The following is a 70,876-nucleotide window of genomic DNA, read 5'->3' on the forward strand; positions in this document are numbered from 1 at the left end:
AAGCTCCAAAGTGAGCGTTCAAAAAAATGTGCTGTGTCTATTTCACTGCAAACCAAGGCCATCAGCAGTTAGTTTAGAGTCCCCGGGACTGGAATATATCCCCGAAGTTCCGGCAAATCGAACAGAAGTTGGTCAAAATCACGATGCGCCTAAGACGGTCTCGGCTACTCTTTCAGTCTTAAAGTAAAGTGGGGCTATATTTCGGCCCAGAAGCTCGAAAGTGAACCTTTAAAAACTTACGCTTTGTGCATTTAACTGCAAACCAAGGCCATCAGAAGTTAGGTTAAAGTCCCCCGGACTGGAAAAATATCCCCCAAGTTCCGGGAAATCGAGCTGAACTGGGTCAAAATCACGATGCTCGTAAGGAGGTCTCGGCTACTATTTCAGTCTTAAAGTGAAGTACGGTTGTATTTCGGCCCAGAAGCTCGAAACTGAGCGTTTAAAAAGTTTTCCTGCGTCCATTTCACATCAAACCAAGGCCATCAGGAGTTAGTTTAGAGTCCCCGGGACTTGAAAATATCGCCAAAATTTTAAAAAATCGAGCGGAAGTTGCTCAAAATCACGATGCGCGTAAGGCGGTCTCGCGTACTCTTTCAGTCTTAAAGTGAAGTGGGGTTATATTTCATCCCAGAAGCTCGAAAATAAGCGTTCAAAAAGTGTTACCTTGTTCATTTCACTGCAAACCAAGGCCATCAGGAGTTAGTTTAGACTGCTCGGGACTGGAAAATATCGCCCAAGTTCGGGGAAATCGAGCCGAATTTTGTCAAAATCACGATGCGCGTAAGGCGGTCTCGGCTACTCTTTGATTCTTAAAGTGAACTGGGGCTATATTTCGGCCCAGAAGCTCGAAAGTGAAAGTTCAAAAAGTTTTGCTGTGTTCATTTCACTGCAAACCAAGGCCATCAGGAGTTAGTTTAGACTCCTCGGGACTGGAAAATATCGCCCAAGTTCGGGGAAATCGAGCCGAATTTTGTCAAAATCACGATGCGCGTAAGGCGGTCTCGGCTACTCTTTGATTCTTAAGAGTGAATGCCTATAAAAAAGGACCGAAATCGCCTATCAATGGCACAGGTCGAAAAATTGATTTCGCTTGTATTTTGTCCATAGATAGGTCCTAGTAAGAATAGAAACGGACCATAGTTAGTTTCTGCTAATACAGCTTTCTTTGGTAGAAATACGCCAAAAACGATTTCGACCCGACTGGGCTCAAAATCTACTTCCGGTTTTGCTGAATTTTCCGAATATTTGATTGCTTCGCGCTCCGCAGAACAACTACTTGAGAATCTTTCAATGGATTTTATATTCAGTTCAGGTCTTGGTAGCATGACTGAGCGAAAAATAAAATAAATCAAAGTTAGTTTTGAGCCCGAAAAGAGGTAAAACTGAAATGCAAAATTTTACAGTATGTCGCAAGAGAATTATTGCTTAAAAACATTGCCATATTTTTCTATGGGCTATAACTTTAAATACCATAAAAACACTTTCTACGGGTTAAATATACACCCACCTGTAAGGATATCAAAAACTATCTCTGGGCAAATGGCTTCAAGTCGCCCGCCTTGGCCTGTGTTTCTCATAGATTTTGCCCAAAATCCGCCGTTGGAATGTAAGCAATTGCGTGACGCGGATAGCCACTCTCGAGTAAAATATTCGTTTCCAGCAATCCGATGAAAGCAATTTTTGAAACGTTGTGTGGATAAAATAATGGAAAATGTTTTTTTTTGTTTTTTGTTTTTGTTTTCTTTGTTTAACTTAGTATAAATATATATGTTTTTTCATTTGCATTGCGACACCCACGACATCCATGATAAAGAACGTTACTACAGTACTCCGGGAAATGATTTTAACACTTGTTTATTTTATTGATTTCACTGATAACTTACAACACAGTAGCAGTTTCAGAGATACACTTAACCAATCCTCTATAATTTATTGACTGACAAATAAAGTCAAGTGGAAATACCATAATTTCTATAGACTACTAACTGCGTGACGGCATCTCAGCTCTTCTAGCTGTGTAGAAAATTTGTACCTACACAATATGCTCAAACTCAGCTAGAAAACCCGGAATTTCTTGAATTGAATTAGCCGAGGAAGAAATTGCGTTTAAGTTTCAATCATACTGGGAAAAAAATCCATCTTTTCTACTTTGGTTGTTTGATCAATTAACTGAAATTTGCAGATCAAAACACTGGTAGACAAATAAACATTACAGTGGTCGATCTAGGACTAGGTTTACAATAAAGGAGTTCCCGAATTCATCAATTTTAGAGTATTCGGATTAGTAGGGGTTTACAGTGAAAGGACATTCGGATTCTTGATCGTTTATACACGACGATAACTCCGGGAACATTCATGATGGAATGGTTAACAAGCAGTTTGTTGCCTCGACAACGAGAAACAAAATGCCTCCGAAAATAAGGCTAGGGGTAGGTTGAGACAGTCTGAAGTTTTCTTTCAACTCGCTGACCACGGTACTGTTGTCCATCATGCCAGGTTCCTCCAGGTATTTACTTAGGGTTTAGGGTCGAAAACCGTCGAGGTTTTCGATCGTGCCATCGTCGTCATCTGCGCAGTAAAGTATAAATTGGGCACGGTTTCTGAGGAGTATGGCATTACCCATTATAAAAGTGATTACCTACACCTGAAACAGCACGAGGTAATCACCCAGCGACCGCCATCAAATGGCCATCAATGCACCTACGACTCGACTACGACTGGATCATGTAATCCGCCATTTTCGTCCCACCGCAAACTCAAAAGATCACAGGCGGAAAAATATCTGGATTCGAGAGAAAATCGTTCACACGACAAAACTCTCCGGATTCAAAAGTTTTCGGATTCAAAGTTCTCACTTTAAATTCCGGATTCAAAATCTCCGGAGACACGACCAAACCGGGGGGTTTTTATTTCGGTTTCGTCCACTTTTGTGTAAATGGCAAAATCAATCCGGCACTAAAACATTCTGGATTCATCACGAATCCGGAACAATTTCCTCTAGTGTAAACCTGCAATCCTGGCCATAAGTTGTTGGGACACCTCCCATTTTTGCGCGCTGAAACCCACGATTTCAACTACGTCCTTAACGTTTTAGAACAAAAGATGAATGGAAGCAAGTACAATTGACCCCCCCTCTCCCCTAGCAATGTTGCATGAAAATGAAGCTATTCTGAAGACTAGATTGGATGTGGGAAAAAAGGAAAAAGGGACAATAGAAAGTGGTTAGACAGTTGTGTTGGAACCAAACGCGATTGCTGAAAAATCGCTATTATTGGAATAAGACGTGAATATCTATCTTATCGTCTCTTTAGTTCGAGAATACTGTTCTAGGAGGTGAACAACTCTTGAAACGAGGCTATTCTGAGGCTATTGTCAAGGATTTTTTTTCTTCAAGATTTTTATCAACATTGACAGGGGGAGGGGGTAGGCGGGCTTGCGCGGTTTTGGTCTTAAGAGAGGCTGCCTGTGAAGTCATCTGCCGTAACTGTCCCAACACTTTTGACCAGGATTGTAGTCTTAAATGAACAGCGAACATCCATCTTGTTTTGTTCGCGGAAGTCGGTCACAGAGGAGCGAATTTCAATGAAATATATATATAATTTGATTAAGCAATTAGCCAAAAATAGGTTGGCCGCCAAAACAGTTTAGGGTTTAGCCTAACTTTAACCTTAAGTTTTAAGACTGAAGAAAAAAAGGAAAAAGCACTGAGCATTTCAGTTGTTTGAAACAGAAACATTCGCGCACAATGAACTATGTATAGTACGTGGGTAACCAGGAAAGCAATCCGTCCAGCACAGAAATTGTTCAAATTAACAGCTGACCGAGACACTCGCACTGTCGATGCCTCTTTTTTATGACTTTTAGGATTTGTTTACTTTACTTTTTCCGACTTTTTAGCAGGAGAAAAAGCACTAAATGTGCTGGCACAAATAAAAAGGTTTAACCGAAAAACGATCCGTCGAAATCAACAAATGCAAATTTAATCACTGTAGCGTTCCTTCAGATCACGTAAGGCTACAAACCAACAATATCAACTTTTCATTACGCTTAACAAATGAACTTAGAACGATTTTCTTTCTAGAACTCGTTCTTGTAATTAAAATGATCAGAGAGAGAACGACAGCCTAAAACGACATAGCAGTAACACCCGAACTCCGAGTAAATTGCTTTTAATTGGCGTTTTTAATTAACGAAATTTCCAAAGCGATGACTTTCAAAATATAAAAGTTAAAAGTGGTCCATTATGTTTTTCTTTTTTCACCCAAATGTTCTAAGATAGCCATCTGCGGTTTGTTGGAAACGAATTATGTATTCAGGGTGACCGCCAGAGTCACGCAATTGTTCACATTCTCACGGCGGTTCAGGGAAAAATTCATGAGAAGCACAGGCTAAGGCGGGCGACTTAAAACCATTTGCCCAGAGATATTTTTTGATTTTCAAACAGGTGGGTGTACAGTTAACCCGTATAAAGTGTTTTTATGGCATTTAAAGTTATAGCCCATAGAAAAATATGGCGATATTTTAGTGCTATAATTCGTTTGAAACACATCGTAATATTTTCCGTTCGTGTTCGATCTCGTTTCAGGCTGAAACGAAGCCTCGATTTATTTTATTTTTCGCTCAGTCATACCATGAAGACCTGAGCTGAATGTAAAGACCATTGAAAGATTCTCAAGTAGCTGCTCTGCGGAGCGCGAAGCAAACAAATATTCGGAAAATTAAGCAAAACGGGAAGTAGATTTTGAGCCTAATCGGAAAAAAATCATTTTTCGCAAATTTCTCCCCAAAAAAGCTGCATTAGCTGAGACTAACTATGGTCCGTTTGTTTACTAGCTAGGAACAATCTATGGGCAAAAAATGAGCAAAATCGATTTTTCGACTTGTGCCGTTGTTTGGTCCATAATTATGGGCACCGGCTCTTAAAGTGAACTGGGGCTATATTTCGGCCCAGAAGCTCGAAAGTGAAAGTTCAAAACGTTTTGCTGTGTCCATTTCACCGCAAACCATCCCGCATCAGCAGATTGTTTACAGTGTCCAGGACATCAAAATATCCCCCAAGTCCCGGGAAATCGAGCCGAAGTTTGTCAAAATCACGATGCGCGTAAAGCAGTCTCGGCTACTCTTTTAGTCTTGAAGTGACGTGGCTGTATATTTCGGCCCAGAAGCTCGAAAGTGAAAGTTCAAAAAGTTTTGCTCTCTCAATTTAACTGAAAACCAAGGCCATCATGAGTTAGTTTAGAGTCCGCGGGACTAAAAAATATCCCTTAAGTTCTGGCAACTCAAGCCGAAGTTGGTCAAAATCACGATGCGTCTAAGGCGGTCTCGGCTACTATTTCAGTCTTAAAGTGAAGTGGGGCTATATTTCGGCCCAGAATTTTGAAAGTAAGCGTTCAAAAAAATTTGCTGTGTCCATTTCACTGCAGACCAAGGCCATCAGGGGTTAGTTTAGAGTCCTTGGAATTTGAATATATCCCCGAAGTTTCGGGAAATCGAGCCGAAGTTGGTCAAAATCACGATGTGCGTAAGACGGTCTCGGCTACTCTTTCAGTCTTAAACTGAAGTGGGGCTATACTTCGGCTCAGAAGCCAGAAGGGGAGCGTTGAAAAAGTTTTGCTCTCTCCATTTCAATGCAAACCAAGGCAATCAGGAGTTACTTTAGAGTCCCCAGTACCGGAAAATATTCCCCATTTCCTGGGAAATCGAGCCAAAGTTGGTCAAAATCATGATGCGCGTAAGGCGGTCTCGGCTATTCTTTCATTCTTAAAGTGAACTCGGGCTATATTTCGGCCCAGAAGCTCGAAAGTAAAAGTTCAAAAAGTTTTGCTGTGTCTATTTCACCGCGAACCAAGCCACATCAGGAGATAGTTTACAGTCTCCGGGACACCAAAATATTCCCCAAGTTCCGGGAAATCGAGCCGAAGTTTGTCAAAATCACGATGCGCGTAAAGCAGTCTCGGCTACTCTTTTAGTCTTAAAGTGACGTGGCTGTATATTTTGGCCCAGAAGCTCGAAAGTGAGCCTTCAAAAAGTTATGCTGTGCCCATTTTACTGCAAAGCAAGGCCCTCAGGAAGTAGTTTACAGTCCCCGGAACTGGAAAATATCCTCCAAGTTCCGCCAAATCGAGACGAAGTTGGTCAAAATAACGATTCGCGTAAGGCGGTCTCGGCTACTCTTTGAGTCTGAAAGTGAAGTAGGGCTATATTTCGGTCCAGAAGCTCGAAAGTGAGCGTTCACAAAGTTTTCCTCTCTCAATTTCACTGAAAACCAAGGCCATCATGAGTTAGTTTAGAGTCCCCGGGAGTGGAAAATATCTTTTAAGTTCTGGCAACTCAAGCCGAGGTTGGTCAAAATGACGATGCGCCTAAGGCGGCCTCGGCTACTCTTTCAGTCTTAAAGTGAAGTGGGGCTCTATTTCGGCCCAGAAGCTCCAAAGTGAGCGCTGCAAAAAATTTGCTGTGTCCATTTCACTGCAAACCAAGGCCATCAGGAGCTAGTTTAGAGTCCCCGGGACTGCAATATATTTCCCAAGTTCCGGAAAATCGAGAAGACGTTGGTCAAAATCACGATGCGCGCAAGACGATCTTGGCTAGTCTTTCAGTCTTAAAGTGAAGTGGGGCTATATTTCGGCCCAGAAGCTCAAAAGTGAGCTTCAAAAAGTTTTGCTGTATCCGTTTCAATGCAAACGGAGGCCATCAGGGGTTACTTACGAGTCTTCGGGACTGGAAAATATCCCCCCAAGTTCAGGAAAATTTAGCCGAAGTTGGTCAAAATCACGGTGCGCGTTAGGCGGTCTCGCTTACTGTTTCAGTCTTAAAGTGAAATGAGGCTTTATTCCTGCCCAGGAGCTTGAAAGTGAGCGTTCAAAAAGTTTCCCTGTGTTTATTTGACTGCAAACCAAAGCCATCAGGAGCTAGTTTAGAGTCCCCGGGACTGGAAAATATCCCCCAACTTCCGGGAAATCGAGCCGAAGTTGGTCAAAATCACGATTTGCGTGAGGTAGTGTCGGCTACTCTTTCAGTCTTAGAGTGAAGTGGGGCTATATTTCGGGCGAGAAGCCCGAAAGTGAGCGTTCAAAAAGTCTTGCTGTGTTCATTTCACTGCAAACCAAGGCCATCAGGAGTTAGTTTAGCGTCCCGGGGACAAGAAAATATGCCCCAAGGTCCGGGAAATTGAGCCGAGGTTGGTCAAAATCACGATGCCCCTAAAGTGGTCTCGGCTACTCTTTCTGTCTTAAAGTTAAGTGGGGCTATATTTCGGGCCAGAAGCCCAAAAGTGAGCGTTCAAAAAGTTTTGCTGTGTCCATTTCACTGCCAACCAAGGCCATTAGGGGTTAGTTTAGAGTCGCCGGGACTGAAAAATATTGCCCAAGTTCCGGGGAATCGAACCGAAGTTGATCAAAATCACGATGCGCGAAATGCGGTATCGGCTACTGTTTCAGTCTTAAAGTGAAGTGGGGCTATATTTCGGCCCAGAAGCCCGAAAGTGAGCCTTCAAAAAGTTTTGCTGTGTTCTTTGACTGAAAAACAAGGCCATTACGAGTTAGTTTAGCGTCCCTGGCACTGGAAAATATTCCCCAAAGTCCGGTAAATCGAGCTGAAGTTGGTCAAAATCACGATACTCCCAAAGCGGTCTCGGCTACCCTTTCAGTCTTAAAGTCAAGTGGGGCTATATTTCTGTCCAGAAGCTCGAAAGTGAGCGTTCAAAAAGTTTTACTGTGTGCATTTCACTGCAAACCAAAGCTATCAACAGTTAGTTTAGGGTCCCCGGGACTGGAAAATATTCCCCAAGTTCCGGGAAAGCGAGCCGAAGTTGATCAAAATCACGATGGGCGAAATGCGGTCTCGGCTACTGTTTCAGTCTTAAAGTAAAGTGTGGCTATATTTCGGCCCACAAGCTCGAAAGTGAGTGTTTAAAAATTTTTGCTGTGTCCATTTCACTGCAAAACAAGGACATCAGGACTTAGTTTAGCGTCCAAGGGACTGGAAAATGTCCCCCAAGTTCCGGGAGATCCACCCGAAGTTTGTCAAAATCACAATGCGCGTAAGGTGGTCTCGGTTACTCTTTAAGTCTTAAAGTAAAGTGGGGCTTTATTTCAGCAAGGAAGCTCGAAGGTGATTGCTCAAAAAGTTTTGCTCTGTCCATTTCACTGCAAACCAAGGCCATGAGGAGTTAGTTTAGAGCTCCTGGGACTGGAAAATATCCCCCAAGTTCCGGAATATCGACCGGAAGTTTCCCAAACTCACGATAAGAGCAAGGCGGTCTCGGCTACTCTTTCAGTCTTAATTGAACAGGGGATATATTTCGGCCCAGAATCTCGAAAGTGTGCGTTCAAAAAAGTGTGCTGTGTCCATTTCAATGCAAACCAAGGCCATCAGGAGTTAGTTTAGAATCCCCGGGACTGGAACATATCCCCCAAGTCCCGGAAATTGAAGCCGAAGTTGATCAAATTCATGATGGGCGTAACGTGGTCTCGGCTACTCTTTCAGTCTTAAAGTCAAGTGTGCCTATATTTCGGCCCACAAGTTACAAAGTGAGCGTTCAAAAAGTTTTGCTGTGTCCATTTCACTTCAAAACAAGGCCATCAGGACTTAGTTTAGGGTCCCCAGGACTGGAAAATATTCCCCAAGTTCCGGGAAAGCGAGCCAAATTTGATCAAAATCACGATGCGCGAAATGCGGTCTCGGCTACTGTTTCAGTCTTAAAGTAAAGTGTGGCTATATTTCGGCCCGCAAGCTCGAAAGTGAGAGCTCAAAAACTTTTGCTCTGTCCATTTCAATGCAAAGCAAGGCGATCAGGAGTTAGTTTAGAGTCCCCGGGACTGGAAAATATTCCCCAAGTTCCGAGAAATCGATCCGAAAATGTTCAAAATCACGATGCGCGTAAGGCGATCTCGGCTACTCTTTCAGTCTTAAAGTGAAGTGGGGCTATACTTCGGCCCAGAACCTCCAAAGTGGGCGTTCAAAGCTTTATGCTGTGCGCATTTCAGTGGAAACCAAGGCTACTCTTTTAGTCTTAAAGTGAAGTGGGGCTATATTTCGGCCCAGAAGCTCAAAAGTGAGCATTCACAAAGTTTTGCTGTATCCATTTCAATGCAAGCCAAGGCCATCAGGGGTTACTTAAGAGTCCTCGGCACTGGAAAATATCCCCCAAGTTCCGGGAACTCCATTCGAAGTTCGTCAAAATTATGATGCGCGTAAGGCGGTCTCATCTACTCTTTCAGTCTTAAAGTAAAGTGGGGCTATATTTCTGCCCAGAAGCTCCAAAGTTGTGCTCTGTCCATTTCACTGAAAACCAAGGCCATCAGGAGTTACTCTAGAGTCCCTTTGACTGGAATATATCCCCAAGTTTCGGGAAATAAACGCGAAATTGGTCAAAATCACGATTCGCTCAAGACGGTCTCGCCTACTCTTTCAGTCTTAAAGTAAAATGGGGCTCTATTTCGGCCCAGAAGCTCGAGAGTGAGCGTTAAAAAAGTTTTGCTGTGTCCATTTCACTGCAAACCAAGACAAGCAGGAATTAGTTGAGAGTCCCCGGGACTGGAAAATATCCCCCAAGTTCCGGGAAATCAACCCGAAGTTTGTCAAAATCACGATGCACGTAAGGCGGTCTCGGCTACTCTTTCAGTGTTAAAGTAATGGGGGGCTATATTTTGGCCCAGAAGCTCGAAATTGAGCGTTCAAAAAGTTTTGCTGGCTCCATTTTACTGCAAACCAAGGCCATTAGGAATTAGTTTAGAGTCCTCAGAACTGGAATATATCCCCTTAGTTCCGGCAAATCGAGCCGAAATTCCTCAAAATCACCATGCACGTAAGGCGGTCTCGGCTACTCTTTCAGTCTTCAAGTAAAGTGGGGTTCTATTTCGGTCCAGAAGCTCGAAAGTATGCGTTCAAAAACTTTTTGTGTTTCCGTTTCACTGCAAACCAAGACCAGCACGAGTTAGTTTAGAGTCCCCGGTACTGCAAATTATTTCGCAAGTTCCGGCAAATCGAGCCGAAGTTGATCAAAATCACGATGCGCGAAACGTGGTCTCGGCTACTGTTTCAGTCTTAAAGTGAAGTATGGCTATATTTCGGCCCACAACCTCGAAAGTGAGCCTTCAAAAAGCTTTGCTGTGTCCATTTCACTGCAAAACAAGGCCATCGGCACCTAGTTTAGCGTCCAAGAGACTGGAAAATATCCCCCAAGTTCCGGGAAATCCACCCGAAGTTTGTCAAAATCACGATGCGCGTAAGGCGGTCATGGCTACTTTTTCAGTATTAAAGTAAAGTGGGCTATATTTCGGCCCAGAAGCTTGAAGGTGAGCGTTGAAAAAGTTTTGCTGTCTCCATTTCACTGCAAACCAAGGCCATCAAGAGTTAGTTTACAGTCCCTGGGACTGGAAAATATCCCCCAAGTTCCGGAATATAGACCCGAAGTTGGTCAAAATCACGATGCGCGCACGCCGGTCTCGGCTACTCTTTAAGTCGTAAGTGATGTGGGACTATATTTCGGCCTAAAAGCTCGAAAGTGTTCGTTCAAAACCTTGTGCTGTGTAAATTTGACTGCAAGCCATGGCCATCAGGAGTTAGTTTAGAGTCCCCGGGACTGGAAAATATTCCCCAAGTTCCAGGAAAGCGAGCAGAAGTTGCTCAAAATCACGATGCGCGTAACGCGGTCTCGGCTACTGTTTCAGTCTTAAAGTGAAGTGTGGCTATATTTAGGTCCACAAGGTCGAACGTGAGCGTTCAAAAAGTTTTGCTGTGTCCATTCGACTGCAAACCAAGGCAATCAGGAGTTAGTTTAGAGTCCCCGGAACTGGAAAATATTCTCCAAGTTCCAGGAAATGGCGCCGAAGTTGATGAAAATTACGATGCGCGTAACGGGTTCTTGGTTATTCTTTCAGTCTTAAATTTAAGTAGGGCTATATTGCGGCACTGAAGCTCGAAGCTGAGCGTTCAGAATGTTTTGCTGTGTTCATTAAACTGCAAACCAAGGTCATCGGGAGTTAGTTTAGCGTCCCCGGGACTTTAAATTATTCGCCAACTTGCGGGAAATCGAGCAAAAGTGGCCCAAAATCACGATGCGCGTAAGGCGGTCTCGGCTACTCTTCCAGTCTTAAAATTAAGGAGGGCTATATTTCGGCCGAGAAGCTCAACACCGAGCGTGCGCTCCTTTTGCCTGTGTACATATCACTGAAAACTAAGTTCATCAGGAGTTAACATAGAATCCTCGGGACTGGAAAATATTGCCCGAATTCCGGCAAATCGAGCCAAAGATGCTCAAAATCACGATGCGCGTAAGGCGGTCTCGGCTACTCTTCCAGTCTTAAAATTAAGGGAAGCTACATTTCGACCTAGAAGCTCGAGACCGGGCGTGCGCTAATTTTACCTGTGTCCATTTCACTGACATCTTAGGCCATCAGGAGTTAGTTTAGAGTCCTTGGGACTGGAAAATATTTCCCAAATTCTGGCAGATCGAGCCAAAGTTGCTCAAAATCACGATGCGCGTAAGGCGGTCTCGGCTACTCTTTCAGTCTTAAAATGAAGTGTTGCTATATTTCGGCCGAGAAGCTCGACACCGAGCGTGCTCTCCTTTTACCTGTGTCCATTTCGCTAAGAACTAAGTCCATCAGGAGATAGTTTAGAATCCTCGAGACTGGAAGCTATCCTCCAAGTTTCGGCAAATTGAGCCATACTTTCTTAAAATTACGATAGGCGTACGGCAGTTTCGTTTACTCTTTCAGTCTTAAAATGAACTGGGGCTACATTTCGGCCTAGAAGCTCGACACCGAGCGTGCGCTCCTGTTACCTGTGACCATTTTACTGAAAACTAAGGCCATCAAGAGTTAGGGTAGAGTCCCCGGGACTGGAAAATATCCCCCAAGTTTTGGCATATCGAGCCATAGTGGCTAAAAATTTGGATGCGCTTAAGGCGGTTTCGTGTACACTTTCAGTCTTAAAATAAAGTGGGGCTATATTTCGGCCTACAACCTGGAAACCGAGCGTGCGCTCCTTTTACCTGTGTCCATTTCACTAAAAACCAAGGCATTCAGGAGTTAGTTTAGAGCTTCCGGGACTGGAAAATATCCCCCAAGTCGCAGGAAATCAAGCCGAAGTTCGACAAAATTACCATGCGCGTAAGGCGGTCCCGGCTACTCTTTCAGTCTTAAAGTGAAGTGGGGCTATATTTCGGCCCAGAAGCTCGAAAGTGAACGTTCAAACAGTTTGGCTGTGTCCATTTCACTGAAAACCAAGGCCATCAGGAATTAGTTTAGAGTGCGGGGGACTGGGAATTATCTCCCAAGTTCCGGGAAATCGAGCCGAAGTAGCCCAAAATCACGATGCGCGTAAGGCGGTCTCGGCTAGTCTTTCAGTCTTAAAGTGAAGTAGGGCTATGCTTCGGCCCAGAGGCTCAAAAGTGAGCGTTCAAAAAGTTGTGCTGTGTCCATTTCACTGCAAACCGAGGAAATCAGGAGTTAGTTTAGAGTCCCCGGTACCGAAAAATATCCCCCATTTCCCGGGAAATCGAGCCAAAGTTGGTGAAAATCACGATGCGCGTAAGGCGATCCCGGTTACTCTTTCATTCTTAAAGTCAACTGGGGCAATATTTCCCCCCAGAAGCTCGAAAGTGAGCCTTCAAAAAGTTGTGCTGTGTCCATTTCACTTCAAAGCAAGGCCATCAGGAGTCACTTTAGAGTCCGCGGGACTGGAAAATATCCCCCAAGTTCCGGGAAATCGAGATGACGTTGGTCAAAATTACGATGGGCGTAAGGCGGTCTCGGCTACTCTTTCACTCTTAAAGTGAAGTGGAGCTATATTTCGGCCCAGAAGCTCAAAAGTGAGCGTTCAAAAAGTTTTGCTGTGTCCACTTTACTACAGACCAAGGACGTCGGGGGCCAGTTTAGAGTCCCCCGGACTGGAAAATATCCCCCAAGTTCCGGGAAATTTAACCGAAGTTGGTCAAAATCACGACGCGCGTACGGCGGTCTCGGCTACTCTTTCAGTCTTAAAGTGAATTGGGGCAATATTTCGGCCCAGAAGCTCGAAACTGAGTGTTTAAAAAGTTTTGCTGTCTCCATTTCACTGCAAAACAAGGCCATCACGACTTAGTTTAGCGTCAAAGGAACTGGAAATATCCCCCAAGTTACGGCAAATCCACCCGAAGTTAGTCAAAATCACCATGCGCTTAAGGGGGTCTCGGCTACTCTTTCAGTCTTAAGGTAAAGTGGGCTTAGATTTAGCCCCAGAAGCTCGAAAGTAAGGGTTCAAAAATTTTTGTGTCTATTTCACTCACATCTTAGACAATCAGGAGTGAGTTTAGAGACTTTGGGACTGGAAAATATCTCCGAAGTTTCGCCAGATCGAGCCGAAGATCCTCAAAATCACAATGCGCGTAAGGCGCTCCCGCCTACTCTTTCAGTCTTAAAAAGAAGTAGGGCTATATTTCGGCCAGCAAGCTCGAAAGTGCGCGTTCAAAAAGTGTGCCTGTGTCCATTTCACTGGAAACCAAGGCCATCAGGAGTTAGTTTAGAGTCCCCGGGACTGGAAAATATCCCGCTATTTCCGGGAAATCGAGCCGAAGTATCCCAAAATCACGGTGCGCATAAGGCGGTCTCGGCTACTCTTTTAGTCTTAAAGTTAAGTGGGGCTATATTTCGAGCCATAAGCTCGAAAGTGAGCGTTCAAAAAGTTTTGCCGTGTCCACTTAACTGCAAACTAAGGCCATCGGAAGTTAGTTTAGCGTCCCCGGGAATTGAAAATATTCGCCAACTTCCGGCAAATGGAGCCGAAGTTGGTCAAAATTACGATGCTTGTAAGGCGGTCTCGGCTACTCTTTCAGTCTTAAAGTGAAGTAGGGCTATATTTCGGCCGAGAAGCTCGAAAGTAAGCGTCCAAAAAAAATGTGCTGTGTCCATTTCACTGCAAACCAAGGCCATCAGCAGTTACTTTAGAGTCCCCGGGACTGGAATATATCCCCGAAGTTCCGGGATATCGAACGGAAGTTGGTCAAAATCACGATGCGTGTAGGACGGTCTCGACTACTCTTTCAGTGTTAAAGTAAAGTGGGGCTATATTTCGGCCCAGAAGCTCGAAAGTGAACCTATAAAAACTTACGCTTTGTGCATTTAACTGCAAACCAAGGCCATCAGGAGTTAGTTTAAAGTCCCCCGGACTGGAAAATATCCCCCAAGTTCCGGGAAATCGAGCTGAACTGCGTCAAAATCACGATGCTCGTAAGGAGGTCTCGGCTACTATTTCAGTCTTAAAGTGAAGTAGGGTTGTATTTCGGCCCAGAAGCTCGAAACTGAGCGTTTAAAAAGTTTTCCTGCGTCGACTTCACATCAAACCAAGGCCATCAGGAGTTAGTTTAAAGTCCCCGGGACCTGAAAATATCGCCAAAATTCTAAAAAATCGAGCGGAAGTCGCTCAAAATCACGATGCGCGTAGGGCGGTCTCGCGTACTCTTTCAGTCTTAAAGTGAAGTGGGGTTATATTTCATCCCAGAAGCTCGAAAAAAAGCCTTCAAAAAGTGTTACGTTGTTCATTTCACTGCAAACCAAGGCCATCAGGAGTTAGTTTAGACTGCTCGGGACTGGAAAATATCGCCCAAGTTCGGGAAAATCGAGCCGAAGTTTGTCAAAATCACGATGCACGTAAGGCGGTCTCGGCTACTTTTTGATTCTCAAAGTGAACTGGGGCTATATTTCGGCCGAGAAGCTAGAAAGTGAAAGTTCAAAAAGTTTTGCTGTGTTCATTTCACTGCAAACCAAGGCCATCAGGAGTTAGTTTAGACTCCTCGGGACTGGAAAATATGGCCCAAGTCGGGGAAATCGAGCCGAAGTTTGTCAAAATCACGATGCGCGTAAGGCGGTCTCGGCTACTCTTTGATTCTTAAAGTGAACTGGGGCTATATTTCGGCCCAGAAGCTCGAAAGTGAAAGTTCAAAAAGTTTTGCTGTGTCCATTTCACCGCAAACCAAGCCACATCAGCAGATTGTTTACAGTGTCCGGGACATCCAAATATCCCCCAAGTCCCGGGAAATCGAGCCGAAGTTTGTCAAAATCACGATGCGCGTAAAGCAGTCTCGGCTACTCTTTTAGTCTTAAAGTGACGTGGCTGTATATTTCGGCACAGAAGCTCGAAAGTGCGCGTTCACAAAGTGTTCCTGTGTCCATTTCACTGGAAACCAAGGCCATCAGGAGTTAGTTTAGAGGCCCCGGGACTGGAAAATATCCCCCTATTTCCGGGAAATCGAGCCAAAGGATCCCAAAATCACGATGCGCGTAAGGCGGTCTCGGCTACTCATTCAGTCTTAAAGTAAACTGGGGCTATATTTCGAGCCATAAACTCGAAAGTGAGCGTTCAAAAAGTTTTGCCGTGTCCACTTAACTGCAAACTAAGGCCATCGGAAGTTAGTTTAGCTTCCCCGGGAATTGAAAATATTCGCCAACTTCCGGCAAATGGAGCCGAAGTTGGTCAAAATTAAATGGTCAAAATGCGCGTAAGGCGGCCTCGGCTACTCTTTCAGTCTTAAAGTGAAGTAGGGCTATATTTCGGCCGAGAAGCTCCAAAGTGAGCGTTCAAAAAAAAATGTGCTGTGTCCATTTCACTGCAAACCAAGGCCAGCAGCAGTTAGTTTAGAGTCCCCGGGACTGGAATATATCCCCGAAGTTCCGGCAAATCGAACGGAAGTTGGTCAAGATCACGATGCGCCAAAGACGGTCTCGGCTACTCTTTCAGGCTTAAAGTAAAGTGGGGCTATATTCCGGCCCAGAAGCTGGAAAGTGAACCTTTAAAATGTTACGGTTTTTGCATTTAACTGCAAACCAAGGCCATCAGGAGTTAGTTTAAAGTCCCCCGGACTGGAAAATATTCCCCAAGTTCCGGGAAATCGAGCTGAACTGGGTCAAAATCATGATGCTCGTAAGGAGGTCTCGCCTACTATTTCAGTCTTAAAGTGGAATACGGTTGTATTTCGGCCCAGAAGCTCGAAACTGAGCGTTCAAAAAGTTTTCCTGCGTCCATTTCACATCAAACCAAGGCCATCAGGAGTTAGTTTAGAGTCCCCGGGACTTGAAAATATCGCCAAAATTCTAGAAAATTGAGCGGAAGTCGCTCAAAATCACGATGCGCGTAACCCGATCTCGCCTACTCTTTCAGTCTTAAAGTGAAGTGGGGTTATATTACATCCCAGAAGCTCGAAAATAAGCGTTCAAAAAGTGTTACCTTGTTCATTTCACTGCAAACCAAGGCCATCAGGAGTTAGTTTAGACTCCTCGGGACTGGAAAATATCGCCCAAGTTCGGGGAAATCGAGCCGAAGTTTGTCAAAATCACGATGCGCGTAAGGCGGTCTCGGCTACTCTGTGATTCTTAAAGTGAACTGGGGCTATATTTCGGCCCAGAAGCTCGAAAGTGAAAGTTCAAAAAGTTTTGCTTTGTCCATTTCACCGCAAACCAAGCCACATCAGCAGATTGTTTACAGTGTCCGGGACATCAAAATATCCCCCAAGTCCCGGGAAATCGAGCCACAGTTGATCAAAATCACGATGCGCGTAAGGCGGTCTCGGCTATTCTTTCATTCTTAAAGTGAACTCGGGCTATATTTCGGCCCAGAAGCTCGAAAGTGAAAGTTCAAAAAGTTTTGCTGTGTCCATTTCACCGCGAACCAAGCCACATCAGGAGATAGTTTAAAGTATCCGGGACATCAAAATATCCCCAAGTTCCGGGAAATCGAGCCGAAGTTTAAGAAAATCACGATGCGCGTAAGGCAGTCTCGGCTACTCTTTTAGTCTTAAAGTGACGTGGCTGTATATTTTGGCCCAGAAGCTCGAAACTCAGCCTTCAAAAAGTTATGCTGTGCCCATTTAACTGCAAAGCAAGGCCCTCAGGAAGTAGTTTACCGTCCCCGGAACTGGAAAATATCCTCCAAGTTCCGCCAAATCGAGACGAAGTTGGTCAAAATAACGATTCGCGTAAGGCGGTCTCGGCTACTCTTTGAGTCTTAAAGTGAAGTGGGGCTCTATTTCGGCCCAGAAGCTCCAAAGTGAGCGCTGCAAAAAATTTGCTGTGTCCATTTCACTGCAAACCAAGGCCATCAGGAGTTAGTTTAGAGTTCCCGGGACTGCAATATATTTCCCAAGTTCCGGAAAATCGAGAAGACGTTGGTCAAAATCACGATGCGCGCAAGACGATCTTGGCTAGTCTTTCAGTCTTAAAGTGAAGTGGGGCTATATTTCGGCCCAGAAGCTCAAAAGTGAGCTTCAAAAAGTTTTTCTGTTTCCATTTCAATGCAAACGAAGGCCATCAGGGGTTCCTTAAGAGTCTTCGGGACTGGAAAATATCCCCCCAAGTTCAGGAAGTTGGTCAAAATCACGGTGCGCGTTAGGCGGTTTCGCTTACTGTTTCAGTCTTAAAGTGAAGTGAGGCTTTATTCCTGCCCAGGAGCTTGAAAGTGAGCGTTCAAAAAGTTTCCCTGTGTTTATTTGACTGCAAACCAAAGCCATCGGGAGCTAGTTTAGAGTCCCCGGGACTGGAAAATATCCCCCAACTTCCGGGAAATCGAGCCGAAGTTGGTCAAAATCACGATTTGCGTAAGGTAGTGTCGGCTACTGTTTCAGTCTTAGACTGAAGTGGGACTATATTTCGGGCGACAAGCCCGAAAGTGAGCGTTCAAAAAGTTTTGCTGTGTTCATTTCACTGCAAACCAAGGTCATCAGGAGTTAGTTTAGCGTCCCCGGGACAAGAAAATATGCCCCAAGGTCCGGGAAATTGAGCCGAGGTTGGTCAAAATCACGATGCCCCTCAAGTGGTCTCGGCTACTCTTTCTGTCTTGAAGTGAAGTGGGGCTATATTTCGGACCAGAAGCCCGAAAGTGAGCGTTCAAAAAGTTTTGCTGTGTCCATTTCACTGCAAACCAAGGCCATCAGGGGTTAGTTTAGAGTCCCCGGGACTGAAAAATATTGGCCAAGTTCCGGGGAATCGAACCGAAGTTGATCAAAATCACGATGCGCGAAATGCGGTCTCGGCTACTGTTTCAGTCTTAAAGTGAAGTGGGGCTATATTTCGGCCCAGAAGCCCGAAAGTGAGCGTTCAAAAAGTGTTCCTGTGTTCTTTGACTGAAAAACAAGGCATTCACGAGTTAGTTTACCGTCCCTGGCACTGGAAAATATTCCCCTGGTTCCGGTAAATCGAGCTGAAGTTGGTCAAAATCACGATCCTCCCAAAGCGGTCTCGGCTACCCTTTCAGTCTTAAAGTGAAGTGGGGCTATATTTCTGTCCAGAAGCTCGAAAGTGAGCGTTCAAAAAGTTTCGCTGTGTGCATTTCACTGCAAACCAAAGCTATCAAAAGTTAGTTTAGGGTCCCCGAGACTGGAAAATATTCCCCAAGTTCCGGGAGATCCAGCCGAAGTTTGTCAAAATCACAATGCGCGTAAGGTGGTCTGGGTTATTCTTTAAGTCTTAAAGTAAAGTGGGGCTTTATTACGACCAGGAAGCTCGAAGGTAAGCGTTCAAAAAGTTTTGCTCTGTCCATTTCACTGCAAACCAAGGCCATGAGGAGTTAGTTTAGAGTTCCTGGGACTGGAAAATATCCCCCAAGTTCCGAGAAATCGATCCGAAAATGGTCAAAATCACGATGCGCGTAAGGCGATCTCGGCTACTCCTTCAGTCTTAACGTGAAGTGGGGCTATATTTCGGCCCAGAAGCTCCAAAGTGGGCGTTCAAAAATTTATGCTGTGCGCATTTCAGTGCAAACCAAGGCCATCCGGAGTTAGTTTAGAGTCCCCCGGACTGGAAAATATCCCAAAAGTTGCGTGAAATCGAGCTGAACTTGGTCTAACTCACGATGCGCGTGAGGCGGTCTCGGCTACTATTTCAGTCTGAAAGTGAAGTGGGATTCTATTTCGGCCCAGAAGCTACAAAGAGAGTGTTCAAAAAGCTTTCCTTTGTCCATTTCACTGAAAACCAAGGCCATCAGGAGTTAGTTTAGAGCCCGCGGACATGGAATATATTTCCCAAGTTCCGGAAAATCGAGAAGACGTTGGTCAAAATCACGATGCGCGTAAGACGGTCTCGGCTACTCTTTCAGTCTTAAAGTGAAGTGGGGCTATATTTCGCCCCAGAAGCTCAAAAGTGAGTGTTCAAAAAGTTTTGCTGTATCCATTTCAATGCAAACCAAGGCCATCAGGGGTTACTTAAGAGTCCTCGGCACTGGAAAATATCCCCCAAGTTCCGGTAAATCGAGCCGAAGTTGGTCAAAATTACGATGTGCGTAAGGTGGTCTCGGCTGCTCTTTCAGTCTTAAAGTGAAGTGGGGCTATATTTCGGCCCAGAAGCTCGAAAGTGAGTGTTTAAAAAGTTTTGCTCTGTCACTTTCAGTGCAAACCAAGGCCATCAGGAAGTTAGTTTAGGGTTCCCGGGACTGGAGAATATCCCCCAAGTCCCGGGAAATCGAGCCGAAGTTGATCAAATATATAATGCGCGTAACGTGGTCTCGGCTACTGTGTCAGTCCTAAAGTGAAGTGTGGCTATATTTCGGCCCACAAGCTAGAAAGTGAGCGTTCAAAAAGTTTTGTTGTGTCCATTTTACTTCAAAACGAGGCCATCAGGACTTAGTTTAGCGTGGAAGGGACTGCAAAATATCTCCCAAGTTCCGGGAAATCCATTCGAAGTTCGTCAAAATTACGATGCGCGTAAGGCGGTCTCATCTACTCTTTCAGTCTTAAAGTAAAGTGGGGCTATATTTCTGCCTTGAAGCTCCCAAGTTGTGCTCTGTCCATTTTACTGAAAACCAAGGCCATCAGGAGTTACTGTAGAGTCCCTTTGACTGGAATATATCCCCCAAGTTTCGGGAAATAAACGCGAAATTGGTCAAAATCACGATTCGCTCAAGACGGTCTCGCCTACTCTTTCAGTCTTAAAGTAAAATGGGGCTCTATTTCGGCCCAGAAGCTCGAGAGTGAGCGTTCAAAAACTTTCGCTGTGTCCATTTCACTGCAAACCAAGACAAGCAGGAGTTAGTTGAGAGTCCCCGGGACTGGAAAATATCCCCCAAGTTCCGGGAAATCAACCCGAAGTTTGTCAAAATCACGATGCACGTAAGGCGGTCTCGGCTACTCTTTCAGTGTTAAAGTAATGGGGGGCTATATTTTGGCCCAGAAGCTCGAAATTGAGCGTTCAAAAAGATTTTCTGGGTCCATTTTACTGCAAACCAAGGCCATCAGGAAGTAGTTTAGACTCCTCAGAACTGGAATATATCCCCTTAGTTCCGGCAAATCGAGCCGACGTTGCTCAAAATCACCATGCACGTAAGGCGGTCTCGGCTACTCTTTCAGTCTTAAAGTGAAGTGGGGCTATATTTAGGCCCACAAGCTCGAACGTGAGCGTTCAAAAAGTTTTGCTGTGTCCATTTGACTGGAAACCAAGGCAATCAGGAGTTAGTTTAGAGTCCCCGGAACTGGAAAATATTCTCCAAGATCCAGGAAATGGCGCCGAAGTTGATGAAAATTACGATGCGCGTAAAGGGCTCTCGATTATTCTTTCAGTCTTAAATTTAAGTAGGGCTATAGTGCGGCACTGAAGCTCGAAGGTGAGCGTTCAGAATGTTTTGCTGTGTTCATTAAACTGCAAAACAAGGTCATGGGGAGTTAGTTTAGCGTACCCGGGACTTTAAATTATTCGCCAACTTCCGGGAAATCGAGCAAAAGTGGCCCAAAATCACGATGCGCGTAAGGCGGTCTCGGCTACTCTTTCAGTCTTAAAATTAAGGGGGGCTATATTTCGACCTAGAAGCTCGAGACAGGGCGTGCGCTAATTTTACCTGTGTCCATTTCACTGACATCTTAGGCCATCAGGAGTTAGTTTAGAGTCCTTGGGACTGGAAAATATTTCCCAAATTCTGGCAGCTCGAGCCAAAGTTGCTCAAAATCACGACGCGTGTAAGGCGGTCTCGCCTACTCTTTCAGTCTTAAAATGAAGTGGGGCTCTATTTCGGCCGAGAAGCTTAACACCGAGCGTGCGCTCCTTTTGCCTGTGTACATATCACTGAAAACTGAGTTCATCAGGAGTTAACATAGAGTCCTCGGGACTGGAAAATATTGCCCGAATTCCGGCAAATCGAGCCAAAGATGCTCAAAATCACGATGCGCGTAAGGTGCTCTCGGCTACTCGTTTACTCCGAAAATGAAGTGGGGCTATATTTCGGTTCTACAAGCTCGACATCGAGCGTGCTCTCCTTTTACCTGTGTCCATTTCACTAAGAACTAAGTCCATCAGGAGATAGTTTAGAATCCTCGAGACTGGAAGCTATCCTCCAAGTTTCGGCAAATTGAGCCATACTTTCTTAAAATTACGATAGGCGTACGGCAGTTTCGTTTACTCTTTCAGTCTTAAAATGAACTGGGGCTACATTTCGGCCTAGAAGCTCGACACCAAGCGTGCGCTCATGTTACCTGTGACCATTTTACTGAAAACTAAGGCCATCAAGAGTTAGGGTAGAGTCCCCGGGACTGGAAAATATCCCCCAAGTCCAAGGAAATCAAGCCGAAGTTCGACAAAATTACCATGCGCGTAAGGCGGTCCCGGCTACTCTTTCAGTCTTAAAGTTAAGTGGGGCTATATTTCGGCCCAGAAGCTCGAAAGTGAACGTTCAAAAAGTTTGGCTGTGTCCATTTCACTGAAAACCAAGGCCATCAGGAGTTAGTTTAGAGTCCCCGGGACAGGAAAATATCCCCGTATTTCCGCGAAATCGAGCCCAAGTATCCCAAAATCACGATGCGCGTAAGGCGGTCTCGGCTAGTCTTTCAGTCTTAAAGTGAAGTAGGGCTATGCTTGGCCCAGAAGCTCAAAAGTGAGCGTTCAAAAAATTGTGCTGTGTCCATTTCACTGCAAACCGAGGAAATCAGGAGTTAGTTTAGAGTCCCCGGTACCGGAAAATATCGCCCATTTCCCGGGAAATCGAGCCAAAGTTGGTCAAAATCACGATGCGCGTAAGGCCGTCCCGGTTACTCTTTCATTCTTAAAGTGAACTGGGGCAATATTTCCCCCCAGAAGCTCGAAAGTGAGCGTTCGAAAAGTTGTGCTGTGTCCATTTTACTGCAGACCAAGGACGTCGGGGGCCAGTTTAGAGTCCCCGGGACTGGAAAATATCCCCGTATTTCCGCGAAATCGAGCCCAAGTATCCCAAAATCACGATGCGCGTAAGGCGGTCTCGGCTAGTCTTTCAGTCTTAAAGTGAAGTAGGGCTATGCTTGGCCCAGAAGCTCAAAAGTGAGCGTTCAAAAAATTGTGCTGTGTCCATTTCACTGCAAACCGAGGAAATCAGGAGTTATTTCAGAGTCCCCGGTACCGGAAAATATCGCCCATTTCCCGGGAAATCGAGCCAAAGTTGGTCAAAATCACGATGCGCGTAAGGCCGTCCCGGTTACTCTTTCATTCTCAAAGTGAACTGGGGCAATATTTCCCCCCAGAAGCTCGAAAGTGAGCGTTCGAAAAGTTGTGCTGTGTCCATTTTACTGCAGACCAAGGACGTCGGGGGCCAGTTTAGAGTCCCCGGGACTGGAAAATATCCCCCAAGTTCCGGGAAATTTAACCGAAGTTGGTCAAAATCACGACGCGCGTACGGCGGTCTCGGCTACTCTTTCAGTCTTAAAGTGAATTGGGGCAATATTTCGGCCCAGAAGCTCGAAACTGAGTGTTTAAAAAGGTTTGCTGTGTCCATTTCACTGCAAAACAAGGCTATCATGACTTAGTTTAGCGTCAAAGGAACTGGAAATATCCCCCAAGTTACGGCAAATCCACCCGAAGTTAGTCAAAATCACCATGGGCTTAAGGGGGTCTCGGCTACTCTTTCAGTCTTAAGGTAAAGTGGGCTTAGATTTAACTCCAGAAGCTCGAAAGGAAGGGTTCAAAAATTTTTGTGTCTATTTCACTCACATCTTAGACAATCAGGGGTGAGTTTAGAGACTTTGGGACTGGAAAATATCTCCCAAGTTTCGCCAGATCGAGCGGAAGATCCTCAAAATCACAATGCGCGTAAGGCGCTCCCGCCTACTCTCTCAGTCTTAAGCTCGAAAGTGCGCGTTCAAAAAGTATTCCTGTGTCCATTTCACTGGAAACCAAGGCCATCAGGAGTTAGTTTAGAGTCCCCGGGACTGGAAAATATCCCCCTATTTCCGGGAAATCGAGCTGAAGTATCCCAAAATCACGATGCGCGTAAGGCGGTCTCGGCTACTCTTTCAGTCTTAAAGTAAAGTGGGGCTATATTTCGAGCCATAAGCTAGAAAGTGAGCGTTCAAAAAGTTTTGCTCTGTCCATTTAACTGCAAACTAAGGCCATCGGAAGTTAGTTTAGACTCCTCGGGACTGGAAAATATCGCCCAAGTTCGGGGAAATCGAGCCGAATTTTGTCAAAATCACCATGCGCGTAAGGCGTTCTCGGCTACTCTTTCAGTCTTAAAGTGAAGTAGGGCTATATTTCGGCCGAGAAGCTCAAAAGTGAGCGTTCAAAAAAATGTGCTGTGTCCATTTCACTGCAAAGCAAGGCCATCAGCAGTTAGTTTAGAGTCCCCGGGACTGCAATATATCCCCGAAGTTCCGGGAAATCGAAGGGAAGTTGGCCAAAATCACGATGCGCGTAAGACGGTCTCGGCTACTCTTTCAGTCTTAAAGTAAAGTGGGGCTATATTTCGGCCCAGAAGCTCGAAAGTGAAACTTACGCTTTGTGCATTTAACTTTAAACCAAGGCCATCAGGAGTTAGTTTAAAGTCTCCCGGACTGGAAAATATCCCCCAAGTTCCGGGAAATCGAGCTGTACTGGGTCAAAATCACGATGCTGGTAAGGAGGTCTCGGCTACTATTTCAGTCTTAAAGTGAAGTAGGGTTGTATTTCGGCCCAGAAGCTCGAAACTGAGCGTTCAAAAAGTTTTCCTGCGTCCATTTCACATCAAACCAAGGCCATCAGGAGTTAGTTTAGAGTCTCCGGGACTTGAACATATCGCCAAAATTCTAGAAAATCGAGCGGAAGTTGCTCAAAATCACGATGCGCGTTGCGCGGTCTCGCCTACTCTTTCAGTCTTAAAGTGAAGTGGGGCTATATTTCATCCCAGAGCCTCGAAAATAAGCGTTCAAAAAGTGTTACCTTGTTCATTTCACTGCAAACCAAGGCAATCAGGAGTTAGTTTAGACTGCTCGGGACTGGAAAATATCGCCTAAGTTCGGGGAAATCGAGCCGAATTTTGTCGATTCTTAAAGTGAACTGGGGCTATATTTCGGCCAAGAAGCTCGAAAGTGAAAGTTCAAAAGGTTTTGCTGTGTCCATTTCACCGCAAACCAAGCCACATCAGCAGATTGTTTACAGTGTCCGGGACATTAAAATATCCCCCAAGTCCCGGCAAATCGAGGCGAAGTTTGTGAAAATCACGATGCGGGTAAAGCAGTCTCGACTACTCTTTTAGTCTTAAAGTGACGTGGCTGTATATTTCGGCCGAGAAGCTCGAAAGTGAGCGTTCAAAAAGTTTTGCTCTCTCAATTTAACTGAAAACCAAGGCCATCATGAGCTAGTTTAGAGTCCGCGGGACTAAAAAATATCCCTTAAGTTCTGCCAACTCAAGCCGAAGTTGGTCAAAATCACGATGCGTCTAAGGCGGTCTCGGCTACTATTTCAGTCTTAAACTGAAGTGGGGCTATATTTCGGCCCAGAATTTCGAAAGTAAGCGTTCAAAAAAATTTGCTGTGTCTATTTCACTGCAGACCAAGGCCATCAGGGGTTCGTTTAGAGTCCTTGGAACTTGAATATATCCCCGAAGTTTCGGGAAATCGAGCCTGAGTTGGTCAAAATCGCGATGCGCGTATGACGGTCTCGGCTACTCTTTCAGTCTTAAACTGAAGTGGGGCTAGATTTCGGCTCAGAAGCCCGAAGGGGAGCGTTGAAAAAGTTTTGCTCTCTCCATTTCAATGCAAACCAAGGCAATCAGGAGTTACTTTAGAGTCCTCGGTACCGGAAAATATTCCCCATTTCCTGGGAAATCGAGCCAAAGTTGGCCAAAATCACGATGCGCGTGAGGCGGTCTCGGCTATTCTTTCATTCTTAAAGTGAACTCGGGCTATATTTCGGCCCAGAAGCTCGAAAGTGAAAGTTCAAAAAGTTTTGCTGTGTCCATTTCACCGCGAACCAAGCCACATCAGGAGATAGTTTACAGTCTCCGGGACATTAAAATATCCCCCAAGTTCCGGGAAATCGAGCCGAAGTTTGTGAAAATCATGATGCGCGTAAAGCAGTCTCGGCTACTCTTTTAGTCTTAAAGTGACGTGGCTGTATATTTTGGCCCAGAAGCTCGAAAGTGAGCCTTCAAAAAGTTATGCTGTGCTCATTTCACTGCAAAGCAAGGCCCTCAGGAAGTAGTTTAAAGTCCCCGGAACTGGAAAATATCCTCCAAGTTCCGCCAAATCGAGACGAAGTTGGTCAAAATAACGATTCGCGTAAGGCGGTCTCGGCTACTCTTTGAGCCTGAAAGTGAAATAGGGCTTTATTTCGGTCCAGAAGCTCGAAAGTGAGCGTTCAAAAAGTTTTCCTCTCTCAATTTCACTGAAAACCAAAGCCATCATGAGTTAGTTTAGAGTCCCCGGGAGTGGAAAATATCTTTTAAGTTCTGGCAACTCAAGCCGAAGTTGGTCAAAATCACGATGCGCCTAAGGCGGCCTCGGCTACTCTTTCAGTCTTAAAGTGAATTGGGGCTCTATTTCGGCCCAGAAGCTCCAAAGTGAGCGCTGCAAAAATTTTGCTGTGTCCATTTCACTGCAAACCAAGGCCATCAGGAGTTAGTTTAGAGTCCCCGGGAGTGGAAAATATCTTTTAAGTTCTGGCAACTCAAGGCGAAGTTGGTCAAAATCACGATGCGCCTAAGGCGGCCTCGGCTACTCTTTCAGTCTTAAAGTGAAGTGGGGCTATATTTCGGCCCAGAAGCTCAAAAGTGAGCGCTGCAAAAATTTTGCTGTGTCCATTTCACTGCAAACCAAGGCCATCAGGAGTTAGTTTAGAGTCCCCGGGACTGCAATATATTTCCCAAGTTCCGGAAAATCGAGAAGACGTTGGTCAAAATCACGATGCGCGCAAGACGATCTTGGATAGTCTTTCAGTCTTAAAGTGAAGTGGGGCTATATTTCGGCCCAGAAGCTCAAAAGTGAGCTTCAAAAAGTTTTGCTGTATCCATTTCAATGCAAACGATGGCCATCAGGGGTTACTTAAGAGTCTTCGGGACTGGAAAATATCCCCCCAAGTTCAGGAAAATTTACCCGAAGTTGGTCAGAATCACGGTGCGCGTTAAGCGGTCTCGCTTACTGTTTCAGTCTTAAAGTGAAGTGAGGCTTTATTCCTGCCCAGGAGCTTGAAAGTGAGCGTTCAAAAAGTTTCCCTGTGTTTATTTGACTGCAAACCAAAGCCATCAGCAGCTAGTTTAGAGTCCCCGGAACTGGAAAATATCTCCTAACTTCCGGGAAATCGAGGCTAAGTTGGTCAAAATCACGATTTGCGTAAGGTAGTGTCGGCTACTCTTTTAGTCTTAGAGTGAAGTGCGGCTATATTTCGGGCGAGAAGACCGAAAGTGAGCGTTCAAAAAGTTTTGCTGTGTTCATTTCACTGCAAACCAAGGCCATCAGGAGTTAGTTTAGCGTCCCCGGGACAGGAAAGTATGCCCCAAGGTCCGGGAAATTGAGCCGAGGTTGGTCAAAATCACGATGCCCCTAAAGTGGTCTCGGCTACTCTTTCTGTCTTAAAGTGAAGTGGGGCTATATTTCGGGCCAGAAGCCCGAAAGTGAGCGTTCAAAAAGTTTTGCTGTGTCCATTTCACTGCAAACCAAGGCCATCAGGGGTTAGTTTAGAGTCCCCGGGACTGAAAAATATTGCCCAAATTCCGGGGAATCGAACCGAAGTTGATCAAAATCACGATGCGCGAAATGCGGTATCGGCTACTGTTTCAGGCTTAAAGGGAAGTGGGGCTATATTTCGGCCCAGAAGCCCGAAAGTGAGCGTTCAAAAAGTTTTGCTGTGTTCTTTGACTGAAAAACAAGGCCATCACGAGTTAGTTTAGGGTCCCTGAGACTGGAAAATATTCCACAAGTTCCGGTAAATCGAGCTGAAGTTGGTCAAAATCACGATGCTCCCAAAGCGGTCTCGGCTACCCTTTCAGTCTTAAAGTGAAGTGGGGCTATATTTCTGTCCAGAAGCTCGAAAGTGAGCGTTCAAAAAGTTTTGCTGTGTGCATTTCAATGCATACCAAAGCTATCAAAAGTTAGTTTAGGGTCCCCGGGACTGGAAAATATTCCCCAAGTTCCGGGAAAGCGAGCCGAAGTTGATCAAAATCACGGTGCGCGAAATGCGGTCTCGGCTACTGTTTCAGTCTTAAAGTAAAGTGTGCCTATATTTCGACCCACAAGCTCGAAAGTGGGCGTTCGAAAAGTTTTGCTCTGTCCATTTCAATGCAAAGCAAGGCGATCAGGAGATAGTTTAGAGTCCCCGGGACTGGAAAATATCGCCCAAGTTCCGAGAAATCGATCCCAAAATGGTCAAAATCACGATGCGCGTAAGGCGATCTTGGCTACTCTTTCAGTCTTGAAGTGAAGTGGGGCTATATTTCGGCCCAGCAGCTCCAAATGGGGCGTTCAAAAATTTATGCTGTGCGCATTTCAGTGCAAACCAAGGCCATCCGGATTTAGTTTAGAGTCCCCCGGACTGGAAAATATCCCAAAAGTTGCGTGAAATCGAGCTGAACTTGGTCTAACTCACGATGCGCGTGAGGCGGTCTCGGCTACTATTTCAGTCTGAAAGTGAAGTGGGATTCTATTTCGGCCCAGAAGCTACAAAGAGAGTGTTCAAAAAGCTTTCCTTTGTCCATTTCACTGAAAACCAAGGCCATCAGGAGTTAGTTTAGAGCTGAAGGGACTGCAAAATATCCCTCAAGTTCCGGGAAATCCATTCGACGTTGGTCAAAATTACGATGCGCGTTAGGCGGTGTCATATATTCTTTCAGTCTTAAAGTAAAGTGTGGCTATATTTCTGCCCAGAAGCTCCAAAGTTACTTGAGAGTCCCCGGGACTGCAAAATATCCCCCAAGTTCCGGGAAATCAACCCGAAGTTTGTCAAAATCACGATGCACGTAAGGCGGTCTCGGCTACTCTTTTAGTGTTAAAGTAATGGGGGGCTATATTTCGGTCCAGAAGCTCGAGAGTGAGCGTTCAAAAAGTTTCGCTGTGTCCATTTCAGTGAAAACCAAGACAATCAGGAGTTAGTTTAGAGTCCCCGGGATTGGAAAATATCCCCCAAGTTCCGGCAAATCGAGCCGAAGTTGGTCAAAATCACGGTGCGCTTAAGGCGGTGTCGGCTACTCCTTCAGTCTTAAAGTGAAGTGGGGCTCTATTTCGGCCCACAAGCTTAAAGCTCAAAAAAAATTCGTGTGTCTATTTCACTGCAAACCAAGGCTATCAGTTCGTTTAGAGTCCCCGGGAGTGGAATGTATTTCCCAAGTTCCGGAAAATCGAGAAGACGTTGGTCAAAATCACGATGCGCGTAAGACGGTCTCGGCTACTCTTTCAGTCTTAAAGTGAAGTGGGGCTATATTTCGGCCCAGAAGCTCAAAAGTGAGCGTTCAAAAAGTTTTGCTGGATCCATTTCAATGCAAACCAAGGCCATCAGGGGTTACTTAAGAGTCTTCCGGACTGGAAAATATCGCCCAAGTTTTGGAAAATCGAGCCGAAGTTGATCAAATTCATGATGCGCGTAAGGTGGTTTCGGCTACTGTGTCAGTCCTAAAGTGAAGTGTGGCTATATTTCGGCCCACAAGCTAGAAAGTGAGCGTTCAAAAAGTTTTGTTGTGTCCATTTTACTTCAAAACAAGGCCATCAGGACTTAGTTTAGCGTTCAAGGGACCGCAAAATATCCCCCAAGTTCCGGGAAATCCATTCGAAGTTGGTCAAAATTACGATGCGCGTTAGGCGGTCTCATCTATTCTTTCAGTCTTAAAGTAAAATGGGGCTATATTTCTGCCCAGAAACTCCAAAGTTGTGCTCTCTCCATTTCACTGAAAACCAAGACAAGCAGGAGTTAGTTGAGAGTCCCCGGGACTGGAAAATATCCCCCAAGTTCCGGGAAATCAACCCGAAGTTTGTCAAAATCACCATGCACGTAAGGCGGTCTCGGCTACTCTTTCAGTGTTAAAGTAATGGGGGGCTATATTTTGGCCCAGAAGCTCGAAATTGAGCGTTCAAAAAGTTTTGCTGGCTCCATTTTACTGCAAACCAAGGCCATTAGGAATTAGGTTAGGGTCCTCAGAACTGGAATATATCCCCTTAGTTCCGGCAAATCGAGCCGATGTTGCTCCAAATCACGATGCACCTAAGGCGGTCTCGGCTACTCTTTCAGTCTTCAAGTGAAGTGGGGTTCTATTTCGCTCCAGAAGCTCGAAAGTATGCGTTCAAAAACTTTTTCTGTTTCCGTTTCACTGCAAACCAAGACCAGCACGGGTTAGTTTAGAGTCCCCGGGACTGGAAAATATTTCGCAAGTTCCGGGAAATCGAGCCGAAGTTGATCAAAACCACGATGCGCGAAACGTGGTCTCGGCTACTGTTTCATACTTAAAGTGAAGTATGGCTATATTTCGGCCCACAACCTCGAAAGTGAGCCTTCAAAAAGCTTTGCTGTGTCCATTTCACTGCAAAACAAGGCCATCGACACCTAGTTTAGCGTCCAAGGGACTGGAAAATATCCCCCAAGTTACGGGAAATCCTCCCGAAGTTTGTCAAAATCACGATGCGCGTAAGGCGGTCTCGGCTACTTTTTCAGTATTAAAGTAAAGTGGGCTATATTTCGGCCCAGAAGCTTGAAGGTGAGCGTTGAAAAAGTTTTGCTGTCTCCATTTCACTGCAAACCAAGGCCATCAAGAGTTAGTTTAGAGTCCCTGGGACTGGAAAATATCCCCCAAGTTCCGGAATATAGACCCGAAGTTGGTCAAAATCACGATGCGCGCACGCCGGTCTCGGCTACTCTTTAAGTCGTAAGTGATGTGGGACTATATTTCGGCCTACAAGCTCAAGAGTGTTCGTTCAAAAACTTGTGCTGTGTGAATTTGACTGCAAACAATGGCCGTCAGGAGTTAGTTTAGAGTCCCCGGGACTGGAAAATATACCCCAAGTTCCAGGAAAGCGAGCAGAAGTTGCTCAAAATCACGATGCGCGTAACGCGGTCTCGGCTACTGTTTCAGTCTTAAAGTGAAGTGTGGCTATATTTAGGCCCACAAGCTCGAAAGTGAGCGTTCATAAAGTTTTGCTGTGTCCATTTCACTGCAAACGAAGGCAATCAGGAGTTAGTTTAGAGTCCCCGGAACTGGAAAATATTCTCCACGTTCCAGGAAATGGCGCCGAAGTTGATGAAAATTACGATGCGCGTAACGGGCTCTCGGTTATTCTTTCAGTCTTAAATTTAAGTAGGTCTATATTGCGGCACTGAAGCTCGAAGGTGAGCGTTCAGAATGTTTGGCTGTGTTCATTAAACTGCAAAACAAGGTCATCGGGAGTTAGTTTAGCGTCCCCGAGACTTTAAATTATTCGCCAACTTCCGGGAAATCGAGCAAAAGTGGCCCAAAATCACGATGCGCGTAAGGCGGTCTCGGCTACTCTTTCAGTCTTAAAATTAAGGGGGGCTATATTTCGACCTAGAAGCTCGAGACCGGGCGTATGCTAATTTTACCTGTGTCCATTTCACTGACATCTTAGGCCATCAGGAGTTAGTTTAGAGTCCTTGGCACTGGAAAATAATTCCCAAATTCTGGCAGATCGAGCCAAAGTTGCTCAAAATTACGATGCGCGTAAGGCGGTATCGGCAACTCTTTCAGCCTTAAAGTGAATTGGGGCAATATTTCGGCCCAGAAGCTCCAAACTGGGTGTTTAAAAAGTTTTGCTGTCTCCATTTCACTGCAAAACAAGGCCATCACGACTTAGTTTAGCGTCATAAAACTGGAAATATTCCCCAAGTTACGGGAAATCCACCCGAAGTTACTCAAAATCACCATGCGCTTAAGGGGGTCTCGGCTACTCTTTCAGTCTTAAGGTAAAGTGGGCTTAGATTTAACTCCAGAAGCTCGAAAGTAAGGGTTGAAAATTTTTTGTGTCTATTTCACTCACATCTTAGACAATCAGGAGTGAGTTTAGAGACCTTGGGACTGGAAAATATCTCCCAAGTTTCGCCAGATCGAGCCGAAGATCGTCAAAATCACAATGCGCGTAAGGCGCTCCCGCCTACTCTCTCAGTCTTAAAAAGAAGTAGGGCTATATTGCGGCCAGCAAGCTCGAAAGTGCGCGTTCAAAAAGTGTTCCTGTGTCCATTTCACTGGAAACCAAGGCCATCAGGAGTTAGTTTAGAGTCCCCGGGACTGGAAAATACCCCCGTATTTCCGGGAAATCGAGCCGAAGTATCCCAAAATCACGAGGCGCGTAAGGCGGTCTCGGCTACTCTTTCAGTCTTAAAGTAAAGTGGGGCTATATTTCGAGCCATAAGCTCGAAAGTGAGCGTTCAAAAAGTTTTGCGTTGTCTATTTAACTGCAAACTAAGGCCATCGGAAGTTAGTTTAGCTATCCCGGGAACATAAAATATTCGCCAACTTTCGGCAAATCGAGCCGAAAAAGGTCAAAATTACGATGCGCGTAAGGCGGTCTCGGCTACTCTTTCAGTCTTAAAGTGAAGTAGGGCTATATTTCGGCCGAGAAGCTCGAAAGTGAGCGTTCAAAAAAATGTGCTGTGTCCATTTCACTGCAAACCAAGGCCATCAGCAGTTAGTTTAGAGTCCCCGGGACTGGAATATATCCCCGAAGCTCCGGCAAATCGAACGGAAGTTGGTCAAAATCACGATGCGCGTAAGACGGTCTCGGCTACTCTTTCAGTCTTAAAGTAAAGTGTTGCTATATTTCGGCCCAGAAGCTCGAAAGTGAACCGTTAAAAAGTTACGCTTTCTGCATTTAACTGCAAACCAAGGCCATCAGGAGTTAGTTTAAAGTCGCCCGGAATGGAAAATATCCCACAAGTTCCGGGAGATCGAGCTGAACTGGGTCAAAATCACGATGCTCGTAAGGAGGTCTCAGCTAGTATTTCAGTCTTAAAGTGAAGTAGGGTTGTATTTCGGCCCAGAAGCTCGAAACTGAGCGTTCAAAAAGTTTTCCTGCGTCCATTTCACATCAAACCAAGGCCATCAGGAGTTAGTTTAGAGTCCCCGGGACTTGAAAATATCGCCAAAATTCTAGAAAATCGAGCGGAAGTTGCTCAAAATCACGAAGCGCGTAAGGCGGTCTCGCCTACTCTTTCAGTCTTAAAGTGAAGTGGGGCTATATTTCATCCCAGAACCTCGAAAATAAGCGTTCAAAAAGTGTTACCTTGTTCATTTCACTGCAAACCAAGGCCATCAGGAGTTAGTTTAGACTGCTCGGGACTGGAAAATATCGCCCAAGTTCGGGGAAATCGAGCCGAATTTTGTCAAAATCACGATGCACGTTAGGCGGTCTCGGCTACTCTTTGATCCTTAAAGTGAACTGGGGCTATATTTCGGCCCAGAAGCTAGAAAGTGGAAGTTCAAAAAGTTTTCCTGTGTTCATTTCACTGCAAACCAAGGCCATCAGGAGTTAGTTAAGACTCCTCGGGACTGGAAAATATGGCCCAAGTTCGGGGAAATCGAGCCGAAGTTTGTCAAAATCACGATGCGCGTAAGGCGGTCCCGGCTACTCTTTGATTCTTAAAGTGAACTGGGCTATATTTTGGCCAAGAAGCTCGAAAGTGAAAGTTCAAAAAGTTTTGCTGTGTCCATTTCACCGTAAACCAAGCCACATCAGCAGATTGTTTACAGTGTCCGGGACATCACAAAATCCCCCAAGTCCCAGGAAATCGAGCCGAAGTTTGTCAAAATCACGATGCGCGTAAAGCAGTCTCGGCTACTCTTTTAGTCTTAAAGTGACGTGGCTGTATATTTCGCCTCAGAAGCTCGAAAGTGAGCGTTCAAAAAGTTTTGCTCTCTCAATTTAACTGAAAACCAAGGCCAGCATGAGTTAGTTTAGAGTCCGCGGGACTAAAAAATATCCCTTAAGTTCTGCCAACTCAAGCCGAAGTTGGTCAAAATCACGATGCGTCTAAGGCGGTCTCGGCTACTATTTCAGTCTTAAAATGAAGTGGGGCTATATTTCGGCCCAGAATTTCGAAAGTAAGCGTTCAAAAAAATTTGCTGTGTCCATTTCACTGCAGACCAAGGCCATCAGGGGTTAGTTTAGAGTCCTTGGAACTTGAATATATCCCCGAAGTTTCGGGAAATCGAGCCAAAGTTGGTCAAAATCACGATGCGCGTAAGACGGTGTCGGCTACTCTTTCAGTCTTAAACTGAAGTGGGGCTATATTTCGGCTCAGAAGCCCGAAGGGGAGCGTTGAAAAAGTTTTGCTCTCTCCATTTCAATGCAAACCAAGGCAATCACGAGTTACTTTAGAGTCCCCGGTACCGGAAAATATTCCCCATTTCCTGGGAAATTGATCCAAAGGTTGTCAAAATCACGATGCGGGTAAGGCGGTCTCGGCTATTCTTTTATTCTTGAAGTAAACTCGGGCTATATTTCGGCCCAGAAGCTCGAAAGTGAAAGTTCAAAAAGTTTTGCTGTGTCCATTTCACCGCGAACCAAGCCACATCAGGAGATAGTTTACAGTCTCCGGGACATCAAAATATCCCCCAAGTTCCGGGAAATCGAGCCGAAGTTTGTGAAAATCACGATGCGCGTAAAGCAGTCTCGACTACTCTTTTAGTCTTAAAGTGACGTGGATGTATATTTGGGCCCAGAAGCTCGAAACTGAGCCTTCAAAAAGTTATGCTGTGCCCATTTCACTGCAAAGCAAGGCCCTCAGGAAGTACTTTACAGTCCCCGGAACTGGAAAATATCCTCCAAGTTCCGCCAAATCGAGACGAAGTTGGTCAAAATAACGATTCGCGTAAGGCGGTCTCGGCTACTCTTTGAGTCTGAAAGTGAAGTAGGGCTATATTTCGGTCCAGAAGCTCGAAAGTGAGCGTTCAAAAAGTTTTCCCTCTCAATTTTACTGAAAACCAAGGCCATCATGAGTTAGTTTAGAGTCCCCGGGAGTGGAATATATCTTTTAAGTTCTTGCAACTCAAGCCGAAATTGGTCAAAATCACGATGCACCTAAGGCGGCCTCGGCTACTCTTTCAGTCTTAAAGTGAAGTGGGGCTCTATTTCGGCCCAGAAGCTCCAAAGTGAGCGCTGCAAAAATTTTGCTGTGTCCATTTCACTGCAAACCAAGGCCATCCGGAGTTGGTTTAGAGTCCCCGGGACTGCAATATATTTCCCAAGTTCCGGAAAATCGAGAAGACGTTGGTCAAAATCACGATGCGCGCAACACGATCTTGGCTAGTCTTTCAGTCTTGAAGTGAAGTGGGGCTATATTTCCGCCCAGAAGCTCAAAAATAAGCTTCAAAAAGTTTTGCTCTATCCATTTCAATGTAAACGATGGCCATCAGGGGTTACTTAAGAGTCTTCGGGACTGGAAAATATCCCCCAAGTTCAGGGAAATTTAGCCGAAGTTGGTCAGAATCACGGTGCGCGTTAGGCGGTCTCGCTTACTGTTTCAGTCTTAAAGTGAAGTGAGGCTTTATTCCTGCCCAGGAGCTTGAAAGTGAGCGTTCAAAAACTTTCCCTGTGTTTATTTGACTGCAAACAAAAGCCATCAGGAGCTAGTTTAGAGTCCCCGGGACTGGAAAATATCCCCCAACTTCCTGGAAATCGAATCGAAGTTGGTCAAAATCACGATTTGCGTAAGGTAGTGTCGGCTACTCTTTCAGTCTTAGAGTGAAGTGGGGCTATATTTCGGGCGACAAGCCCGAAAGTGAGTGTTCAAAAAGTTTTGCTGTGTTCATTTCACTGCAAACCAAGGCCATCAGGAGTTAGTTTAGCGTCCCCGGGACAAGAAAATATGCCCCAAGGTCCGGGAAATTGAGCCGAGGTTGGTCAAAATCACGATGCCCCTAAAGTGGTCTCGGCTACTCTTTCTGTCTTAAAGTGAAGTGGGGCTATATTTCGGCCCAGAAGCCCGAAAGTGAGCGTTCAAAAAGTTTTGCTGTGTCCATTTCACTGCAAACCAAGGCCATCAGGGGTTAGTTTAGAGTCCCCGGGACTGAAAAATATTGCCCAAGTTCCGGGGACTCGAACCGAAGTTGATCAAAATCACGATGCGCGAAATGCGGTATCGGCTACTGTTTCACTCTCAAAGTGAGGTGGGGCTATATTTCGGGCCAGAAGCCCGAAAGTGAGCGTTCAAAAAGTTTTGCTGTCTCCATTTCACTGCAAACCAAGGCCATCAGGGGTTAGTTTAGAGTCCCCGGGACTGAAAAATATTGCCCAAGTTCCGGGGAATCGAACCGAAGTTGATCAAAATCACGATGCGCGAAATGCGGTATCGGCTACTGTTTCACTCTCAAAGTGAGGTGGGGCTATATTTCGGCCCAGAAGCACGAAAGTTAGCGTTAAAAAAGTTTTGCTGTGTTCTTTGACTGAAAAACAAGGCCATCACGGGTTAGTTTAGCGTCCCTGGCACTGGAAAATATTCCCCAAGTTCCGGTAAATCGAGCTGAAGTTGGTCAAAATCACGATGCTCCCAAAGCGGTCTCGGCTACCCTTTCAGTCTTAAAGTGAAGGGGGGCTATATTTCTGTCCAGAAGCTTGAAAGTGAGCGTTCAAAAAGTTTTGCTGTGTGCATTTCACTGCAAACCAACGCTATCAAAAGTTAGTTTAGGGTCCCCGGGACTGGAAAATATTCCCCAAGTTCCGGGAAACCGAGCCGAAGTTGATCAAAATCACGATGCGCGAAATACGGTCTCGGCTACTGTTTCAGTGTTAAAGTAAAGTGTGGCTATATTTCGGCCTAAAAGCTCGAAAGTGAGCGTTTAAAAACTTTTCCTGTGTCCATTTCACTGCAAAAAAAGGCCATCAGGACTTTGTTTAGCGTCCAAGGGACTGGAAAATGTTCCCCAAGTTCAGGGAGATCAAGCCGAAGTTTGTCAAAATCACAATGCGCGTAAGGTGCTCTCGGTTACTCTTTAGGTCTTAAAGTAGTGGGGCTTTATTTCGGCCACGAAGCTCGAAGGTGAGTGTTCAAAAAGTTTTCCTCTCTCCATTTCACTGCAAACCAAGGCCATGAGGAGTTAGTTTAGAGCTGCTGGGACTGGAAAATATCCCCCAAGTTCCGGAATATCGACTGGAAGTTTGTCAAACTCACGATGCGAGCAAGGCGGTCTCGGCTACTCTTTCAGTCTTAAGTGAAGTGGCGCTATATTTCGGCCCAGAATCTCAAAAGTGTGCGTTCAAAAAATTGTGCTGTGTCCAATTCAATGCAAACCAAGGCCATCAGGAGTTAGTTTAGAGTCCCCGGGACTGGAACATATCCCCCAAGTCCCGGGAATTGGAGCCGAAGTTGATCAAATTCATGATGCGCGTAACGTGGTCTCGGCTACTGTTTTAGTCTTAAAGTCAAGTGTACCTATATTTCGGCCCACAAGCTAGAAAGTCAGCGTTCAAAAAGTTTTGCTGTGTCCGTTTCACTTCAAAACAAGGCCATCAGGACTTAGTTTAGGGTTCCCGGGACTGGAAAATATTCCCCAAGTTCTGGGAAAGCGAGCCGAAGTTGATCAAAATCACGATGCGCGAAATGCGGTCTCGGCTACTGTTTCAGTCTTAAAGTAAAGTGTGCCTATATTTCGGCCCACAAGCTCGAAAGTGAGCGTCAAAAAAGTTTTGCTCTGTCCATTTCAATGCAAAGCAAGGCGATCAGGAGTTAGTTTAGAGTCCCCGGGACTGGAAAATATCGCCCAAGTTTCGAGAAATCGATCCGAAAATGGTCAAAATCACGATACGCGTAAGGCGATCTCGGCTACTCTTTCAGTCTTAAAGTGAAGTGGGGCTATATTTCGGCCCAGAAGCTCCAAAGTGGGCGTTCAAAAATTTATGCTGTGCGCATTTCAGTGCAAACCAAGGCCATCCGGATTTAGTTTAGAGTCCTCCGGACTGGAAAATATCCCAAAAGTTGCGTGAAATTGAGCTGAACTTGGTTTAATTCACGATGCGCATGAGGCGGTCTCGGGTACTATTTCAGTCTGAAAGTGAAGTGGGATTCTATTTCGGCCCAGAAGCGACAAAGAGAGTGTTCAAAAAGCTTTCCTTTGTCCATTTCACTGAAAACCAAGGCCATCAGGAGTTAGTTTAGAGCCCGCGGAAATGGCATATATCCCCCAAGTTCCGAGAAACCGACCCGAAGTTGGTCAAAATCACGATTTGCGGAAGACGGTCTCGGCTACTATTTCAGTCTTCAAGTAAAGTGGGGCTATATTTCGCTCCAGAAGCTCGAGAGTGAGCGTTCAAAAAGTTTCGCTGTGTCCATTTCACTGAAAACGAAGACAATCAGGAGTTAGTTTAGAGTCCCCGGGACTGGAAAATATCTCCCAAGTTCCGTCAAATCGAGCCGAAGTTGGTCAAAATCACGGTGCGCTTAAGGCGGTGTCGGCTACTCCTTCAGTCTTAAAGTGAAGTGGCGTTGTATTTCGGCCCACAAGCTCAAAGCTCAAAAAAATTTACTGTGTCTATTTCACTGCAAACCATGTGCGTAAGGTGGTCTCCGCTACTCTTTCCGTCTTAAAGTGAAGTGGGGCTATATTTCGGCCCAGGAGCTCGAAAGTGAGTGTTTAGAAAGTTTTGCTCTGTCACTTTCAGTGCAAACCAAGGCCATCAGAAGTTAGTTTAAAGTCCCCGGGACTGGAGAATATCCCCCAAGTCCCGGGAAATGGAGCCGAAGTTGACCAAATTCATGCTGCCCGTAACGTGGTCTTGGCTACTGTGTCAGTCCTAAAGTGAAGTGTGGCTATATTTCGGCCCACAAGCTCGAAAGCGAGCGTTCAAAAAGTTTTGTTGTGTCCATTTTACTTCAAAACGAGGCCATCAGGACTTAGTTTAGCGTCAAAGGGACTGCAAAATATCCCCCAAGTTCCGGGAAATCCATTCGAAGTTGGTCAAAATTACGATGTGCGTAAGGCGGTCTCATCTACTCTTTCAGTCTTAAAGTAAAAAGGGGCTATATTTCTGCCCAGAAGCTCCAAAGTTGTGCTCCGTCCATTTCACTGAAAACCAAGGCCATCAGGAGTTACTGTAGAGTCCCTTTGACTGGAATATATCCCCCAAGTCTCGGGAAATAAACGCGAAATTGGTCAAAATCACGATTCGCTCAAGACGGTCTCGCCTACTCTTTCAGTCTTAAAGTAAAATGGGGCTCTATTTCGGCCCAGAAGCTCGAGAGTGAGCGTTCAAAAACTTTCGCTGTGTCCATTTCACTGCAAACCAAGACAAGTAGGAGTTAGTTGAGAGTCCCCGGGACTGGAAAATATCCCCCAAGTTCCGGGAAATCAACCCGAAGTTTGTCAAAATCACGATGCACGTAAGGCGGTCTCGGCTACTGTTTCAATGTTAAAGTAATGGGGGGGCTATATTTTGGCCCAGAAGCTCGAAATTGAGCGTTCAAAAAATTTTGCTGCGTCCATTTTACTGCAAACCAAGGCCATCAGGAATTAGTTTAGAGTCCTCAGAACTGGAATATATCCCCTTAGTTCCGGCAAATCGAGCCGAAGTTGCTCAAAATCACCATGCACGTAAGGCGGTCTCGGCTACTCTTTCATTCTTCAAGTGAAGTGGGGTTCTATTTCGGTCCAGAAGCTCGAAAGTATGCGTTCAAAAACTTTTTCTCTTTCCGTTTCACTGCAAACCAAGACCAGCACGAGTTAGTTTAGAGTCCCCGGGACTGGAAAATATTTCGCAAGTTCCGACAAATCGAGCCGAAGTTGATCAAAATCACGATGCGCGAAACTTTCAGTCTTAAAGTGAAGTATGGCTATATTTCGGCCCACAACCTCGAAAGTGAGCCTTCAAAAAGCTTTGCTGTGTCCATTTCACTGCAAAACAAGGCCATCGGCACCTAGTTTAGCGTCCAAGGGACTGGAAAATATCCCCCAAGTTCCGGGAAATCACCCCCGAAGTTTGTCAAAATCACGATGCGCGTAAGGCGGTCTCGGCTACTTTTTCAGTATTAAAGTAAAGTGGGCTATATTTCGGCCCAGAAGCTTGAAGGTGAGCGTTCAAAATGTTTTGCTGTCTCCATTTCACTGCAAACCAAGGCCATCAAGAGTTAGTGTAGAGTCCCTGGGACTGGAAAATATCCCCCAAGTTCCGGAATATCGACCCGAAGTTGGTCAAAATCACGATGCGTGCACGCCGGTCTCGGCTACTCTTTAGGTCGTAAGTGATGTGGGACTATATTTCGGCCTAAAAGCTCGAAAGTGTTCGTTCAAAAACTTGTGCTGTGTGAATTTGACTGCAAACCGTGGCCATCAGGAGTTAGTTTAGAGTCCCCGGGACTGGAAAATATTCCCCAAGTTCCAGGAAAGCGAGCAGAAGTTGCTCAAAATCACGATGCGCGTAACGCGGTCTCGGCTACTGTTTCAGTCTTAAAGTGAAGTGTGGCTATATTTAGGTCCACAAGGTCGAACGTGAGCGTTCAAAAAGTTTTGCTGTGTCCCTTTCACTGCAAACCAAGGCAATCAGGACTTAGTTTAGAGTCCCCGGAACTGGAAATATTCTCCAAGTTCCAGGAAATGGCGCCGAAGTTGATGAAAATTACGATGCGCGTAACGGGCTCTCGGTTATTCTTTCAGTCTTAAATTTAAGTAGGTCTATATTGCGGCACTGAAGCTCGAAGGTGAACGTTCAGAATGTTTCGCTGTGTTCATTAAACTGCAAAGCAAGGTCATCGGGAGTTAGTTTAGCGTCCCCGGGACTTTAAATTATTCGCCAACTTCCGGGAAATCGAGCAAAAGTGGCCCAAAATCACGGTGCGCGTAAGGCGGTCTCGGCTACTCTTCCAGTCTTAAAATTAAGGGGGGCTATCTTTCGACCTAGAAGCTCGAGACCGGGCGTGCGCTAATTTTACCTGTGTCCATTTCACTGACATCTTAGGCCATCAGGAGTTAGTTTAGAGTCCTTGGGACTGGAAAATATTTCCCAAATTCTGCCAGATCGAGCAAAAGTTCCTCAAAATCACGATGCGCGTAAGGCGGTCTCGGCTACTCTTTCAGTCTTAAAATGAAGTGGAGCTATATTTCGGAAGAGAAGCTCAACATCGAGCGTGCGCTCCTTTTGTCTGTGTACATATCACTGAAAACTAAGTTCATCAGGAGTTAACATAGAGTCCTCGGGACTGGAAAATAGCATCTTTGGTCAAAATCACGACGCGCGTACGGCGGTCTCGGCTACTCTTTCAGTCTTAAAGTGAATTGGGGCAATATTTTGGCCAGAAGCTCAAAACTGAGTCTTTAAAAAGTTTTGCTGTGTCCATTTCACTGCAAAACATGGCTATCACGGCTTAGCTTATTGTCAAAGGAACTGGAAATATCCCCCAAGTTACGGCAAATCCACCCGAAGTTAGTCAAAATCACCATGCGCTAAAGGGGGTCTCGGCTACTCTTTCAGTCTTAAGGTAAAGTGGGCTTAGATTTAACTCCAGAAGCTCGAAAGTAAGGGTTCAAAAATTTTTGTGTCTATTTCACTCACATCTTAGACAATCAGGGGTGAGTTTAGAGACTTTGGGACTGGAAAATATCTCCCAAGTTTCGCCAGATCGAGCGGAAGATCCTCAAAATCACAATGCGCGTAAGGCGCTCCCGCCTACTCTTTCAGTCTTAAAATGAAGTAGGGCTATATTTCGGCCAGCAAGCTCGAAAGTGCGCGTTCAAAAAGTGTGCCTGTGTCCATTTCACTGGAAACCAAGGCCATCAGGAGTTAGTTTAGAGTCCCCGGGACTGGAAAATATGCCCCTATTTGCGGGAAATCGAGCCGAAGTATCCCAAAATCACGATGCGCGTAAGGCGGTCTCGGCTACTCTATCAGTCTTAAAGTTAAGTGGGGCTATATTTCGAGCCATAAGCTCGAAAGTGAACGTTCAAAAAGTTTTGCTGTGTCCAATTAACTGCAAACTAAGGCCATCGGAAGTTAATTTAGCCTCCCCGGGAATTGAAAATATTCGCCAACTTCCGGCAAATCGAGCCGAAAAAGGTCAAAATTACGATGCGCGTAAGCCGGTCTCGGCTTCTCTTTCAGTCTTAAAGTGAAGTAGGGCTATATTTCGGCCGAGAAGCTCAAAAGTGAGCGTTCAAAAAAATGTGCTGTGTCCATTTCACTGCAAACCAAGGCCATCAGCAGTTAGTTTAGAGTCCCCGGGACTGGAATATATCCCCGAAGTTCCGGGTAATCGAACGGAAGTTGGTCAAAATCACGATGCGCGTAAGACGGTCTCGGCTTCTCTTTCAGTCTTAAAGTAAAGTGGGGCTATATTTCGACCCAGAAGCTCGAAAGTGAACCTTTCAAAAATTACGTTTTGTGCATTTAACTGCAAACCAAGGCCATCAGGAGTTAGTTTAAAGTCCCCCGGACAGGAAAATATCCCCCAAGTTCCGGGAAATCGAGCTGAACTGCGTCAAAATCACGATGCTCGTAAGGAGGTCTCGGCTACTATTTCAGTCTTAAAGTGAAGTACGGTTGTATTTCGGCCCAGAAGCTCGAAACTGAGCGTTCAAAAAGTTTTCCTGCGTCCATTTCACATCAAACCAAGGCCATCAGGAGTTAGTTTAGAGTCCCCAGGGCTTGGAAATATCGCCAAAATTCTAGAAAATCGAGCGGAAGTTGCTCAAAATCACGATGCGCGTAAGGCGGTCTCGCCTACTCTTTCAGTCTTAAAGTGAAGTGGGGCTATATTTCACTCCAGAAGCTCGAAAATAAGCGTTCAAAAAGTGTTACCTTGTTCATTTCACTGCAAACCAAGGCCATCAGGAGTTAGTTTAGACTGCTCGGGACTGGAAAATATCCCCCAAGTTCGGGGATATCGAGCCGAATTTTGTCAAAATCACGATGCGCGTAAGGCAGTCCCGGCTACTCTTTCAGTTTTTAAAGTGAACTGGGGCTATATTTCGGCCGAGAAGCTAGAAAGTGAAAGTTCAAAAAGTTTTGCTGTGTTCATTTAACTGAAAACGAAGGCCATCATGAGTTAGTTTAGAGTCCGCGGGACTAAAAAATATCCCTTAAGTTCTGGCAACTCAAGGCGAAGTTGGTCAAAATCACGATGCGTCTAAGGCGGTCTCGGCTACTATTTCAGTCTTAAAGTGAAGTGGGGCTATATTTCGGCCCAGAATTTCGAAAGTAAGCGTTCAAAAAAATTTGCTGTGTCCATTTCACTGCAGACCAAGGCCATCAGGGGTTAGTTTAGAGTCCTTGGAACTTGAATATATCCCCGAAGTTTCGGGAAATCGAGCCAAAGTTGGTCAAAATCACGATGCGCGTAAGACGGTGTCGGCTACTCTTTCAGTCTTAAACTGAAGTGGGGCTATATTTCGGCTCAGAAGCCCGAAGGGGAGCGTTGAAAAAGTTTTGCTCTCTCCATTTCAATGCAAACCAAGGCAATCACGAGTTACTTTAGAGTCCTCGGTACCGGGAAATATTCCCCATTTCCTGGGAAATCGAGCCAAAGTTGGTCAAAATCACGATGCGCGTAAGGCGGTCTCGGCTATTCTTTCATTCTTAAAGTGAACTCGGGCTATATTTCGGCCCAGAAGCTCGAAAGTGAAAGTTCAAAAAGTTTCGCTGTGTGCATTTCACCGCGAACCAAGCCACATCAGGAGATAGTTTACAGTCTCCGGGACATCAAAATATCCCCCAAGTTGCGGGAAATCGAGCCGAAGTTTGTGAAAATCACGATGCGCGTAAAGCAGTCTCGGCTACTCTTTTAGTCTTAAAGTGACGTGGCTGTATATTTGGGCCCAGAAGCTCGAAAGTGAGCCTTCAAAAAGTTATGCTGTGCCCATTTCACTGCAAAGCAAGGTCCTCAGGAAGTAGTTTACAGTCCCCGGAACTGGAAAATATCCTCCAAGTTCCGCCAAATCGAGACGAAGTTGGTCAAAATAACGATTCGCGTAAGGCGGTCTCGGCTACTCTTTGAGTCTGAAAGTGAAGTAGGGCTATATTTCGGTCCAGAAGCTCGAAAGTGAGCGTTCAAAAAGTTTTCCTCTCTCAATTTCACTTAAAACCAAGGCCATCATGAGTTAGGTTAGAGTCCCCGGGAGTGGAAAATATCTTTTAAGTTCTGGCAACTCAAGCCGAAGTTGGTCAAAATCACGATGCGCCTAAGGCGGCCTCGGCTACTCTTTCAGTCTTAAAGTGAAGTGGGGCTCTATTTCGGCCCAGAAGCTCCAAAGTGAGCGCTGCAAAAAATTTGCTGTGTCCATTTCACTGCAAACCAAGGCCATCAGGAGTTAGTTTAGAGTCCCCGGGACTGCAATATATTTCCCAAGTTCCGGAAAATCGAGAAGACGTTGGTCAAAATCACGATGCACCTAAGGCGGACTAGGCTACTCTTTCAGTCTTAAAGCAAAGTGGGGCTATATTTCGGCCCAGGAGCTCAAAAGTGAGCTTCCAAAAGTTTTGCTGTATCCATTCCAACGCAAACGAAGGCCATCAGGGGTTACTTAAGAGTCTTCGGGACTGGAAAATATCCTCCCAAGTTCAGGAAAATTTAGCCGAAGTTGGTCAAAATCACGGTGCGCGTTAGGCGGTCTCGCTTACTGTTTCAGTCTTAAAGTGAAGTGAGGCTTTATTCCTGCCCAGGAGCTTGAAAGTGAGCGTTCAAAAAGTTTCCCTGTGTTTATTTGACTCCAAACCAAAGCCATCAGGAGCTAGTTTAGAGTCCCCGGGACTGGAAAATATCCCCCAACTTCCGGGAAATCGAGCCAAAATCAAATCAATTGGTCAAAATCACGACTTGCGTAAGGTAGTGTCGGCTACTCTTTCAGTCTTAGAGTGAAGTGGGGCTATATTTCGGGCGACAAGACCGAAAGTCAGCGTTCAAAAAGTTTTGCTGTGTTCATTTCACTGCAAACCAAGGCCATCAGGAGTTAGTTTAGCGTCCCCGGGACAAGAAAATATGCCCCAAGGTCCGGGAAATTGAGCCGAGGTTGGTCAAAATCACGATGCCCCTAAAGTGGTCTCGGCTACTCTTTCTGTCTTAAAGTGAAGTGGGGCTATATTTCGGCCCAGAAGCCCGAAAGTGAGCGTTCAAAAAGTTTTGCTGTGTCCATTTCACTGCAAACCAAGACCATCAGGGGTTAGTTTAGAGTCCCCGGGACTGAAAAATGTTGCCCAAGTTCCGAGGAATCGAACCGAAGTTGATCAAAATCACGATGCGCGAAATGCGGTATCGGCTACTGTTTCAGTCTTAAAGTGAAGTGGGGCTATATTTCGGCCCAGAAGCCCGAAAGTGAGCGTTCAAAAAGTTTTGCTGTGTTCTTTGACTGAAAAACAAGGCCATCACGAGTTAGTTTAGCGTCCCTGGCACTGGAAAATATTCCCCAAGTTCCGGTAAATCGAGCTGAAGTTGGTCAAAATCACGATACTCCCAGAGCGGTCTCGGGTACCCTTTCAGTCTTAAAGTGAAGTCAGGCTATATTTCTGTCGAGAAACTCGAAAGTGAGCGTTCAAAAAGTTTTGCTGTGCGCATTTCACTGCAAACCAAAGCTATCAAAAGTTAGTTTAGGGTAAGGTGGTCTCGGTTACATTTTAAGTCTTAAAGTAAAGTGGGGCTTTATTTCGGCCAGGAAGCTCGAAGGTGAGCGTTCAAAAAGTTTTGCTCTCTCCATTTCACTGCAAGCCAAGGCCATGAAGAGTTAGGTTAGAGTTCCTGGGACTAGAAGATATCCCCCAAGTTCCTGAATATCGGCCGGAAGTTTTTTAAACTCACGATGCGAGCAAGGCGGTCTCGGTTACTCTTTCAGTCTTAACTGAAGTGGGGCTATATTTCGGCCCAGAATCTCAAAAGTGTGCGTTCAAAAAATTGTGCTGTGTCCAATTCAATGCAAACCAAGGCCATCAGGAGTTAGTTTAGAGTCCCCGGGACTGGAACATATCCCCCAAGTCCCGGGAATTGGAGCCGAAGTTGATCAAATTCATGATGCGCGTAACGTGGTCTCGGCTACTGTTTTAGTCTTAAAGTCAAGTGTGCCTATATTTCGGCCCACAAGCTAGAAAGTCAGCGTTCAAAAAGTTTTGCTGTGTCCGTTTCACTTCAAAACAAGGCCATCAGGACTTAGTTTAGGGTCCCCGGGACTGGAAAATATTCCCCAAGTTCTGGGAAAGCGAGCCGAAGTTGATCACAATCACGATGCACGAAATGCGGTCTCGGCTACTGTTTCAGTCTTAAAGTAAAGTGTGGCTATATTTCGGCCCACAAGCTCGAAAGTGAGCGTTCAAAAAGTTTTGCTGTGTCCATTTGACTACAAACCAAGGCAATCAGGAGTTAGTTTAGAGTCCCCGGAACTGGAAAATATTCTCCAAGTTCCAGGAAATGGCGCCGAGGTTGATGAAAATTACGATGCGCGTAACGGGCTCTCGGTTATTCTTTCAGTCTTAAATTTAAGTAGGGCTATATTGCGGCACTGAAGCTCGAAGGTGACCGTTCAGAATGTTTTGCTGTGTTCATTAAACTGCAAAGCAAGGTCATCGGGAGTTAGTTTAGCGTCCCCGAGACTTTAAATTATTCGCCAACTTCCGGGAAATCGAGCAAAAGTGGCCCAAAATCACGATGTGCGTAAGGCGGGATCGGCTACTCTTTCAGTCTTAAAATGAAGTGGGGCTATATTTCGGCCCAGAAGCTCAACACCGAGCGTGCGCTCCTTTTGCCTGTGTACATATCACTGAAAACTAAGTTCATCAGGAGTTAACATAGAGTCCTCGGGACTGGAAAATATTCCCCGAATTCCGGCAAATCGAGCCAAAGATGCTCAAAATCACGATGCGCGTAAGGATGTCTCGGCTACTCGTTTACTCCGAAAATGAAGTGGAGCTATATTTCGGTTCTACAAGCTCGACATCGAGCGTGCTCTCCTTTTACCTGTGTCCACTTCACTAAGAACTAAGTCCATCAGGAGATAGTTTAGAATCCTCGAGACTGGAAGCTATCCTCCAAGTTTCGGCAAATTGAGCCATACTTTCTTAAAATTACGATAGGCGTACTGCAGTTTCGTTTACTCTTTCAGTCTTAAAATGAACTGGGGCTACATTTCGGCCTAGAAGCTCGACACCGAGCGTGCGCCCCTGTTACCTGTGACCATTTTACTGAAAACTAAGGCCATCAAGAGTTAGGGTAGAGTCCCGGGACTGGAAAATATCCCCCAAGTTTTGGCATATCGAGCCATAGTGGCTAAAAATTTCGATGCGCTTAAGGCGGTTTCGTGTACACTTTCAGTCTTAAAATAAAGTGGGGCTATATTTCGGACTACAACCTGGAAACCGAGCGTGCGCTCCTTTTACCTGTGTCCATTTCACTAAAAGCCAAGTTATTCACGAGTTAGTTTAGAACTTCCGGGACTGGAAAATATCCCCCAAGTCGCAGGAAATCAAACCGAAGTTCGACAAAATTACCATGCGCGTAAGGCGGTCCCGGCTACTCTTTCAGTCTTAAAGTGAAGTGGGGCTATATTTTGGCCCAGAAGCTCGAAAGTGAACGTTCAAAAAGTTTGGCTGTGTCCATTTCACTGAAAACCAAGGCCATCAGGAATTAGTTCAGAGTGCCCAGGACTGGGAATTATCACTCAAGTTCCGGGAAATCGAGCCGAAGTAGCCCAAAATCACGATGCGCGTAAGGCGGTCTCGGCTAGTCTTTCAGTCTTAAAGTGAAGTAGGGCTATGCTTCGGCTCAGAAGCTCAAAAGTGAGCGTTCAAAAAGTTGTGCTGTGTCCATGTCACTGCAAACCGAGGCAATCAGGAGTTAGTTTAGAGTCCCCGGTACCGGAAAATATCCCCCATTTCCCGGGAAATCGAGCCAAAGTTGGTCAAAATCACGATGCGCGTAAGGCGGTCCCGGTTACTCTTTCATTCTTAAAGTGAACTGGGGCAATATTTCCCCCCAAGAAGCTCGAAAGTGAGCGTTCAAAAAGTTGTGCTGTGTCCAATTCACTCCAGAGCAAGGCCATCAGGAGTTACTTTAGAGTCCGCAGGACTGGAAAATATCCCCCAAGTTCCGGGAAATCGAGCCGAAGTTGGTCAAAATTACGATGGGCGTAAGGCGGTCTCGGCTACTCTTTCACTCTTAAAGTGACGTTGAGCTATACTTCGGCCCAGAAGCTCAAAAGTGAGCGTTCAAAAAGTTTTGCTGTGTCCATTTTACTGCAGACCAAGGACGTCGGGGGTCAGTTTAGAGTCCCCCGGGACTGGAAAATATCCCCCAAGTTCCAGGAAATTTAACCGAAGTTGGTCAAAATCAGGACGCGCGTACGGCGGTCCCGGCTACTCTTTCAGTCTTAAAGTGAATTGGGGCAATATTTCGGCCCAGAAGCTCGAAACTGAGTGTTTAAAAAGTTTTGCTTTGTCCATTTCACTGCAAAACAAGGCCATCATGACTTAGTTTAGCGTCAAAGGAACTGGAAATATCCCCCAAGTTACGGCAAATCCACCCGAAGTTAGTCAAAATCACCATGCGCTAAAGGGGGTCTCGGCTACTCTTTCAGTCTTAATGTAAAGTGGGTTTAGATTTAACTCCAGAAGCTCGAAAGTAAGGGTTCAAAAATTTTTGTGTCTATTTCACTCACATCTTACACAGTCAGGAGTGAGTTTAGAGACTTTGGGACTGGAAAATATCTCCCAAGTTTCGCCAGATCGAGCGGAAGATCCTCAAAATCACAATGCGCGTAAGGCGCTCCCGCCTACTCTTTCAGTCTTAAAAAGAAGTAGGGCTATATTTCGGCCAGCAAGCTCGAAAGTGCGCGTTCAAAAAGTGTTCCTCTGTCCATTTCACTGGAAACCACGGCCATCAGCAGTTAGTTTAGAGTCCCCGGGACTGGGAAATATGCCCCTATTTCCGGGAAATCGAGCCGAAGTATCCCAAAATCACGATGCGCGTAAGGCGGTCTCGGCTACTCTATCAGTCTTAAAGTTAAGTGGGGCTACATTTCGAGCCATAAGCTCGAAAGTCAGCGTTCAAAAAGTTTTCCCGTGTCCATTCAACTGCAAACTAAGGCCATCGGAAGTTAGTTTAGCCTCCCCGGGAATTGAAATATTCGCCAACTTCCGGCAAATCGAGCCGAAGTTGGTCAAAATTACGATTCTTGTAAGGCGGTCTCGGCTACTCTTTCAGTCTTAAAGTGAAATAGGGCTATATTTCGGCCGAGAAGCTCGAAAGTGAGCGTTCAAAAAAATGTGCTGTGTCCATTTCACTGCAAACCAAGGCCATCAGCAGTTAGTTTAGAGTCCCCGGGACTGGAATATATCCCCGAAGTTCCGGGAAAGCGAACGGAAGTTGGTCAAACTCACGATGCGCGTAAGACGGTCTCGGCTACTCTTTCAGTCTTAAAGTAAAGTGGGGCTATATTTCGGCCCAGAAGCTCGAAAGTGAACCTTTAAAAAGTTACGCTTTGTGCATTTAACTGCAAACCAAGGCCATCAGGAGTTAGTTTAAAGTCCTCCGGACTGGAAAATATCCCCCAAGTTTCGGGAGATCGATCTGAACTGGGTCAAAATCAGGATGCTCGTAAGGAGGTCTCGGCTACTATTTCAGTCTTAAAGTGAAGTACGGTTGTATTTCGGCCCAGAAGCTCGAAACTGAGCGTTCAAAAAGTTTTCCTGCGTCTATTTCACATCAAACCAAGGCCATCAAGAGTTAGTTTAGAGTCCCCAGGACTTGAAAATATCGCCAACATTCTAGAAAATCAAGCGGAAGTTGCTCAAAATCACGATGCGCGTAAGGCAGCCTCGCCTACTCTTTCAGTCTTAAAGTGAAGTGGGGCTATATTTCATCCCAGAACCTCGAAAATAAGCGTTCAAAAAGTGTTACCTTGTTCATTTCACTGCAAACCAAGGCCATCAGGAGTTAGTTTAGACTGCTCGGGACTGGAAAATATCGCCTAAGTTCGGGGAAATCGAGCCGAATTTTGTCAAAATCACGATGCGCGTGAGGCGGTCTCGGCTACTCTTTCATTGTTAAAGTGAACTGGGGCTATATTTCGGCCCAGAAGCTAGAAAGGGAAAGTTCAAAAAGTTTTGCTGTGTTCATTTCACTGCAAACCAAGGCCATCAGGAGTTAGTTTAGACTCCTCGGGACTGGAAAATATGGCCCAATTTCGGGGAAATCGAGCCGAAGTTTGTCAAAATCACGATGCGCGTAAGGCGGTCTCGGCTACTCTTTGATTCTTAAAGTGAACTGGGGCTATATTTCGGCCCAGAAGCTCGAAAGTGAAAGTCCAGAAAGTTTTGCTGTGTCCTTTTCACGGCAAACCAAGCCACATCAGCAGATTGTTTACAGTGTCCGGGACATCAAAATATCCCCCAAGTCCCGGGAAATCGAGCCGCAGTTTGTCAAAATCACGATGCGCGTAAAGCAGTCTCGGCTACTCTTTTAGTCTTAAAGTGACGTGGCTGTATATTTCGGCCCAGAAGCTCGAAAGTGAGCGTTCAAAAAGTTTTGCTCTCTCAATTTAACTGAAAACCAAGGCCATCATGTGTTAATTTACAGTCCGCAGGACTAAAAAATATCCCTTAAGTTCTGCCAACTCAAGCCGAAGTTGGTCAAAATCACGATGTGTCTAAGGCGGTCTCGGCTACTATTTCAGTCTTAAAGTGAAGTGGGGCTATATTTCGGCCCAGAATTTCGAAAGTAAGCGTTCAAAAAAATTTGCTGTGTCTATTTCACTGCAGACCAAGGCCATCAGGTGTTAGTTTAGAGCCCGCGGAAATGGAATATATCCCCGAAGTTTCGGGAAATCGAGCAGAAGTTGGTCAAAATCACGATGCGCGTAAGACGGTGTCGGCTACTATTTCAGTCTTAAACTGAAGTGGGGTTATATTTCGGCTCAGAAGCCCGAAGGGGAGCGTTGAAAAAGTTTTGCTCTCTCCATTTCAATGCAAACCAAGGCAATCACGAGTTACTTTAGAGTCCCCGGTACCGGAAAATATTCCCCATTTCCTGGAAAATCGAGCCAAAGTTGGTCAAAATCACGATGCGCGTAAGGCGGTCTCGGCTATTATTTCATTCTTAAAGTGAACTCGGGCTATATTTCGGCCCAAAAGCTCGAAAGTGAAAGCTCAAAAAGTTTTGCTGTGTCCATTTCACCGCGAACCTAGCCACATCAGGAGATAGTTTACAGTCTCCGGGACATCAAAATATCCCCCAAGTCCCGGGAAATCGAGCCGAAGTTTGTGAAAATCACGATGCGCGTAAAGCAGTCTCGGCTACTCTTTTAGTCTTAAAGTGACGTGGCTGTATATTTGGGCCCAGAAGCTCGAAAGTGAGCCTTCAAAAAGTTATGCTGTGCCCATTTCACTGCAAAGCAAGGCCCTCAGGAAGTAGTTTACAGTCCCCGGAACTGGAAAATATCCTCCAAGTTCCGCCAAATCGAGACGAAGTTGGTCAAAATAACGATTCGCGTAAGGCGGTCTCGGCTACTCTTTGAGTCTGAAAGTGAAGTAGGGCTATATTTCGGTCCAGAAGCTCGAAAGTGAGCGTTCAAAAAGTTTTCCTCTCTCAATTTCACTGAAAACCAAGGCCATCATGAGTTAGTTTAGAGTCCCCGGGAGTGGAAAATATCTTTTAAGTTCTGGCAACTCAAGCCGAGGTTGGTCAAAATCACGATGCGCCTAAGGCGGCCTCGGCTACTCTTTCAGTCTTAAAGTGAAGTGGGGCTCTATTTCGGCCCAGAAGCTCCAAAGTGAGCGCTGCAAAAAATTTGCTGTGTCCATTTCACTGCAAACCAAGGCCATCAGGAGTTAGTTTAGAGTCCCCGGGACTGCAATATATTTTCCAAGTTCCGGAAAATCGAGAAGACGTTGGTCAAAATCACGATGCGCGCAAGACGGTCTTTGCTAGTCTTTCAGTCTTAAAGTGAAGTGGGGCTATATTTCGGCCCAGAAGCTCAAAAGTGAGCTTCAAAAAGTTTTGCTGTATCCATTCCAATGCAAACGAAGGCCATCAGGGGTTACTTAAGAGTCTTCGGGACTGGAAAATATCCCCCCAAGTTCAGGAAAATTTAGCCGAAGTTGGTCAAAATCACGGTGCGCGGTAGGCGGTCTCGCTTACTGTTTCAGTCTTAAAGTGAAGTGAGGCTTTATTCCTGCCCAGGAGCTTGAAAGTGAGCGTTCAAAAAGTTTCCCTGTGTTTATTTGACTGCAAACCAAAGCCATCAGGAGCTAGTTTAGAGTCCCCGGGACTGGAAAATATCCCCCAACTTCCGGGAAATCGAGTCAAAGCTGGTCAAAATCACGATTTGCGTAAGATAGTGTCGGCTACTCTTTCAGTCTTAGAGTGAAGTGGGGCTATATTTCGGGCGACAAGCCCGAAAGTGAGCGTTCAAAAAGTCTTGCTGTGTTCATTTCACTGCAAACCAAGGCCATCAGGAGTAAGTTTAGCGTCCCCGGGACAAGAAAATATGCCCCAAGGTCCGGGAAATTGAGCCGAGGTTGGTCAAAATCACGATGCCCCTAAAGTAGTCTCGGCTACTCTTTCTGTCTTAAAGTGAAGTGGGGCTATATTTCGGGCCAGAAGCCCGAAAGTGAGCGTTCAAAAAGTTTTGCTGCGTGCATTTCACTGCAAACCAAAGCTATCAAAAGTTAGTTTTGGGTCCCCGTGGCTGGAAAATATTGCCCAAGTTCCGGGGAATCGAACCGAAGTTGGTCAAAATCACGATGTGCGAAATGCGGTATCGGCTACTGTTTCAGTCTTAAAGTGAAGTGGGGCTATATTTCGGCCCAGAAGCCCGAAAGTGAGCGTTCAAAAAGTTTTGCTGTGTGCATTTCACTGCAAACCAAAGCTATCAAAAGTTAGTTTTGGGTCCCCGGGGCTGGAAAATATTGCCCAAGTTCCGGGGAATCGAACCGAAGTTGATCAAAATCACGATGGGCGAAATGCGGTATCGGATACTGTTTCAGTCTTAAAGTGAAGTGGGGCTATATTTCGGCCCAGAAGCCCGAAAGTGAGCCTTCAAAAAGTTTTGCTGTGTGCATTTCACTGCAAACCAAAGCTATCAAAAGTTAGTTTTGGGTCCCCGTGGCTGGAAAATATTGCCCAAGTTCCGGGGAATCGAACCGAAGTTGATCAAAATCACGATGTGCGAAATGCGGTATCGGCTACTGTTTCAGTCTTAAAGTGAAGTGGGGCTATATTTCGGCCCAGAAGCCCGAAAGTGAGCCTTCAAAAAGTTTTGCTGTGTGCATTTCACTGCAAACCAAAGCTATCAAAAGTTAGTTTTGGGTCCCCGTGGCTGGAAAATATTGCCCAAGTTCCGGGGAATCGAACCGAAGTTGATCAAAATCACGAAGTGCGAAATGCGGTATCGGCTACTGTTTCAGTCTTAAAGTGAAGTGGGGCTATATTTCGGCCCAGAAGCCCGAAAGTGAGCCTTCAAAAAGTTTTGCTGTGTGCATTTCACTGCAAACCAAAGCTATCAAAAGTTAGTTTTGGGTCCCCGGGGCTGGAAAATATTTCCCAAGTTCCAGGGAATCGAACCGAAGTTGATCAAAATCACAATGCGCGAAATGCGGTATCGGCTACTGTTTCAGTGTTAAAGTGAAGTGGGGCTATATTTCGGCCCAGAAGCCCGAAAGTGAGCGTTCAAAAAGTTTTGCTGTGTTCTTTGACTGAAAAACAAGGCCATCACGAGTTAGTTTAGCGTCCCTGGCACTGGAAAATATTCCCCAAGTTCCGGTAAATCGAGCTGAAGTTGGTCAAAAGCACGATGCTCCCAAAGCGGTATCGGCTACCCTTTCAGTCTTAAAGTCAAGTGGGGATATATTTCGGCCCAGAAGCGCGAAAGTGAGCGTTCAAAAAGTTTTGCTGTGTGCATTTCACTGCAAACCAAAGCTATCAAAAGTTAGTTTTGGGTCCCCGGGGCTGGAAAATATTGCCCAAGTTCCGGGGAATCGAACCGAAGTTGATCAAAATCACGATGCGCGAAATGCGGTATCGGCTACTGTTTCAGTCTTAAAGTGAAGTGGGGGTATATTTCGGCCCAGAAGCCCGAAAGTGAGCGTTCAAAAAGTTTTGCTGTGTTCTTTGACTGAAAAACAAGGCCATCACGAGTTAGTTTAGCGTCCCTGGCACTGGAAAATATTCCCCAAGTTCCGGTAAATCGAGCTGAAGTTGGTCAAAAGCACGATGCTCCCAAAGCGGTATCGGCTACCCTTTCAGTCTTAAAGTCAAGTGGGGATATATTTCTGTCCAGGAGCTCGAAAGAGAGCGTTCAAAAAGTTTTGCTGTGTGCATTTCACTGCAAACCAAAGCTATCAAAAGTTAGTTTAGGGTCCCCGGGACTGGAATATATTCCCCAAGTTCCGGGAAAGCGAGCCGAAGTTGATCAAAATCACGATGCGCGAAATGCGGTCTCGGCTACTGTTTCAGTCTTAAAGTAAAGTGTGGCTATATTTCGGCCCAGAATCTCGAAAGTGAGCGTTCAAAAAGTTTTGCTGTGTCCATTTCACTGCAAAACAAGGCCATCAGGACATAGTTTAGCGTCCAACGGACTGGAAAATGTTCCCCAAGTTCCGGGAGATCCACCCGAAGTTTGTCAAAATCACAATGCGCGTAAGGTGCTCTCGGTTACTCTTTAGGTCTTAGAGTAATGTGGGGCTTTATTTCGGCCAGGAAGCTCGAAGGTGAGCGTTCAAAAAGTTTTGCTCTGTCCATTTCACTGCAAACCAAGGCCATCAGCAGTTAGTTTAGAGCTCCTGGGACTGGAAAATATCCCCCAAAATCCTGAATATCGGCCGGAAGTTTGTCAAACGCACGATGCGAGCAAGGCGGTCTCGGCTACTCTTTCAGTCTTAAGTGAAGTGGGGCTATATTTCGGCCCAGAATCTCGAAAGTGTCCATTCAAAAAATTGTGCTGTGTCCATTTCAATGCAAACCAAGGCCATCAGGAGTTAGTTTAGAGTCCCCGGGACTGGAACATATCCCCCAAGTCCCGGGAATTGGAGCCGAAGTTGATCAAATTCATGATGCGCGTAACGTCGTCTCGGCTACTGTTTCAGTCTTAAAGTCAAGTGTGGCTATATTTCGGCCCACAAGCTAGAAAGTGAGCGTTCAAAAAGTTTTCCTGTGTCCATTTCACTTCAAAACAAGGCCATCACGACTTAGTTTAGTGTCCCCAGGACTGGAAAATATTCCCCCAGTTCCGGGAAAGCGAGCCGAAGTTGATCAAAATCACGATGCGCGAAATGCGGTCTCGGCTACTGTTTCAGACTTAAAGTAAAGCGTGGCTATATTTCGGCCCACAAGCTCGAAAGTGAGCGTTCAAAAAGTTTTGCTCTGTCCATTTCAATGCAAAGCAAGGCGATCAGGAGTTAGTTTAGAGTCCCCGGGACTGGAAAATATCGCCCAAGTTCCGAGAAATCGATCCGAAAATGTTCAAAATCACGATGCGCGTAAGGCGATCTCGGCTACTCTTTCAGTCTTAAAGTGAAGTGGGGCTATATTTCGGCCCAGAAGCTCCAAAGTGGACGTTCAAAAATTTATGCTGTGCGCATTTCAGTGGAAACCAAGGCCATCCGGAGTTAGTTTAGAGTCCCCCGGACTGGAAAATATCCCAAAAGTTGCGTGAAATCGAGCTGAACTTGGTCTAACTCGCGATGCGCGTGAGGCGGTCTCGGCTACTATTTCAGTCTGAAAGTGAAGTGGGATTCTATTTCGGCCCAGAAGCTACAAAGAGAGTGTTCAAAAAGCTTTCCTTTGTCCATTTCACTGAAAACCAAGGCCATCAGGAGTTAGTTTAGAGCCCGCGGAAATGGAATATATCCCCCAAGTTCCGGGAAACCGACCCGAAGTTGGTCAAAATCACGATTTGCGGAAGACGGTCTCGGCTACTCTTTCAGTCTTAAAGTAAAGTGGGGCTATATTTCGGTCCAGAAGTTCAAGAGTGAGCGTTCAAAAAGTTTCGCGTTGTCCATTTCACTGAAAACCAAGACAATCAGGAGTTAGTTTAGAGTCCCCGGGACTGGAAAATATCCCCCAAGTTCCGGCAAATCGAGCCGAAGTTGGTCAAAATCACGGTGCGCTTAAGGCGGTGTCGGCTACTCCTTCAGTCTTAAAGTGAAGTGGGGCTCTATTTCGGCTCACAAGCTCAAAGCTCAAAAAAAATTACTGTGTCTATTTCACTGCAAACCAAGGCTATCAGTAGTTAGTTTAGAGTCCCCGGTAGTGGAATGTATTTCCCAAGTTCCGGAAAATCGAGAAGACGTTGGTCAAAATCACGATGCGCGTAAGACGGTCTCCGCTACTCTTTCAGTCTTAAAGTAAAGTGGGGCTATATTTCGGGCAAGAAGCTCAAAAGTGAGCGTTCAAAAAGTTTTGATGTATCCATTTCAATGCAAACCAAGGCCATCAGGGGTTACTTAACAGTCGTCGGGACTGGAAAATATTCCCCAAGTTCCGGTAAATCGAGCCGAAGTTGCTCAAAATCACGATGCGCGTAAGGTGGTCTCGGCTACTCTTTCAGTCTTAAAGTGAAGTGGGGCTATATTTCGGCCCAGAAGCTCGAAAGTGAGTGTTTAAAAAGTTTTGGTCTGTTACTTTAAGTGCAAACCAAGGCCATCAGAAGTTAGTTTAGAGTCCCCGGGACTGGAGAATATCCCCCAAGTCCCGGGAAATCGAGGCGAAGTTGATCAAATTCATGATGCGCGTAACGTGGTCTCGGCTACTGTGTCAGTCCTAAAGTGAAGTGTGGCTATATTTCGGCCCACAAGCTAGAAAGTGAGCGTTCAAAAAGTTTTGTTGTGTCCATTTTACTTCAAAACAAGGCCATCAGGACTTAATTTAGCGTCCAAGGGACTGCAAAATATCCCCCAAGTTCCGGGAAATCCATTCGAAGTTCGTCAAAATTAAGATGCGCGTGAGGCGGTCTTATCTACTCTTTCACTCTTAAAGTAAAGTGGGGCTATATTTCTGCCCAGAAGCTCCAAAGTTGTGCTCTGTCCATTTCACTGAAAACCAAGGCCATCAGGAGTTACTGTAGAGTCCCTTTGACTGGAATATATCCCCCAAGTTTCGGGAAATAAAGGCGAAATTGGTGAAAATCACGATTCGCTCAAGACGGTCTCGCCTACTCTTTCAGTCTTAAAGTAAAATGGGGCTCTATTTCGGCCCAGAAGCTCGAGAGTGAGCGTTCAAAAACTTTCGCTGTGTCCATTTCACTGCAAACCAAGACAAGCAGGAGTTAGTTGAGAGTCCCCGGGACTGGAAAATATCCCCCAAGTTCCGGTAAATCAACCCGATGTTTGTCAAAATCACGATGCACGGAAGGCGGTCTCGGCTACTCTTTCAATGTTAAAGTAATGGGGGGCTATATTTTGGCCCAGAAGCTCGAAATTGAGCGTTCAGAAACTTTTTCTGGGTCCATTTTACTGCAAACCAAGGCCATCAGGAATTAGTTTAGAGTCCTCAGAACTGGAATATATCCCCTTAGTTCCGGCAATTCGAGCCGAAGTTGCTCAAAATCACCATGCACGTAAGGCGGTCTCGGCTACTCTTTCAGTCTTCAAGTGAAGTGGGGTTCTATTTCGCTCCAGAAGCTCGAAAGTATGCGTTCAAAAACTTTTTCTGTTTCCGTTTCACTGCAAACCAAGACCAGCACGAGTTAGTTTAGAGTCCCAGGGACTGGAAAATATTTCGCAAGTTCCGGCAAATCGAGCCGAAGTTGATCAAAATCACGATGCGCGAAACGTGGTCTCGGCTACTGTTTCAGTCTTAAAGTGAAGTATGGCTATATTTCGGCCCACAATCTCGAAAGTGAGCCTTCAAAAAGCTTTGCTGTGTCCATTTCACGGCAAAACAAGGCCATCGGCACCTAGTTTAGCGTCCAAGGGACTGGAAAATATCCCCCAAGTTCCGGGAGATCCACCCGAAGTTTGTCAAAATCACGATGCGCGTAAGGCGGTCTCGGCTAGTCTTTCAGTCTTAAAGTGAAGTAGGGCTATGCTTCGGCCCAGAAGCTCAAAAGTGAGCGTTCAAAAAGTTGTGCTGTTTCCATTTCACTGCAAACCGAGGACATCACGAGTTAGTTTAGAGTCCCCGGTACCAGAAAATATCCCCAATTTCCCGGGAAATCGAGCCAAAGTTGGTCAAAATCACGATGCGCGTAAGGCGGTCCCGGTTACTCTTTCATTCTTAAAGTCAACTGGGGCAATATTTCTCCCCAGAAGCTCGAAAGTGAGCGTTCAAAAAGTTGTGCTGTGTCCATTTCACTCCAGAGCAAGGCCATCAGGAGTTACTTTAGAGTCCGCGGGACTGGAAAATATCCCCCAAGTTCCGGGAAATCGAGCCGATGTTGGTCAAAATTACGATGGGCGTAAGGCGGTCTCGGCTACTCTTTAACTCTTAAAGTGAAGTGGAGCTATATTTCGGCCCAGAAGCTCAAAAGTGAGCGTTCAAAAAGTTTTGCTGTGTCCATTTTACTGCAGACCAAGGACGTCAGGGGTCAGTTTATAGTCCCCGGAACTGGAAAATATTCCCCAAGTTCCGGGAAATTTAACCGAAGTTGGTCAAAATCACGACGCGCGTACGGTGGTCTCGGCTACTCTTTCAGTCTTAAAGTGAATTGGGGCAATATTTCGGCCCAGAAGCTCGAAACTGAGTGTTTAAAAAGTTTTGCTGTCTCCATTTCACTGCAAAACAAGGCCATCACGACTTAGTTTAGCGTCAAAGGAACTGGAAATATCCCCAAGTTACGGCAAATCCACCCGAAGTTAGTCAAAATCACCATGCGCTTAAGGGGGTCTCGGCTACTCTTTCAGTCTTAAGGTAAAGTGGGCTTAGATTTAGCCCCAGAAACTCGAAAGTAAGGGTTCAAAACTTTTTGTGTCTATTTCACTCACATCTTAGACAATCAGGAGTGAGTTTAGAGACTTTGGGACTGGAAAATATCTCCCAAGTTTCGCCAGATCGAGCCGAAGATCCTCAAAATCACAATGCGCGTAAGGCGCTCCCGCCTACTCTTTCAGTCTTAAAAAGACGTAGGGCTATATTTCGGCCAGCAAGCTCGAAAGTGCGCGTTCAAAAAGTGTTCCTGTGTCCATTTCACGGGAAACCAAGGCCATCAGGAGTTAGTTTAGAGTCCCCGGGACTGGAAAATATCCCCGTATTTCCGCGAAATCGAGCCCAAGTATCCCAAAATCACGATGCACGTAAGGCGGTCTCGGCTACTCTTTCAGTCTTAAAGGTAACTGGGGCTATATTTCGAGCCATAGGCTCGAAGTTGAGCGTTCAAAAATTTTTGCTGTGTCCATTTAACTGCAAACTAAGGCCATCGGAAGTTAGTTTAGCTACCCCGGGAGTTGAAAATATTCACCAACTTCCCGCAAATCGAGCCGAAGTTGGTCAAAATTACGATGCGCGTAAGGCCGTCTCGGCTACTCTTTCAGTCTTAAAGTGAAGTAGGGCTATATTTCGGCCGAGAAGCTCGAAAGTGAGCGTTCAAAAAAATGTGCTGTGTCCATTTCACTGCAAACCAAGGCCATCAGCAGTTAGTTTAGAGTCCCCGGGACTGGAATATATCCCCGAAGTTCCGGGAAATCGAACGGAAGTTGGTCAAAATAGCGATGCGCCTAAGACGGTCTCGGCTACTCTTTCAGTCTTAAAGTAAAGTGGGGCTTTATTTCGGTCCAGAAGCTCGAAAGTGAACCTTTTAAAAGTTACCCTTTCTGCATTTCACTGCAAACCAAGGCCATCAGGAGTTAGTTTAGACTGCTCGGGATTGGAAAATATCCCCCAAGTTCGGGGAAATCGAGCCGAATTTTCTCAAAATCACGATGCGCGTAAGGCGGTCTCGGCTACTCTTTGATTCTTAAAGTGAACTGGGGCTATATTTTGGCCCAGAAGCTCCAAAGTGAAAGTTCAAAAAGTTTTGTTATGTCCATTTCACCGCAAACCAAGCCACATCAGCAGATTGTTTATAGTGTCCGGGACATCAAAATATCTTCCAAGTCCCGGGAAATCGAGCCGAAGTTTGTCAAAATCACGATGCGCGTAAAGCGGTCTCAGCTACTCTTTTAGTCTTAAAGTGACGTGGCTGTATATTTCGGCCCAGAAGCTCGAAAGTGAGCGTTCAAAAAGTTTTGCTCTCTCAATTTAACTGAAAACCAAGGCCATCATGAGTTAGTTTAGAGTCCCCGTTACTGGAAAATATCTTTTAAGTTCTGGCAACTCTAGCCGAAGTTGGTCAAAATCACGATGCGGCTAAGGCGGCCTCGGCTACTCTTTAAGTCTTAAAGTGAAATGTGGCTCTATTTCCGCCCAGAAGCTCCAAAGTGAGCGCTGCAAAAAATTTGCTGTGTCCATTTCACTGCAAACCAAGGCCATCAGGAGTTAGTTTAGAGTCCCCGGGACTCCAATATATTTCCGAAGTTCCGGAAAATCGAGAAGACGTTGGTCAAAATCACGATGCGCGCAAGACGGTCTTGGCTAGTCTTTCAGTCTTAAAGTGAAGTGGGGCTATATTTCGGCCCAGAAGCTCAAAAGTGAGCTTCAAAAAGTTTTGCTGTATCCATTTCAATGCAAACGAAGGCCATCAGGGGTTACTTAAGAGTCTTCGGGACTGGAAAATATCCCTCAAGTTCAGGGAAATTTAGCCGAAGTTGGTCAAAATCACGGTGCGCGTTAGGCGGTCTCGCTTACTGTTTCAGTCTTAAAGTGAAGTGAGGCTTTATTCCTGCCCAGGAGCTTGAAAGTGAGCGTTCAAAAAGTTTCCCTGTGTTTATTTGACTGCAAACCAAAGCCATCAGGAGCTAGTTTAGAGTCCCCGGGACTGGAAAATATCCCTCAACTTCCCGGAAATCGAGCCAAAGTTGGTCAAAATCACGATTTGCGTAAGATAGTGTCGGCTACTCTTTCAGTCTTAGAGTGAAGTGGGGCTATATTTCGGGCGACAAGCCCGAAAGTGAGCGTTCAAAAAGTTTTGCTGTGTTCATTTCACTGCAAACCAAGGCCATCAGGAGTTAGTTTAGCGTCCCCGGGACAAGAAAATATGCCCCAAGGTCCGGGAAACTGAGCCGAGGTTGGTCAAAATCACGATACCCTAAAGTGGTCTCGGCTAGTCTTTCTGTCTTAAAGTGAAGTGGGACTATATTTCGGCTCAGAAGCCCGAAAGTGAGCGTTCAAAAAGTTTTGGTGTGTTCTTTGACTGAAAAACAAGGGCATCACGAGTTAGTTTAGCGTCCCTGGGACTGGAAAATATTCCCCAAGTTCCGGTAAATCGAGCTGAAGTTGGTCAAAATCACGATGCTCCCAAAGCGGTCTCGGCTACCCTTTCAGTGTTAAAGTCAAGTGGGGCTATATTTCTGTCCAGAGGCTCGAAAGTGAGCGTTCAAAAAGTTTTGCTGTGTCCATTTCACTGCAAAGCAAAGCTATCAAAAGTTAGTTTAGGGTCCCCGGGACTGGAAAATATTCCCCAAGTTCCGGGAAAGCGAGCCGAAGTTGATCTAAATCACGATGCGCGAAATGCGGTCTCGGCTACTGTTTCAGTCTTAAAGTAAAGTGTGGCTATACTTCGGCCCACAAGCTCGAAGGTGAGCGTTCGAAAAGTTTTGCTGTGTCCATTTCACTGCAAAACAAGGCCATCAGGACTTAGTTTAGCGTCCAATGGACTGGAAAATGTTCCCCAAGTTCCGGGAGATCCACCCGAAGTTTGTCAAAATCACAATGCGCGTAAGGTGGTCTCGGTTACTCTTTAAGTCTTAAAGTAAAGTGGGGCTTTATTACGGCCAGGAAGCTCGAAGGTGAGCGTTCAAAAAGTTTTGCTCTGTCCATTTCACTGCAAACAAAGGCCATCAGGAGTTAGTTTAGAGCTCCTGGGACTGGAAAATATCCCCCAAGTTCCGAAATATCGACCGGAAGTTTGTCAAACTCACGATGCGAGCAAGGCGGTCTCGGCTACTCTTTCAGTCTTAAGTGAAGTGGGGCTATATTTCGGCCCAGAATCTCGAAAGTGTGCGTTCAAAAAATTGTGCTGTGTCCATTTCAATGCAAACCAAGGCCATCAGGAGTTAGTTTAGAGTCCCCGGGACTGGAGAATATCCCCCAAGTCCCGGGAATTGGAGCCGAAGTTTATCAAATTCATGATGCGCGTAACGTGGTCTCGGCTACTGTGTCAGTCCTAAAGTGAAGTGTGGCTATATTTCGACCCACAAGCTAGAAAGTAAGCGTTCAAAAAGTTTTGTTGTGTCCATTTTACTTCAAAACAAGGCCATCAGGACTTAGTTTAGCGTTCAAGGGACTGCAAAATATCCCCCAAGTTCCGGGAAATCCATTCGAAGTTCGTCAAAATTAAGATGCGCGTAAGGCGGTCTCATCTACTCTTTCAGTCTTAAAGTAAAAAGGGGCTATGTTTCTGCCCAGAAGCTCCAAAGTTGTGCTCTGTCTATTTCACTGAAAACCAAGGCCATCAGGAGTTACCGTAGAGTCCCTTTGACTGGAATATATCCGCCAAGTTTCGGGAAATAAAGGCGAAATTGGTCAAAATCACGATTCGCTCAAGACGGTCTCGCCTACTCTTTCAGTCTTAAAGTAAAATGGGGCTCTATTTCGGCCCAGAAGCTCGAGAGTGAGCGTTCAAAAACTTTCGCTGTGTCCATTTCACTGCAAACCAAGACAAGCAGGAGTTAGTTGAGAGTCCCCGGGACTGGAAAATATCCCCCAAGTTCCGGGAAATCAACCCGAAGTTTGTCAAAATCACGATGCATGTAAGGCGGTCTGGGCTACTCTTTAAGTGTTAAAGTAATGGGGGGCTATATTTTGGCCCAGAAGCTTTTGAGCGTTCAAAAAGTTTTGCTGCGTCCATTTTACTGCAAACCAAGGCCATCAGGAATTAGTTTAGAGTCCTCAGAACTGGAATATATCCCCTTAGTTCCGGCAAATCGAGCCGAAGTTGCTCAAAATCACCATGCACGTAAGGCGGTCTCGGCTACTCTTTCAGTCTTCAAGTGAAGTGGGGTTCTATTTCGCTCCAGAAGCTCGAAAGTATGCGTTCAAAAACTTTTTCTGTTTCCGTTTCACTGCAAACCAAGACCAGCACGAGTTAGTTTAGAGTCTCCGGGACTGGAAAATATTTCGCAAGTTCCGGCAAATCGAGCCGAAGTTGATCAAAATCACGATGCGCGAAACGTGGTCTCGGCTACTGTTTCAGTCTTAAAGTGAACTATGGCTATAATTCGGCCCACAACCTCGAAAGTGAGCGTTCAAAAAGCTTTGCTGTGTCCATGTCACTGCAAAACAAGGCCATCGGCACCTAGTTTTGCGTCCAAGGGACTGGAAAATATCCCCCAAGTTCCGGGAAATCACCCCCGAAGTTTGTCAAAATCACGATGCGCGTAAGGCGGTCTCGGCTACTTTTTCAGTATTAAAGTAAAGTGGGCTCTATTTCAGCCCAGAAGCTTGAAGGTGAGCGTTGAAAAAGTTTTGCTGTCTCCATTTCACTGCAAACCAAGGCCATCAAGAGTTAGTATAGAGTCCCTGGGACTGGAAAATATCCCCCAAGTTCCGGAATATCGACCCGAAGTTGGTCAAAATCACGATGCGCGCACGCCGGTCTCGGCTACTCTTTAAGTCGTAGGTGATGTGGGACTATATTTCGGCCTAAAAGCTCGAAAGTGTTCGTTCAAAAACTTGTGCTGTGTGAATTTGACTGCAAACCATGGCCATCAGGAGTTAGTTTAGAGTCCCCGGGACTGGAAAATATACCCCAAGTTCCAGGAAAGCGAGCAGAAGTTGCTCAAAATCACGATGCGCGTAACGCGGTCTCGGCTACTGCTTCAGTCTTAAAGTGAAGTGTGGCTATATTTAGGCCCGCAAGCTCGAAAGTGAGCGTTCAAAAAGTTTTGCTGTGTCCATTTGACTGCAAACCAAGGCAATCAGGAGTCAGTTTAGAGTCCCCGGAACTGGAAAATATTCTCCAAGTTCCAGGAAATGGCGCCGAAGTTGATGAAAATTACGATGCGCGTAACGGGCTCTCGGTTATTCTTTCAGTCTTAAATTTAAGTAGGGCTATATTGCGGCACTGAAGCTCGAAGGTGAGCGTTCAGAATGTTTTGCTGTGTTCATTAAACTGCAAAGCAAGGTCATCGGGAGTTAGTTTAGCGTCCCCGGGACTTTAAATTATTCGCCAACTTCCGGGAAATCGAGCAAAAGTGGCCCAAAATCACGATGCGCGTAAGGCGGTCTCGGCTACTCTTTCAGTCTTAAAATTAAGGAGGGCTATATTTCGACCTAGAAGCTCGAGACCGCGCGTGCACTAATTTTACCTCTGTCCATTTCACTGACATCTTAGGCCATCAGGAGTTAGTTTAGAGTCCTTGGCACTGGAAAATATTTCCCAAATTCTGGCAGATCGAGCCAAAGTTGCTCAAAATCACGATGCGCGTAAGGCGGTCTCGGCTACTCTTTCAGTCTTAAAATGAAGTGGGGCTATATTTCGGCCCAGAAGCTCAACACCGAGCGTGCGCTCCTTTTGCCTGTGTACATATCACTGAAAACTAAGTTCATCAGGAGTTAACATAGAGTCCTCGGGACTGGAAAATATTGCCCGAATTCCGGCAAATCGAGCCAAAGATGCTCAAAATCACGATGCGCGTAAGGCGGTCTCGGCTACTCGTTTACTCCGAAAATGAAGTGGGGCTATATTTCGGTTGTACAAGCTCGACATCGAGCGTGCTCTCCTTTTACCTGTGTCCATTTCACTAAGAACTAAGTCCATCAGGAGATAGTTTAGAATCCTCGAGACTGGAAGCTATCCTCCAAGTTTCGGCAAATTGAGCCATACTTTCTTAAAATTACGATAGGCGTACTGCAGTTTCGTTTACTCTTTCAGTCTTAAAATGAACTGGGGCTACATTTCGGCCTAGAAGCTCGAAACCGAGCGTGCGCTCCTCTTACCTGTGACCATTTTACTGAAAACTAAGGCCATATAGAGTTAAGGTAGAGTCCCCGGGACTGGAAAATATCCCCCAAGTTTTGGCATATCGAGGCATAGTTGCTAAAAATTTCGATGCGCTTAAGGCGGTTTCGTGTACACTTTCAGTCTTAAAATAAAGTGGGGCTATATTTCGGCCTACAACCTGGAAACCGAGCGTGCGCTCCTTTTACCTGTGTCCATTTCACTAAAAACCAAGGCATTCAGGAGTTAGTTTAGAGCTTCCGGGACTGGAACATATCCCCCAAGTCCCAGGAAATCAAGCCGAGGTTCGACAAAATTACCATGCGCGTAAGGCGCTCCCGGCTACTCTTTCAGTCTTAAAGTGAAGTGGGGCTATATTTCGGCCCAGAAGCTCGAACGTGAACGTTGAAACAGTTTGGCTGTGTCCATTTCACTGAAAACCAAGGCCATCACGAATTAGTTTAGAGTGCCGGGGACTGGGATTTATCTCCCAAATTCCGGGAAATCGAGCCGAAGTAGCCCAAAATCACGATGCGCGTAAGGCGGTCTCGGCTAGTCTTTCAGTCTTAAAGTGAAGTAGGGCTATGCTTCGGCCCAGAAGCTCAAAAGTGAGCGTTCAAAAAGTTGTGCTGTGTCCATTTCACTGTAAACCGAGGAAATCAGGAGTTAGTTTAGAGTCCCCGGTACCGGAAAATATCCACCATTTCCCGGGAAATCGAGCCAAAGTTGGTGAAAATCACGATGCGCGTAAGGTGGTCCCGGTTACTCATTCTTCAAGTGATCTGGGGCAATATTTCCCCCCCAGAAGCTCGAAAGTGAGCGTTCAAAAAGTTGTGCTGTGTCCATTTCACTCCAGAGCAAGGCCATCAGGAGTTACTTTAGAGTCCGCGGGACTGGAAAATATCCTCCAAGTTCCGGGAAATCGAGCCGAAGTTGCTCAAAATTACGATGGGCGTAAGGCGGTCTCGGCTACTCTTTCACTCTTAAAGTGAAGTGGAGCTATATTTCGGCCCAGAAGCTCAAAAGTGAGCGTTCAAAAAGTTTTGCTGTATCCATTTTACTGCAGACCAAGGACGTCGGGGGTCAGTTTAGAGTCCCCGGGACTGGAAAATATTCCCCAAGTTCCGGGAAATTTAACCGAAGTTGGTCAAAATCACGACGCGCGTACGACGGTCTCGGCTACTCTTTCAGTCTTAAAGTGAATTGGGGCAATATTTCGGCCCAGAAGCTCGAAACTGAGTGTTTAAAAAGTTTTGCTGTCTCCATTTCACTGCAAAACAAGGCCATCACGACTTAGTTTAGCGTCAAAGGAACTGGAAATATCCCCCAAGTTACGGCAAATCCACCCGAAGTTAGTCAAAATCACCATGCGCTTAAGGGGGTCTCGGCTACTCTTTCAGTCTTCAGGTAAAGTGGGCTTAGATTTAACTCCAGAAGCTCGAAAGTAAGGGTTCAAAACTTTTTGTGTCTATTTCACTCACATATTAGACAATCAGGAGTGAGTTTAGAGACTTTGGGACTGGAAAATATCTCCCAAGTTTCGCCAGATCGAGCCAAAGATCCTCAAAATCACAATGCGCGTAAGGCGCTCCCGCCTACTCTTTCAGTCTTAAAAAGAAGTAGGGCTATATTTCGGCCAGCAAGCTCGAAAGTGCGCGTTCAAAAAGTGTTCCTGTGTCCATTTCACGGGAAACCAAGGCCATCAGGAGTTAGTTTAGAGTCCCCGGGACTGGAAAATATCCCCCTATTTCCGGGAAATCGAGCCGAAGTATCCCAAAATCACGATGCGCGTAAGGCGGTCTCGGCTACTCTTTTAGTCTTAAAGTTAAGTGGGGCTATATTTCGAGCCATAAGCTCGAAAGTCAGCGTTCAAAGAGTTTTGCCGTGTCCATTTAACTCCAAACTAAGGCCATCGGAAGTTAGTTTAGCCTCCCCGGGAATTGAAAATATTGGCCTACTTCCGGGAAATCGAGCCGAAGTTGGTCAAAATTACGATTCTTGTAAGGCGGTCTCGGCTACTCTTTCAGTCTTAAAGTGAAGTAGGGCTATATTTCGGCCGAGAAGCTCCAAAGTGAGCGTTCAAAAAAATGTGCTGTGTCCATTTCACTGCAAACCAAGGCCATCAGCAGTTAGTTTAGAGTCCCCGGGACTGGAATATATCCCCGAAGCTCCGGCAAATCGAACGGAAGTTGGTCAAAATCACGATGCGCCTAAGACGGTCTCGGCTACTCTTTCAGTCTTAAAGTAAAGTGGGGCTCTATTTCGGCCCAGAAGCTCGAAAGAGAACCTTTTAAAAGTTACGCTTTGTGCATTTAACTGCGAACCAAGGCCATCAGAAGTTAGTTTAAAGTCCCCCGGACTGGAAAAATATCCCCCAAGTTCCGGGAAATCGAGCTGAACTGGGTCAAAATCACGATGCTCGTAAGGAGGTCTCGGCTACTATTTCAGTCTTAAAGTGAAGTACGGTTGTATTTCGGCCCAGGAGATCGAAACTGAACGTTCAAAAAGTTTTCCTGCGTCCATTTCACATCAAACCAAGGCCATCAGGAGTTAGTTTAGAGTCCCCGGGACTTGAAAATATCGCCAAAATTTTAGAAAATCGAGCGGAAGTTGCTCAAAATCACGATGCGCGTAAGGCGGTCTCGCGTACTCTTTCAGTCTTAAAGTGAAGTGGGGTTATATTTCATCCCAGAAGCTCGAAAATAAGCGTTCAAAAAGTGTTACCTTGTTCATTTCTCTGCAAACCAAGGCCATCAGGAGTTAGTTTAGACTGCTCGGGACTGGAAAATATCGCCCAAGTTCGGGGAAATCGAGCCGAATTTTGTCAAAATCACGATGCGCGTAAGGCTGTCTCGGCTACTCTTTGATTCTTAAAGTGAACTGGGGCTATATTTCGGCCCAGAAGCTCGAAAGTGAAAGTTCAAAAAGTTTTGCTGTGTTCATTTCACTGCAAACCAAAGCCATCAGGAGTTAGTTTAGACTCCTCGGGACTGGAAAATATCGCCCAAGTTCGGGGAAATCGAGCCGAAGTTTGTCAAAATCACGATGCGCGTAAGGCGGTCTCGGCTACTCTTTGATTCTTAAGAGTGAATGCCTATAAAAAAGGACCGAAATCGCCTATCAATGGCACAGGTCGAAAAATTGATTTCGCTTGTATTTTGTCCATAGATAGGTCCTAGTAAGAATAGAAACGGACCATAGTTAGTTTCTGCTAATACAGCTTTCTTTGGTAGAAATACGCCAAAAACGATTTCGACCCGACTGGGCTCAAAATCTACTTCCGGTTTTGCTGAATTTTCCGAATATTTGATTGCTTCGCGCTCCGCAGAACAACTACTTGAGAATCTTTCAATGGATTTTATATTCAGTTCAGGTCTTGGTAGCATGACTGAGCGAAAAATAAAATAAATCAAAGTTAGTTTTGAGCCCGAAAAGAGGTAAAACTGAAACGCAAAATTTTACAGTATGTCGCAAGAGAATTATTGCTTAAAAACATTGCCATATTTTTCTATGGGCTATAACTTTAAATACCATAAAAACACTTTCTACGGGTTAAATATACACCCACCTGTAAGGATATCAAAAACTATCTCTGGGCAAATGGCTTCAAGTCGCCCGCGTTGGCCTGTGTTTCTCATAGATTTTGCCCAAAATCCGCCGTTGGAATGTAAGCAATTGCGTGACGCGGATAGCCACTCTCGAGTAAAATATTCGTTTCCAGCAATCCGATGAAAGCAATTTTTGAAACGTTGTGTGGATAAAATAATGGAAAATGTTTTTTTTTGTTTTTTGTTTTTGTTTTCTTTGTTTAACTTAGTATAAATATATATGTTTTTTCATTTGCATTGCGACACCCACGACATCCATGATAAAGAACGTTACTACAGTACTCCGGGAAATGATTTTAACACTTGTTTATTTTATTGATTTCACTGATAACTTACAACACAGTAGCAGTTTCAGAGATACACTTAACCAATCCTCTATAATTTATTGACTGACAAATAAAGTCAAGTGGAAATACCATAATTTCTATAGACTACTAACTGCGTGACGGCATCTCAGCTCTTCTAGCTGTGTAGAAAATTTGTACCTACACAATATGCTCAAACTCAGCTAGAAAACCCGGAATTTCTTGAATTGAATTAGCCGAGGAAGAAATTGCGTTTAAGTTTCAATCATACTGGGAAAAAAATCCATCTTTTCTACTTTGGTTGTTTGATCAATTAACTGAAATTTGCAGATCAAAACACTGGTAGACAAATAAACATTACAGTGGTCGATCTAGGACTAGGTTTACAATAAAGGAGTTCCCGAATTCATCAATTTTAGAGTATTCGGATTAGTAGGGGTTTACAGTGAAAGGACATTCGGATTCTTGATCGTTTATACACGACGATAACTCCGGGAACATTCATGATGGAATGGTTAACAAGCAGTTTGTTGCCTCGACAACGAGAAACAAAATGCCTCCGAAAATAAGGCTAGGGGTAGGTTGAGACAGTCTGAAGTTTTCTTTCAACTCGCTGACCACGGTACTGTTGTCCATCATGCCAGGTTCCTCCAGGTATTTACTTAGGGTTTAGGGTCGAAAACCGTCGAGGTTTTCGATCGTGCCATCGTCGTCATCTGCGCGGTAAAGTATAAATTGGGCACGGTTTCTGAGGAGTATGGCATTACCCATTATAAAAGTGATTACCTACACCTGAAACAGCACGAGGTAATCACCCAGCGACCGCCATCAAATGGCCATCAATGCACCTACGACTCGACTACGACTGGATCATGTAATCCGCCATTTTCGTCCCACCGCAAACTCAAAAGATCACAGGCGGAAAAATATCTGGATTCGAGAGAAAATCGTTCACACGACAAAACTCTCCGGATTCAAAAGTTTTCGGATTCAAAGTTCTCACTTTAAATTCCGGATTCAAAATCTCCGGAGACACGACCAAACCGGGGGGTTTTTATTTCGGTTTCGTCCACTTTTGTGTAAATGGCAAAATCAATCCGGCACTAAAACATTCTGGATTCATCACGAATCCGGAACAATTTCCTCTAGTGTAAACCTGCAATCCTGGCCATAAGTTGTTGGGACACCTCCCATTTTTGCGCGCTGAAACCCACGATTTCAACTACGTCCTTAACGTTTTAGAACAAAAGATGAATGGAAGCAAGTACAATTGACCCCCCCTCTCCCCTAGCAATGTTGCATGAAAATGAAGCTATTCTGAAGACTAGATTGGATGTGGGAAAAAAGGAAAAAGGGACAATAGAAAGTGGTTAGACAGTTGTGTTGGAACCAAACGCGATTGCTGAAAAATCGCTATTATTGGAATAAGACGTGAATATCTATCTTATCGTCTCTTTAGTTCGAGAATACTGTTCTAGGAGGTGAACAACTCTTGAAACGAGGCTATTCTGAGGCTATTGTCAAGGATTTTTTTTCTTCAAGATTTTTATCAACATTGACAGGGGGAGGGGGTAGGCGGGCTTGCGCGGTTTTGGTCTTAAGAGAGGCTGCCTGTGAAGTCATCTGCCGTAACTGTCCCAACACTTTTGACCAGGATTGTAGTCTTAAATGAACAGCGAACATCCATCTTGTTTTGTTCGCGGAAGTCGGTCACAGAGGAGCGAATTTCAATGAAATATATATATAATTTGATTAAGCAATTAGCCAAAAATAGGTTGGCCGCCAAAACAGTTTAGGGTTTAGCCTAACTTTAACCTTAAGTTTTAAGACTGAAGAAAAAAAGGAAAAAGCACTGAGCATTTCAGTTGTTTGAAACAGAAACATTCGCGCACAATGAACTATGTATAGTACGTGGGTAACCAGGAAAGCAATCCGTCCAGCACAGTAATTGTTCAAATTAACAGCTGACCGAGACACTCGCACTGTCGATGCCTCTTTTTTATGACTTTTAGGATTTGTTTACTTTACTTTTTCCGACTTTTTAGCAGGAGAAAAAGCACTAAATGTGCTGGTACAAATAAAAAGGTTTAACCGAAAAACGATCCGTCGAAATCAACAAATGCAAATTTAATCACTGTAGCGTTCCTTCAGATCACGTAAGGCTACAAACCAACAATATCAACTTTTCATTACGCTTAACAAATGAACTTAGAACGATTTTCTTTCTAGAACTCGTTCTTGTAATTAAAATGATCAGAGAGAGAACGACAGCCTAAAACGACATAGCAGTAACACCCGAACTCCGAGTAAATTGCTTTTAATTGGCGTTTTTAATTAACGAAATTTCCAAAGCGATGACTTTCAAAATATAAAAGTTAAAAGTGGTCCATTATGTTTTTCTTTTTTCACCCAAATGTTCTAAGATAGCCATCTGCGGTTTGTTGGAAACGAATTATGTATTCAGGGTGACCGCCAGAGTCACGCAATTGTTTACATTCTCACGGCGGTTCAGGGAAAAATTCATGAGAAGCACAGGCTAAGGCGGGCGACTTAAAACCATTTGCCCAGAGATATTTTTTGATTTTCAAACAGGTGGGTGTACAGTTAACCCGTATAAAGTGTTTTTATGGCATTTAAAGTTATAGCCCATAGAAAAATATGGCGATATTTTAGTGCTATAATTCGTTTGAAACACATCGTAATATTTTCCGTTCGTGTTCGATCTCGTTTCAGGCTGAAACGAAGCCTCGATTTATTTTATTTTTCGCTCAGTCATACCATGAAGACCTGAGCTGAATGTAAAGACCATTGAAAGATTCTCAAGTAGCTGTTCTGCGGAGCGCGAAGTAAACAAATATTCGGAAAATTCAGCAAAACGGGAAGTAGATTTTGAGCCTAATCGGAAAAAAATCATTTTTCGCAAATTTCTCC

The sequence above is a fragment of the Orbicella faveolata genome, unplaced genomic scaffold (genome assembly GCF_042242905.1).
Source record: "Orbicella faveolata isolate gen_17 unplaced genomic scaffold, um_ofav_v1 contig_25, whole genome shotgun sequence".
NCBI classification, from domain to species: Eukaryota; Metazoa; Cnidaria; class Anthozoa; order Scleractinia; family Merulinidae; genus Orbicella; species Orbicella faveolata.